The 72,089-nt window shown below is 36.8% G+C and overlaps 3 protein-coding genes, 1 long non-coding RNA gene and 1 other non-coding gene across 6 annotated transcripts; 1 reads left to right on the plus strand and 4 right to left on the minus strand.

The window, feature by feature from the left end:
- Positions 1-1,966: 1,966 nt before the first annotated feature.
- On the minus strand, positions 1,967-4,672 carry LOC113754161. The gene is made up of 3 exons (XR_003465139.1): positions 4,423-4,672; positions 2,873-2,950; positions 1,967-2,142 (listed from the first exon to the last, which is right to left on the minus strand). It is a non-coding gene; the product is annotated as an uncharacterized LOC113754161 (long non-coding RNA).
- Positions 4,673-21,214: 16,542 nt separating this feature from the next.
- LOC113754138 (ankyrin repeat-containing protein BDA1-like) lies at positions 21,215-23,680 on the plus strand. Its single transcript, XM_027298487.1, has 2 exons — positions 21,215-21,830; positions 22,765-23,680. The coding sequence occupies exons 1-2, from the start codon at positions 21,330-21,332 to the stop codon at positions 23,569-23,571; spliced, it is 1,308 nt and encodes a 435-aa protein (XP_027154288.1). The 5' UTR covers positions 21,215-21,329; the 3' UTR covers positions 23,572-23,680.
- A 3,701-nt stretch (positions 23,681-27,381) lies between these two features.
- LOC113753589 (uncharacterized hydrolase YugF-like) lies at positions 27,382-33,076 on the minus strand. Of its 2 annotated transcripts, none has more exons than XM_027297775.1 (10): positions 32,750-33,076; positions 32,304-32,404; positions 32,039-32,136; positions 31,871-31,920; positions 31,639-31,734; positions 30,704-30,793; positions 29,873-29,965; positions 29,638-29,733; positions 28,831-28,896; positions 27,382-27,812 (listed from the first exon to the last, which is right to left on the minus strand). In XM_027297775.1, exons 1-10 carry the CDS (start codon positions 32,960-32,962, stop codon positions 27,618-27,620), a joined length of 1,098 nt encoding a protein of 365 aa, XP_027153576.1. In that variant the 5' UTR covers positions 32,963-33,076; the 3' UTR covers positions 27,382-27,617. The 2 variants fall into 2 exon arrangements, with proteins under 2 accessions (XP_027153576.1, XP_027153577.1); XM_027297776.1 differs by having other exon boundaries at positions 32,304-32,398; positions 32,750-33,075.
- A 4,887-nt stretch (positions 33,077-37,963) lies between these two features.
- On the minus strand, positions 37,964-38,070 carry LOC113754668. Its single transcript, XR_003465345.1, has one exon. It is a non-coding gene; the product is annotated as a small nucleolar RNA R71 (small nucleolar RNA).
- A 10,292-nt stretch (positions 38,071-48,362) lies between these two features.
- LOC113751880 lies at positions 48,363-53,219 on the minus strand. The gene has a single exon (XM_027296027.1). The coding sequence runs from the start codon at positions 53,217-53,219 to the stop codon at positions 48,363-48,365; it is 4,857 nt and encodes a 1,618-aa protein (XP_027151828.1).
- Positions 53,220-72,089: the final 18,870 nt, after the last annotated feature.

Genomic DNA, 72,089 nt, shown 5'->3' on the forward strand with positions numbered 1-72,089 from the left:
GTTGTTCTTCAATTGTACTTCCAAAATGGATGATGAAACTCCAGTACCTCCTACAAACAAGTGAAATACATCTAATTAGTCAATTAAATCATACCAAAATGTAAGAAACACATAAAAACACACAACTACAATATTATTATTGGATTGCCTCCCACAAACGCTTTTGTTTATAGTCGTTGGCTTGACTATTGAACCTCATTTTTTCAATGAGGCTTGGTTAAAGAATAATCCACCATTTTTGGACGTGGTGGATCATTAAAAGGTGTGACAGTCCCACCTCCCCCTAAGACGAACCAAAGGGTTCGGCGAACCGCCTGCCCAACTCTCGCCGGGACTCACTACAGTTCTCAATTAAAATACATCACTCACATCAAAACATGCTTCTTTACATGTATCAAAAGTTATAGCACGAGTTAGAAGTCACAAAACAAGCCCAATATGTCAAATACTGCATATAGGCAATTAAGTGCCACAAAATATAGAAGTATATGCAAGCAGGATACAAAAAGCCTCACGGCGCGCACCACCCTTCCTAAGTCCATAGTTAAACCAAAGGGTCCAAATATCACTAATTTCAATCAGATCACATGCCTTTACGAAATTAGATCCAATCAAACCATAACACAAGCTAAAACCAAAGGTTATCCATTCGAAATTCAAAATCTTTAATAAGCAAGCCACCAGCCAGAGCACCATCATCTCCAAGAATAACCAGTCTTAGGGTTTTATAGTTAAAGCCTCAAGCTCCAAGTTCAAACCCAAGAAATAGGTACAACTTGCTAACTTAGGTGTCAAATGGAAACCAAGTCAATTCACACTAACTTTGTGCTCTTGAATGCGGTTACTCTATATCTCAAAGTTCCCTCAGTCCGTACACCTAAAGATAGGCTCACTCTTCTTGAAAACCAAGAATTTTAAAACATAAGAAGAGTATTTAAAGTAACCAAAAATCTTATCAAGTTTAAGATTTACATTATAAAAACATAAGTTCACCATTCTTCCGAAAACTCAAGATATTTTTTTTTTTTTTTTTTTGTAAAGCATAGACAAATTCAAGTGTGAGAATACACCAGTATACAATCAAGGGGGAAAAACTTAGTTTAGAAAATTTTAACCTTGTATCAGCCCATCATATACGAAATTCAACAAACTCATCAGTTATTCACAAATTTTCAGATTGAAATTCAAGTAAAATTCACATATTTACCAAAATCGGAAAATTATACATACTTAAGCATATACATATCATTTCCAATCATCGTTTGAAAATAAAACTAGTACATCCTCGTTTTTCTTTAGAATTTCAAAGCAGAAATTCTCTAGGAGGTAAATGGGCGGGAAAATACATTTTATTCCTTTGAAACTCTTTTATCTTGGTTCAAAATCACCATATATGGAGTTTGACCATCAAATCCCGGTCTCTTATCCTCTATAGCCAGTACTAATAATTGCCTCAATTCTTTCCACACTTACAAGTATAATAATAATTCAAATTCATCCAATCTTTCACTACTAATCCTCATCCCAATTTTTCCTTCAATATAACATCACCTAATTCCTCAATTTTTTTTTTCTACAAGTCCCAAGTAAGAAACTCTCAAATAATCAATTTCTTTAACCCCTAGGATACAATAGGTCCTCATTCACATAATATTCAAATTAATCCCACAGTTAGGCATCCTAAACTTTAAGCCGAGGATACACTACAAGATCTAGAGCCTAAGCTCTGATACCAACTGTGACAGCCCCACCTCCCCATAAAGCGAACCAAAGGGCTCGGCGAACCGCCTGTCCAACTCTCGCCGGGACTCACTACAGTTCTCAATTAAAATACATCACTCACATCCAATAACATAGGGTACAACCTCAAGAATAAACGAAATAACATTTTTCAAACTTAGAACGAGATAAGTTACATTACAAATCTCAAGTAAGGGTATCATTCCCCGAATAAGATAAAAGTTCTCAGTTCTCAAATAATTACATCAAATACTTATCAAGTGAATCGAATTCAAATTATATATGAGATATCCCTTCAGGCACTAATAACTCAATACAAGCGCTTTCTTTGGCCTCGAGCCCTGTGGGAAAAAATTATTTTTGGGGGTCACTAATTAAGCCTCAGAACTTCCACTTCCAAACCTGTTAAGGAAAACAAATTGGGGTGAGCTAACGCTCAGTGAGGCCAAGGGAAAAACATGCAAGCATGCTAGCAAAGACACAATATAAAGCAATAACTCGAGTAACAAGTAACTGCGAAACGTTAAGCAACTAGGGAATTTAATCACAATAAAAGGATACGGGAGCTCTCAGGAGCTAATCCACGCGCGATCCAAGCTCAGGTAGTTGACCCTCCGTCAACTTTCACAGTTATCCATGTAGAACTCCACTTACTACCTCCAGCCACCATGACACCCTCTTGGATCCGTAACCAAACAAGCATGTAGGTGGTATCACTTAACAAGTATACCTAGCAAGACCCCTTATTTGGATCAAGCTATAACACTTCCCAAGGTTCACCAAGTTTCTCGACCAAGCCCTTGCCGGCTCGAGTTACAAGGCTAGCCAATGGGTTGGGGCGTCCCCCCCATTCACTTTTAGGTCGATGAGACAAAGCTCCTATCGACAAGATTTGGTCATAGCATTGAGACGGGATGAGCGGTACCTCCTACCCTAAAAGGGCATGATACATTCTGCCGCTCAATGCTCACGAAAAACACTTTCATTTGCATTCACATGTAACACGTATCACTTATCAAGCAAGCAATTTCATGAAAGAGAGGACAAGGGCGATAAAGTACGCCCTAGCCTCATTAACTAGCAAGTACAAGAATCATTTCATTTAAACACTTCACATGCACTTGATACTCACCAAGTATCAAAAGTCAAAGTTTGAGAAATTAGCTCTAAGACGCTTCGCCGGGAGTTCCCTCGAAGTCCTCTTGAGATCCTGAAAGTATGCAATAATGCATTGTATCTCAAATTCCAGGCCATACAGTATTCGTGTAAAGAAAAGAAATAGTCAATTTTGACTCCACAATTCAAGTTTCCAAAGTATTTCAGTTCATAAGGAACCGACTTTCAAATGAGGTCTCAAGTGATAGGTGAACTCATGAAAATAGGTTTGAAATGCTCTAAGAGTTGTAAAAATGTAACCTAGGCCCTTAAAAGAACATTTAGGTCCAAATTGGAAATTTTCACTTTTCGAGTCATTCGTGGAAAAATCAGTCCGGAAGTTCGGAAAGTCTAAAATAGAAAATTTTACACCGTCAAAAACTTCATTCGAAGCATAACAACTTTGTAGAAGGTCACTTTCCAAGAATCAAATCAGAAACAAGTCAATTTCTCCAAGAAAGTTTACTATTCATTGAAGATAGGTCAAAACAGTCCAAGTTTTTCCAATAATTTTGGAATTTCGCTAAAAATCATAGAATCAAAACCAGCCTTTGAAATTTGATATGCATGTAAAGTTCCAATCCAGGTTTCAAATGAAAAAAATGGAACTCGATTCCGATGTTCCTAGCTCAAGAAATAAAAAGTTGAAGTTCGCTAAAATTCCTGGACTGTTGGCCTATTTTCCAGATTTAATGCACTTCGCTAATTAGGCCGTATCTCACTCGATTCTCAGTGAAATTGAAAACGGTTGGTGGTGTTAGAAACTAGGTTCACAAGGATATATTTATGCAGAAGAAATCATTTCCAAAATCCAGACATAAGCGGTTCAAAATCAAGCAACAAAATGGATTTTCTGGACAGTCTCGGATGAACAGTAATAAACAGGCAGCCAACTTTCAAAACTCGCCACGAATCGCTCGGGACGAACTAGAAAATGAGCTTGGTACCATTTTAAAGCTCTAAGAGTCTACTTTCAAATGCCACAAACGGTACTCAATTTCGATCAACGAGCAAAACGTTATAGCTACACAAATGTTGCTGGTCAGAAAATTCTGGAGCTTGTTCCAGTTTTGCTTCTTTACTTGTAACTCAAAATTTAACCAACCATTTGGGTTGATTTTTGGTAGACAACCACAATACACATAGCACAACATATCTACACCAATTTGGAAGCTCAATTAGCACCAGAAAATTTTCGAAATTACAGGGCAGCAGCAAACAAGAAAGTCGGCAGCAAGTCAGAAATTTCAGACAGTACCTTCTCCAAATTTCTAACTTTCTTCCAACTTCATTCCATCAATCATTCTATATACATGTAACATAGCACAATATCAGCAACCACAACATGCTAATTCATCACATCAGTCACCAATAAACATCCTCAAACCCTCGAGCATGTCATGGAATTGCAAGAACATAATTACTCAACCAATCAACCCAAATTCTACCATAGGTTGCAAACCCATGCTACCTTTGCTCCATTTGAGCTATAATTTTGCAAGATTGAAGTGTGGGTGAGTGAGTTACCTCAAGAACTTAGTTGGACAGCTTTAGGGCAGAAATCTTGACCGAAATTCCTCCAAGAAAACCGATGAACAGCCCCCTCTTCCAAGCTAGGATCAAAGCCCTCTAATGGATGATGAAATTTGGAAGTGGATTGAAGCAAGTTTGTGAGGATTTTGGCTAGATTTTTTTCTTCCCATCTTCGGCCAACTAGAGAGTGACGAGAGGAGAGAGAGTGAAATCAGGTATTGTAATGAAAGTGGAGAGAATTGGTGACTTAATGGTTAAGTCTAAGTGTCAACTCATGCTAGGTCCGTTTAGGGTTTTTGCGTGTCCAATTTTCGCGCTCGTTTGCAACTTTTGTGCACTAAACCTCTGAGGTAATTTCCCTAGTATATTAATAGTACATTACTAGTAGTCTAATATCATGTTCTTAAAATCTCCAATTAATCAAATTAATGTGCTTGTCGGAGCCTTTTCGGCACGCGCGCGTATAAAGGTCAAACTTAAGGGTTTTCTCGTTTGAACTTGAAAATTCAACTTATTCGATTCTAAAACTCTAAAATATGATAATCCAAGTATATATATATAACAATAAAAATCACGATAAGCAATTCATCTTGAATAAATTTGGGCATTAAAATAATATGCGCGTAAAGAACAAATCGGAAAAATTTATTTTCGAGAAATTCATGTACTTTAGTATATTTTTTTTTTATTATTTTTTTTGGGTAACTCGAGTACGAAATATTTTTAAAATGACTAATTTAACAATATTTTGAAATAATAAAATTATGGGTCATCACATCCTCTCCCCCTTAAGAGAAAGTTCAACCAAACCCAACCCAAGGCATAAACTTTAGAGACACATATTGAACACAAAATCTAGAACTTGCATATTAACTATACTTAAGAATCTGATACAAAAGATAAAGAGTTGGAGAAGAGATAACCCATGTCACTTGAGTTTCAACTCCTCCTTCTTCATCTCCATCTTCATCCTAATCTAGCCAATATACAAAAATGGATGAACTATACTAGTCTACACTAAAACTAATCTAATACTCAGAAGATGTAGGAACTACATTTCTGCACTCCAAGTTTCTCCCGTATGTTTCTTCATTCCCTTTTCAATATTTGCTAGCTAGAGAGAATTTGCTATCGAAAAATCTGGCTACGTATGGATGTCCCAGCTTCTCCCTTGTGTCTCTGCATAAAAGGTGGTAGAAAGTCTACTCCTCTCACTTCATAATTTCCTCCACTCAGATTTTGTAAAAAGATGTCAAAGATATGATGTTTCCTTTTGTCTACAACTCATTTGGTCTTCTCTTTTGTTGCAGAAGCATGTGCCACCGATTTCTATCCCTCAAAATAGCTGTAAAAGTTGTGAGAAAGGTAAAGGAAAACGGTTGTGCCACTTGCTGAAGAGAGAGACAGATCCGAGGGGTGAAGATAGATCCGAGCTCGGATCAATGATGATCCGAGACCTTCTCTGATGGATCCAAGCTCGGATCGTTTGTACTCGGATGCACTACTCCAGAAGTACAGACGAGGACTCGGATCGCCCCTTATTCTCACGGATCCGGGCTCGGATCCGTGCTAGTATTTTCCAGTTTTTCACTTCTTTTCCTTTTTCTTCATTTTTGCTCCTAATTTCTTGTGTACTGTATCCTCTGGACAATCCTTACACTTCTTTCAGCTCGTGCATGAATTTCATACATTGATATCCTTCACAATTTCACAAAATTAACGCATTAATCCACTCATTTATCAAGTTTTGAACACTTAAACAATATTTAAGCAATTATCATCAATAGAGTTCAAAACATGCCAAAAGTTCATGCCAAAATTGTACAAAATACACGTTAAATATTCACTTATCAAAAACTTCCAGCAGTTTGGCACAAGAGAGGATATTCCTACTCGCCGTGTGAATGAAGTGAGCGTCTCATCAATGCAAGAGCAGTTGACAGAGTTAGCTTTTGTGGTTCGCCAGATGGCAATGGGGAATGTGCAGCAGGTGAAAGCATGTGGAATTTGCAAGGATGTTAGCCATCCCATTGATGGGTGCCTGATACTACAAGATGATAGCACGACACAAGTTAACATGGCTGGATACACACCCGTGCCCCGTAGACAGTGCGACCCTCATTCCAACACGTACAATCCAGGTTGGAGGAATCATTCGAATTTTAGTTATTGAGGGGGGGGGGTAAGCAAAATTCAACAGCCAGTAAGGGTTCCTAGTGCAGCACCCATCAAGATCTCAATCCTCTTCATCCAATACAGACACATCTTTGGAGGATATGGTCAAGACATTGGTTGCTAACACTGCACAACTTCAAAAAAACACCGTGCAACTTCAACAGAGGACCTAGCAATTTAAGCAGAGGACAGATGCAAGCATACAGGATTTAAGAAATCAGGTGAATCAGCTGACCTCTGCAATAAACCATCCGGAGTTCCAAGGACCAGGAAGGCTACCTTCCCAATCGAAGGTGAATCTAAAGAATGTGAGCACCATGACCCTCAGAAGTGAAAAGAAAATTGAAGGGGCAAAACCTGTAGTTTCGAAGGACAAAAATGAAGGTCAAATTGAAAAGGAGATGGAGGAAGAGGGATTCATTAAAACAACTCCTAAGATAACTTCCAATCTTGTAATTCAAGTTAAATCTAATCCGACTCCCTTTCCTAGTAGGTTAGAGAAATTCAAAAAACAAGATGAAGAAAGGGAGATTTTGAAAGTTTTTTGAAAGGTGGTAATCAATATTTTTTTGTTGAATATGAATAAACAAGTACCAAAGTATAGTAAATTTTTGAAGAGCTTGTGCATCAAGAAGAAGAAATTGAGAGGCGATAAGAGAGTTATGATGGGGGAGAATGTATCAGTAGTGCTACAAAAGAAATTTCCACCAAAATGTGGAGATCCAGTTATGTTCTCTATCCTCTGTCGAATAGGAGCACTAAGATTAGAAAAACCATGATAGATTTAGAAGTCTCAATTAAAATGATGCCCAAGAGTATTTATGACTCCTTAAATCTAGGACCGTTAAAGGAAACTGGCATCATAATTCAATTATATGATCGTACAAATGCATATCCTGATGGATTAGTTGAAGATGTTCTGGTCCAAATTAATGAATTAGTGTTTCTTGCGGACTTTTATGTTCTTGACATGAATGATGAACGCTCTCTTAATCCATCACCTATTATATTAGGGAGACATTTTTTAGTACAACTCGCACAAAAATTGATGTTAATGAGGGTATTTTGACGATGGAATTTGATGGAGAAGTAGCTCATTTTAATATTTTTGATAAAATAAAACATCCCATTAACTCTCAATCTGTATTTGTCATTCATGCTATTAATCTCTTTGTGCAAGAATTTTTTGAGTTTAATTGTAGGGATAAATTCAAAGTTGTTGTGAACAAGTATCATGAGATGAAAGCAATTTATGAGGTGAAAATAGGTAGAAAATTAAAGAAGATGATTACATTCAATGACTATTTGGATCCTGGAGGAATGTCACCGATTGCAAGAAAATTTGAATTGCATCCAGATTGAGAAGTGATGCTTCACATCTAGCCAAAGACGTTAAAGAAAGACGCTTATTGGGAGACAACCGAATTCAATTTTTAGTTTATTTTTATTATTAGTATCATTATATTTATCTTAGATTTTTCATATTTGGTGTGTTTAATTTTCATTTTTACTGTTTAAATGGTCAGAAGACTTCCTCCCGGTAGGACGTGCCCAGGCCTTGAGGGCACGTGATAATGCGCTAATAATCCACTCCACTATCAGAAGCATTTACACTAACATGCCGTGTCCATGCCTACTTACCTGGAGAGGTCATGTTTTGAGTTTGAAGGCTGACAAGGCAACATGATGCATCCGCACCTAGAGGGCAAGTTATAACTCGTAATTAGTCAACTTCATCATTAGAAGAGTTTCAACCAACAAGACGTGCCCACATCTTGTTCCAACGAGGGGGAAGTTAAAAAAAAAAGAGACAAAAGATTTTTTTTTCTTTTTCTTTCTTTCTTTCTTCCCCTTTCTTTTTCCTTTTCTCTTTCCTTTCTATCTCTCTTATTTCTTTCTATCTTTCTTCCCTTTCCATTTTCTTTGCCACAACCGTCCGTCTTTCTTCACCATCGACTGTTGCACCCCAAGGAAGGTCACTGTTGCTATTGGAACAATTCATTCCTCTCCAATTTGCTTCACTATCGGCAATCGTAGCCCCTAAAATTTGTCGGCCGGATTGGTGCACCACTAAAGGATATTTCTCACCTGTATGGACAAGTCCATCAAATGGATGGTCGGTTGGCCAACGTCGAGCTTCACATGTCTTTTGCCTTTCACCTATGGCTGTGCCACAGTCCCCCCTTGATGATCAGGGAAGTTTCGTTGCTCACTTTCTCTACTATTAATTTTTTTTATTTCTTACAGTGGGGACAATGTAAGATTTAGTGTTGCCGGGGGGGAGGGAGTAGTATATTGGTAGTATATTGAAAAAGTGCAAGTGTACGCATTTTTTGTTGAAATTTTATATTCGATTTGGTCGAATTTTATCCAATTTTTGCCAATTTTTGTATATTTCTATGGTTATTCTTGATTAGTGATGGCTAAATTCTCAAATTTGACTATTGCTAAGGTTTTATATGCTAATGGGTCAAGTATGACATAGTTAAGTCTAAGGGTGTTTCTCTGGTAAATATTTGAGATTTTGTGACTTTTGCAATTTTTGGTCAACATTTCTAGGCATTGTAAATATTTGTCTGACACTTTTTCATGTAAATTGGTTCAACCATTAATCTTAGTTTTCATGTTTGGGAAATGAAGCAGGCTTGTTGGTGCTTATTTGAATTACGTTTGGCTATACTTTGCTAGTATCGTTGCCTAGTAACCGAGAGTTTTCATCACAAGTATCGATTTTTGCGTCAAAAAGGGACGATAACTATGAGTATATGGTCCTTTAGCGATGAAAGTTGAGTAACCGGGTTCTTTCATTTGGCAGAAGTTGGAGTTCGCATCAAAAGGTTTGGATGGCTAAGAACTAAGCTTTTTTCCCTAAAAAAAAAAAAGAAAAAAAAATGAGAGTTCAATTATGGGGATATTTAAAAAAAAAGGAAAAAAAGATGAGCTAATAGTGAAAAATGTGCAAGTGTGTGAATAATTGTGTTAGCCTATTGATGAGTTTAATGTTGAGATTTTACTTAATAGTTGAACCGTTTGCTGACGAATGTTGGTTAAATATTTTATATTCTTAGATTGGTTAGCCTGAAATTGGAAGAGTTCTGGGTTTTAAAAGCTAACCGAAGAGATATCCCTTGAAAATTAGCCACTAATGTTTGACATGTGTTTTAAATGTATCTTGGCAATAGATGATTTGAGTGATAGCCATTAGTTGAACATGATTGTTTCATTTGTTATTTCTCATGCTTGAGGACAAGCATGATTTAGCTGTGGGGGGAATTGATAGGGTGCAAATTGTTATTAAATTTATGATTAATTTCCCCTTTTATTCTTACCAAATATTTTTTAATTGTCAGATTCTACTTATATTTGGTGTTTTGTGTTAATTATAGGGCATTGGAATGAAAGGTGCTAAAAAGGGGTAATTTCCCAACAATTGCAATCAAACCCAGACGATTCGGGAATTACGTGCGGAAGTTTCCTAATTCGAGCCAAATACCAAAGAGCCTTTGGTGGAAAATTTAGAAATCATTTTTTTAGTTGTAGGAATTAATTAGGAAACGTGAGACATTATATTTTGCAGTTTCTTTCTTTTATTAAAAAAGATGTTTCATTAGTGGTAGGATACACGAAGTAGGAAACTGGGGAAAAAAAGAAGGCCGAATTCCCGTTGGATTGATACTTCAGCAATCAGTAGAATTGCGAGTGACTAGCCATGAGACTAGTCACTTAGATTAGGTTTTTATCTTCGTTTTGGTTGGCCGCTTGTCTTGAGCTTTCTTTCATAGCATCGCGTTGGCAATTTTCTCAACAATGAAGAACTAATTTCCTTTTTCTAGTCGAGGAGCAACACGGATTTGATTCATCTACATCTGTGAGATCTAATTGTTTTTATCACTTTTTTTTATTCGTTAGTATTCGTATATCTTTTGGCTTAATTTCTTGTGATTATTTTGTTGTTTGAATATGAGGACTCGATATTTAATTCAACTCGATAATCTATTGTCAATTAGGATAGTTGAATTCGTAAATGTTTAATTATCCCAAATAAGTGACGACCAACGTGATTGAGGCCACGTTAGGGAGATATACAATTTAATTTAAATAACCCTGATAGGGCGTTTATTGATTAGAACAGAGCTTTTCTAATTTTAATGTAAGCAAGAAATTAAATTCTACGGGCGTACCTAGGATTGTTTCTTGGTTAGGGAAGTAGTTAACGGGTGTATCTTAACTATCGAGACATTAAGAAAAAATTGGTTATTTATTGCGTGTATGACAACTATAACCTGTTTATTAGCGAATAATTGAGATTATTCTTGTGTCGATGATTAGTTGTATGAACCACTTCTGGAGTTAGTTCCTTGACTAGAGCTTGTTAATCCTTGGTTTAATTTAATTTACTCTTGTTTAATTAGTTTTATTTTCATTAAGTGCTTTATTTTAATTTTAGATCTCCCAAAACCCCTCTTAATTGAATTTGCTTGAAAAGAAACAAACTTTCCTTCTAATCCCTGTAGAAACGACCCTACTTACCATTGTACTCGTTTACATCTTTTAGAGTAGGAATTTATTATTTCACAGTGCGACACCTGTCATAAAATATAAATTCTAATAACATGTACTTGGAAATAGTAGTAGGAGTAGTTTATTTGGAATCAAGCAAGTTCAAGCATCCAGCTCTAAGATTGGAACACCTGCATCAATCACTTTTTTTCTATCTTATATTACACCAACTAAAGAAGGAATCATTGAAAAGGGCACGAAATTAAAGAGAAGCTAAACTAGTGTGATAGCTTAATTAAAGAACGAGTTACAATTAAGAACCTCAAACTAAACAAAATCTAAAGATTTGTTTTTTTTGCACTCAATAAGTATAAATTTTATTACATGGACATGTCTACCACACATATCTAAGGCCCTGTTTGATAACGTACCTCAACACTTATATTTAATGGATTTAGATTTTAATATATTCAGACAGTTTGATAATCAAAAATTAAATATCTGAATTAATTAAGTAGTACTGAATTTTCTAGGCAAAACTTGCTCCCAAAATTAAGTGATAAACTATTCACTTATCACTGAATGTGATATGTACTCAAATGTATTAAATTTAATACTTAATAATTTAATAATTTAATGGATTCAGATTTCAAATTTCAAATTTCAGACATCTGTTTTCAAACTTCAGTTTTACCAAGCGCATCCTAAGCTAATAGGAGACTTTCAATTGGTCATCTTTTGCAACAGCAACATATGTTAATATATAGATGAATTTTGATGGTTAATCTTGATAGCTAAGCGTATTAGTGTAAATCAAGAAACAAAATAATAATTGCTAATTTAACTCCTTGCACAACGATAGTGTATTGAAATCCATATACTAAATAGCCAATAGAAACTGCTAATTTAATTCATAAGAAATTAAAGCTACTAAATGAATCAAAGGACTTCTAAGTAATAATAGCAAAACTAAAGCTGCCATGAGTTGTATCCACTGGTCCAACCACACTCCAATTCCTATTGTATTCTCAAAGTACCCATAACCTTAGACACATTAGCAATGCATTTAAATGAATACAAGGTATTTTAGTAAACACAAGGAAACACATACTGCCATAAGTTGTACCTAAAGCTCAACCACACTCCAAGCACTCACATTCCCAAAATACTCCTATTCTTATGGTTGAAATTTAAATTCATGCTTTCACCAAATTTATACTTCTTCTTACATAGTATAAGGAAAAGCTATCAAATTTTATTGGAGGTGAAGTCCTCATAATTATATTGTATTTACCTTCAAAAACTTCATTAGTGATAAATATCAGGATTGATCACTATAAATTATACAGCGTGTTATTTGCGCAGCAGCAAATACTTTTGGTAGAGGATCAGAATTGCTCAAACGAAAGTACAACAATCCTTTGCAATCGGAAGGCAACGAATTGAAACTACGCTTTGCGGTAACATGAATTACTTAAATTGGAATAGTGGGTAATGGTTCTCCATTAATAACAGAAAGTATTTACAACTCTAATCTGATAGGGTGTTAATTGTTGGTTATTTTATTATTAATCTCCCTTTTTATCCTTACCAAATATTGCTTAATTGTTAATATTTACTCATATTTGGTATCTGGACTTAATTTCAGGAATGAAGCAGAAAACTACCAAAAAGTAGGGACTTGCTCCATAAGTGGGAGACTTCAAGAAGGCTCCATCGACCTGGCCCACAAGGAGAGGAAGAGGGCCCACAAGGAGAGGAAGAGACAGACTGCATTTGCTTGCTGATTAGGAGATTAGAGCTCTACTGGCAATAGGAAACAAGCAATTCGGCAGGGCTCCAATTCTTTTGCTCCTTGACTTCTAATCCGTGGGGACCACTAGATAACTTGAGTCATTGTTGGCTTTAAAAAGGAGGCAAAACGTACAGAGAAGGGGGATCATTCAATAGTTTTAGCTTAGCTCTTAGCATAGTTTAGTTTTATTCTTTCGCATGGTTGTTCTCCATTAATGGAGGACTAACCTCTCAATTCTAGTCAAGGGGACAACTGAAGATTTGGTTCAACAATTACTGTGAGATCTAATTTATTTTAATTGTTTCCTTAATTTATTGATATTTATATGTTTCCTGCTTTTAATTGCTATAGCTCATGTGAGTGATTGAATAGATGCGCAATATTTAATTATTCATATAGGCTATTTTGCTAAATAGGGGTGATTGAATCCGTAATTGTTCGTTATCTCTATCTCAGTAGCAACTGGCGTAATTGGGTTTATGTCAGGGGAATATACGATCTAACTTAAACAAACCCTCGTAGCGTGTTTGTTAGTTAGGATTGGGCCTTTCTAATTCTTAATGCAATCTAGAAATTAAATCCTACGGTCGTACCTAGGGTTATTTTTGGGTTAGAGAAATAGCTAATGGTCGTACCTTAGCTATCGAGAAATTAAGGAAGGGTTGGTTGTTTATCGCGTGCATGACAACTATAACTAATCTATTACTAAATGTTGGAATTATTTCTACATCAATGATCAGTTGCATGAACCATTTCTGAAGTGTATCCTTGGCTAGAGTTTCCCCAATCATTTCTTTTAATTAATTATTTTCTGCAGTTAATTTATTTAGTTAGCATTTAATCCAAAACCCCCCATACTTTGGACTCTAGAAGAAACGAATTATCTCCAGTCCCTGTGGATTCGACCCTGCTCACCGCTATCTACAGAATTAACTTTAGTTTGAGCAGGTTTTATTATTGTACAGGCTTCGACAACCTGTCAATTTTTGGCGCCGTTGCCGGGGACTGGTGCCAGATTGATTTATTTCTTTTTGAGTTCACCTTGTTTTTATTTTCAATTTATTTTTCTCTTATTTTTTTTATGGCTGCTAACATTCCATATTTTGATGATAGACTGGACTTTGTTCCTGAATGGGGTTATGAGAGTCATGTTTTTCCTAATGATCAATGGGCTGTTGCAAATTGTGGAACTTATTTTGACTCAGGTTATTCAACTGACACATGCCCCGCACTTCAAGACAATCTAAGTGCTCCAATTGATACTTTCGGAGATTTTCCACCCCAATATCAAATGCAGTATGACCCTTATTCAAACGGGTATGATCAAGGATGGTGGGATAATTCCAATTTTGATTATGCGACCGGACCAATGGATTTTCAACAGCAAGAGTCTCAGCAATCATCCTCCGTGTCAGGTATGTCTCTTGAAGAAATGATGGGATTACTAATTGCTAATACAAATCGATTTCATCAGGAGACACAAGCGAGTCTAAATCGATTTCATCAGAAGACACAAGCGAGCCTTCGCGACCTGGCGGATCAAATGCGTCAATTGACATCCAGGATAGAGCGATTAGCTTCTCACCGTGAAGAATTGCCCTCACAAATCAATATCAATCTTGAAGGAGATGAGAGTGCAATTATCTGGCCAAATGACATGGAACTGCAAGAGTTTCAAGGGAACGGATTTAAAGATGCAGTTGAAAAGGAAGTTGAAGTGCAAAAAATGAGACTCCAGGATCAACTCATTCAAGTGAATGAATCCAGTGAACAATCTCCAAATGCGGTGACATCCCCTCCACTCCTTCATCACTATTCTCCTGACTCTTACTCTTCAATTCCTATTAATGAAATTGACTTTATTATACCAGACAATTTTGAATTTCATGACAGGAATAAGTTAAGAGTGGCAATGGAAAAATATCTTGAACCGAAGAATGCATGTGATGGAGGAGTGAATGGAGAATGCAAATTATCGTTGACTTGTTTAGCACCATTTACTAGTCCATGGAAGCCCGTAGCTCGTGTGCTCAAAGATTACTCCATCTATGAGGGTTACCAGGATCATATTGAAGGTGAAGCATTGAAGCGAGCCACAAGATTTTATCCTCCATGAACAAGACATAACAATGTCTAGCCAAAGACATTAAAGAAAGGCGCTTTTTGGGAGGCAACCCAAATATTGGTTTCATTATTTTTAGTTGTTCAATTCTTTCGTTCTGTTGTTTCTCATTTGGATAGTAGTTGGTCTTGATATTTTTCTCCATTGTGATTAGGAAGTGAAATCTTGGCGTGCCCACGCAGTGTTTAGGTCTCCTGAGATCAGAGGACGAACACCAATCTTGGCGTGCCCACGCGGTGTTTGGGTCTCTTGAGGTCAGTGGATGTTTTGTAATCTTGGCATGCCCGCGCGGTGTTTGACGACCCAAAACAAAAAAAAAATTTAAAATTTCACATTGAGAAAATTCAAAAATTCAAAAGGCATTTTTTTCTTTTTCTTCAAAAATTCAAATTTTGAAAATTTAAATTCGAAAAAAAAAAAAAAAAAAACATTGAGAAAAAAAACCCAAAAAGAAAAAAAAAATTAAGAATCCAAAGAAAAAAAAAACTATTTTTTTTTTCTCTTTTCTTTTTCTCTCTTTCTTTCTTCTTTTTCTTTCTTTCTTTCTTTCTTTCCTTCTCTTCTTCCCCGCTGCCCTGCTTTCCTTTTCTTTTATTTCTTCTTTCGGCTGCCCTCCATCCTCCGCACACCACCAAGCACGACAGCCCACACAGCGGCGAGCTCACTCCGCGCGTCTCCGCCACCACCACGCGAGCACCACCAGCTTGCCACCCTCTCGACCACCTCCAAGCTCCAAGTTTCCTGTCCTTTTGCGCGCTCAGCTGCTGACTAGCCGCCATCCACCACCGGCTACCCACTTGCCGCACGCCGCTGACCAGCTGCCATCGCCGCCGCCTCCGTTCCAAGCTTCATCCCCGCCACCTCCACTCACCAGCGCCTTTGACCACCGCCTGCCCACGCTCCACAGCCGCGGCCACCACCGCGCGCCACCTCCCTCTTCTCTCTCCCGCGGCCATCATCAGCTCCGCCTCCGCTCACGCCAACCTCCAGTAGCTCCATCGCCACCACCTCCTTGCCGCGCGTCACAACCTGCCCAAAATTGGCAGGTGGAGGTATTCCAATTTCACCTTGATTAGTATTTCTCTGGTCCTTAAATTACTGGATTTTGCACATTTTTTGTGGGTTTTGTGATGGCTGAAGCCAGTAAGTAATTTGGGCATTTTCTGGGTTTCATTATAAGGGTGGAATTACGTTTCTTTGCTGCTCCATTTGGGGGTATTTTCTGGTATTAATTACATTGTTGAGCATTGATTGGGTTTTATCTACTCAAGGCCTCTATTTTCATCTGTGGGGATCACATTTGAGTGGGCCATTTGATTTAGTTCTTCCCTATGCGTGCACCAGTGGTATTGGTTGTGGTGGTTTGCCTAAAATTTATTAATCTTATGCGATTGCCTACCTGATTGACTGCTGGGATTAAACTGTTGTCCGAACTCTGAACTGTGGTTGCTGGAATTGCCTGTTTGCTGGGACTCTTAAATTTCTTAAGGTTTGGTCACTTGAAGTGGGTAATTGAATGACCAATTTGTGACATTCGTTGAGTTTCACTTGCTCCAATTAGTTGAATTCATTGCTCTGTTGGGGTCCCTGTTGGTATCACTTGAGTTCTGCTTTGTTAGTTTCTGTATCGTGCCCCTTTATCTTATTTTGATTAAATTGGAGACCCAGTGCATTGGGTTATGTCCTGCAACTGATTTGCCTAGTCTGATAAAACTGTCATTTGTTTAGGCTCTTGGAGTACTATCTGGTGTTGTTTGTATCTCTTAGTGGATTCGGTTGGCTCTTTGATTTAATTTGTCCCTGTGCGTTTACCAGTGGTACTGGCGTTGGTAATTGTTTAACATTTGTTAATCCTGTGTTATTGGTTGACCAATTGATCGAGTTGTGACTACTGGGCATTTGTGATTGAATCGTTTCTGTCCAACCTGTGATTGAGTTGTTTTGGATAAAGCAGGAGGTCATTTAGGCATTTTCTGGGGGTACTTTTTGGACAGAATTGGGTTTAATTGCTGCCATAGTGGGGAGATTTTCTGCTATTTATTCATTTGTTGGCCGCTTGATTAATTTTTTCCCTGTGACTCACCAGTGGTACTGGTTGAGATCTTTTCCCTATCGTTGTTGCTGCTATTTGAAGATACTTGCTTATTTTAAAGTTTAAGTTCTTGTGATTGAGTCGCTGCCGTTGAATTTAATTCTTTCCTGTCTGTGCACCAGTGGTACTGGTTGCAGTGTTGCTTTCCATTTCTTAATCCTCTGTGCCAGACTACCTATTTGATTCTTGAGTGTTGGTTCCTGAACTGTTGCTGGAGTTACCATTTTCTTGGGTCAATTGCTGATTTTGGCAGGTTGAATTGGGGAATGGACTGTCCAATTGGAGGCAGCTGTTACTATTTTGGGACCAATTGTGTCTATTTTGCTGTGATTTGTGTCTAATTGTGGGTAATTTGCTTGTTAAATTGGGAGGTGCCTATAACGCTTAAATTTGCTTATTGAAGTTAGTTGCCTCTGATTGCCTTGTTTAGGAGCATTTTATCCTTTTGGTTTCCTTTACTAAGCTATTTGGAGCACTTGCTGCATGATTGGACTGCCTTGATTCTGAATTTGACTACATTTGGACCACAGGGGCTCATTGATTGCATTTGTTATTAGTGTTCAGGTATTCGTATAACCTGTGGGTGATTGAATTGTGCCTATTGTTCATTGGGTTGGTTTTAAACAAAAAAATTGTTATTACTTTGAAATTCCTGTTTCCATTATCTGTTGGCAATTGTAGTCCCTTGTGATTAGAGTGACATCTAGAGATCATGGTAAGGCCAAGATCCGCTTCTAGGTTTAGGACACCTAGACACTCGCAGCCTCCTCCTACCCCAGGGGCTGACGAATGGCACCAGCTCCAGATGCGAGTTGAACGACTAGCAACTCGGATGACCCACATTGACGTCAACCTGCATCACATGCGCAGAATTTGGCAGCATTTATGCCCCATGCAGGCCTTGATCCTCAATTTCCACCTGAACCGCCCCTGTTTTGATGACTTCAGGGAAGTACCGTTGCTCCTCTCTTTTCTTCTGTTGTTACATTATCACATTGAGGGCAATGTGTGACTTAGGTGTGGGGGGGTCAGTTTTGGGTGCTAGTATTTTTATTTTTAGTTTCTAAAGGTTTTTCCTTTATTTTTAGTTTGATATTTATCTCCTTTTTCGTTTATTTTCTTTTCTTTTTTTTTCCTAGTGGTTAGTCTTCATATGAATACCAAGTTTGATGCTGGATTGTTGTCTCTAATTCTGCTATTGCCAAGTTTTAGTAATAAAAGGATATCAAGTTGATGTGGTTGAGTTCAGGAACATCTCTCTGGTGAATATCAATAATTGCTTAACTTTTTCAATTTTTGGTTAACTTTTCTAGGCATAGGGAATGATTGTTGGCATTTTTCATGTGAATTGGTCCAATTATTAATTTTAGTTCTCCATGTTTGGAAATTTGAGGCTGACTGCTGTTATTTTTGTGATATTTTCTAGTTATTGTGGTATGTTATCATAAATAAGAGGTGACTGTACTTCACTAGTTGTTACTACTGAGTAACCGGGGATCTTCACCTAAAGTGTTGATTTTCGCGTCAAAAGGTAGTAGTTGCTATGAGTGCATGGTCCCGTAGCAATTAGAGTTGAGTAACCGGGCTCCTCCATCTATCAAATGTTGGAGTTCGCGTCAAAAGGCTCTAAGGGCTATAGACTAAGTCTTTTGTTACTCAAAAAAAAAAAAAAAAAAAAAAAAAAAAAAAAGAAACAAAAACAAAACAAAAAGAAAAAAATAATAAAATAAAGATTGTGTTAGTATGTGAATAAGTCAGCTTGCCAGTTTGTGATCTTAATGTCGAGATTTTGGTTAATAGATGGACCATTTGCTGATAAATGTGAGCAACCATTCCTTTTTCTTAGATTAGTTTGCTTGAAATTGGAGGAGTTGGTAGTTTATATGCTAACCGGAGTGATTTTTCTTGGATCTTGACCTGTGCCGCTTGATATATGATTTTCTTGGTGTCTTGGCAATACGGTAGTTGGAGCAGTAGCCATTGTCAAATTTTGGTGTTCAATTGCTGTTCCCATGCTTGAGGGCAAGCATGATTCAGGTGTGGGGGGAATTGATAGGGTGTTAATTGTTGGTTATTTTATTATTAATCTCCCTTTTTATCCTTACCAAATATTGCTTAATTGTTAATATTTACTCATATTTGGTATCTGGACTTAATTTCAGGAATGAAGCAGAAAACTACCAAAAAGTAGGGACTTGCTCCATAAGTGGGAGACTTCAAGAAGGCTCCATCGACCTGGCCCACAAGGAGAGGAAGAGGGCCCACAAGGAGAGGAAGAGACAGACTGCATTTGCTTGCTGATTAGGAGATTAGAGCTCTACTGGCAATAGGAAACAAGCAATTCGGCAGGGCTCCAATTCTTTTGCTCCTTGACTTCTAATCCGTGGGGACCACTAGATAACTTGAGTCATTGTTGGCTTTAAAAAGGAGGCAAAACGTACAGAGAAGGGGGATCATTCAATAGTTTTAGCTTAGCTCTTAGCATAGTTTAGTTTTATTCTTTCGCATGGTTGTTCTCCATTAATGGAGGACTAACCTCTCAATTCTAGTCAAGGGGACAACTGAAGATTTGGTTCAACAATTACTGTGAGATCTAATTTATTTTAATTGTTTCCTTAATTTATTGATATTTATATGTTTCCTGCTTTTAATTGCTATAGCTCATGTGAGTGATTGAATAGATGCGCAATATTTAATTATTCATATAGGCTATTTTGCTAAATAGGGGTGATTGAATCCGTAATTGTTCGTTATCTCTATCTCAGTAGCAACTGGCGTAATTGGGTTTATGTCAGGGGAATATACGATCTAACTTAAACAAACCCTCGTAGCGTGTTTGTTAGTTAGGATTGGGCCTTTCTAATTCTTAATGCAATCTAGAAATTAAATCCTACGGTCGTACCTAGGGTTATTTTTGGGTTAGAGAAATAGCTAATGGTCGTACCTTAGCTATCGAGAAATTAAGGAAGGGTTGGTTGTTTATCGCGTGCATGACAACTATAACTAATCTATTACTAAATGTTGGAATTATTTCTACATCAATGATCAGTTGCATGAACCATTTCTGAAGTGTATCCTTGGCTAGAGTTTCCCCAATCATTTCTTTTAATTAATTATTTTCTGCAGTTAATTTATTTAGTTAGCATTTAATCCAAAACCCCCCATACTTTGGACTCTAGAAGAAACGAATTATCTCCAGTCCCTGTGGATTCGACCCTGCTCACCGCTATCTACAGAATTAACTTTAGTTTGAGCAGGTTTTATTATTGTACAGGCTTCGACAACCTGTCATAATCCTTGCAAGTGTGACAACAAAATTTAGTGCTAGTCCAAATGATTCGCTCACCATGCAACTTTCAGCCAATTAATCATGTGAAAACGTATCCTCCGCACAAAATATAACCGTTTGGTTCAAATGAATGTTGAAGCCCGCTTCTTTATTTTATATACTTTGTCTAATTAAATTTATTTTTTCAAAAATTTAATACCTGAGTTATATTTTAATGAGTGACTAATGAGTGCGCACTCATTAGATAAACCCTATATTTAGAGGCAATCGAGTCGCTTGGAATATGGTCTTTTGGATGACCAAAAGTTAACCATTTCTTGGAGGTTCAGTAATTGGCTACTAGCAACGTAATTACCCGAACTGTTGAAATACAAGGAACTGGCATATTGTTGGAAGTTGCATTCTTTGAGTGTCCTTAACAGCCATTTTGGACTATAGGTTAGAGGGGATTCAGAAAAGGTTTGGGAATTAGACATTGATAGCAGGCTTAAGGGAGAATTGACCAACAGCAGTGCCTTTCCATCAAAAAGAGTCATTCTAATTAGCAAAGCCACCTACGGGTAGCTTTAACAAGGACAGCTAGCTATTGAGGAACAAGAATTTTATTTTATTAAGTTCCCAAGTAAAGTTAAATTCAAAGATGTCCTTGAGAGTCAGGATGAATATAGGAATATCATCAAAAGTTGTCTAAGGGACATTTTCCTAACCAGTCTTAGTTATCCTTGTTCCTGAATCCTGATTGTCCAAGTAATCCCTTTCTTGAACAGCTGAAGGCCCTTCTGAAGACATTTCTTCTCAAATTGATGTCATTAACCAAGTGCATTTTCCTCTTTTCCTCCGTGGATCCCCACCAAAAACTCTTCCAAAGCCTATCGGTTTTCCTCAAACAAGCCTTTAGGTAAGGGGGCACACTAACTACAACAGCTGGATGGATCTAATGGAGAAAACTCTGTATGATGCTGCTACACAAGGCGACGTTCATAAACTTTCTGAGTTACTTGAAAAAGACCCTCTCATTCTTGATCGAGCAATTTTAAATTCTCCACATAAGACTCCTCTACATGCAGCTGCTTTTCTAGGGCATGTAGAGTTCGTAAAAGAAGTTATGAAGGTGAACTCTTACATGTGTTTACTGCGTGATAAGGCTGGAAGGAACTCTTTACACCTCGCTGCCATGAGCGGCAAACTAGAGGTCTTGAAAGCAATTATTGATTCCACCCCCCAAGCAGTTAGAGAAAAGACAGACGACGGAGGGACCATTCTACATTTGTGTGCCAAGTATGGTCGGCTGGAAGCATTGAAGATGGTTGTCAATGCTATAGATGATCCCGATCCTTTGAATGCTATAGATCATCCCGATCTTTTGAATGCTAAGAATGATGATGGCATGACAATTTTACATATGGCAATAGTCTACAGGCAGACTGAGGTACTTTTTTCATGTTCTTGTTTTTTTTTTTTTTTTTTGGCTCTGACTTTGTCTTTCTTAAGGGGGAAACCACGAAAAATTCACAAATGTCAATAGCATTACACTAAGAATGACTTAGGAATTACAAATGGAGTCCATGTTCACGGTGATCCCTACCTGGGATCTGGCGTCAAATTCATCGGAGTTGAGCCCAACTATCACCCAAGCTCTAAGTGACTCTAAATAGGTTTTCTCAGTCAGTACTTGCAATGAGTTTGGATTGAAGTAAAATGGTCAGAAGAAAAGAGAAAAGATAGGATTTGGTCATTTTCTTATGTTAGGAGTCTAAACTGGATAGGGAAGAAGAGAAATGGATGATGAAATATAAAAGGAAACAAAAACTTGGCCCTTGATTTGTCACGTTTGTCCATCAAAACAAACACCAAAAATAATTCAATTTTTTGAAGATATGCATGATAAATATGTTAATTAATCTCTTCCTCTCCTTGGTTTTTCCGGTACTCCCAAACAACATGAAAAATGTTGTCATTCTTCCTCAACCTTATTTCCTTTCTTAACTGAAACCCTCTTCTTGTATCTCATGCACCCCCAAACTAGGCATAACGTTAAGATTCCAACTGGACTCGAGCTTCACTTACAATCCTACAAGGGAGCAAAGCCAATAAACAAGTTCAAAATCTTTTGCCATAAAAAATGCAACAATGCATTTACTCAAAAACCAACCAAACTTAATTTCTTAGTAAAGCTTAAACCCCAAACCACAATTGCACGAGCTCAAAGCTAATTGGATAAATAATTATTTTTTAAATTTCTTATTTGGTTTGATAATTTCAAATACATCGTACTGATTCTTAGTCTAACAAACAACCGAAAGGATCCACCCTTGATCGATCTAGAATTTAGAACTACATAAACTGATGATTGGGAAATGCAGACGATCAAATACTTGCTTGATGAGGCCAGAGTTGGGGTGAACATCAAGAATGCAAATGGGAAAACAGCTTTAGACCTTTTGTCGGCTCAGGGTAAAATCAGATCCGAAATTCGAAGCTCTCTTCAAAAGTCCGAAGCCTTAAGAGGCGTGGACGTTCTTAATGGAGAACAGACGTTCCGGACGCTGATGGCAAAGAACAGAAAAACTATTATGGTAGTGGCTTCGCTCATAGCAACTATGGCTTTTCAAGTTGTGGTGAACCCTCCAGGAGGGGTATGGCAAGATGACTTATCGGAAGGACCTAATCCACATAAAATAGGAGAAGCCGTCATAGCCAAGACTCATCCCGCGCTCTGCCGGCGTCTGATTCGGGCAGCTAGCACAGCATTTGTTTCGTCCTTGACCACAGTTGTATTGCTCATGGACGAGTCGAGGTTTACTAGAAGTAGCATGGTCTCGCTCGTGGTTTTACTTCGTATTATGTCGGTGGCAATTATGAGCCTACTTTTAACGTATGCTATATCACTTGTTACGGTTGTACCAAAAGACATTAGAGGTAAGTTGAGTGAGACAGATGTGATTGTGCTTATTGTGGTCATGGCGTGGAGCACTACAATTTCCTATGACTCCTATTATATCTGGCATCTGATCAAAAACTGGCGGACTATAGTCATGCCACCCGTTATGTCTGCTATTCGGGAGGGAAGAACTCTAAATATTGCAGATCTCCAGAGGGAAATTTACCTGAGGGCTCTAGTAATCCAACAGCCGGGGGGCCATGGAGTGGATGCTCGACCAGCCGCGTAGCTTCCTTGGGTTTTAATGCCAAAAAAAAAAGCCTTGAAGATCTCATAGCCTGTTTAAATTGCAAGTTTTTATATTTTTTGTGAAAAAATATGCTAAAGTATATGTGAAATAAAAAGATAACTCGAAAATCTGTCAAGAGAATATTTTTAAAAAATTTTTGTGATATTTGTTAGAGAAGTTGAAGTTTGGGAAATTGTAATGCATTTCTCATAATAATATAAAAGGAATTGTGCACATATGCCCTTATTTATAATAATTGTAATGTATTTCTCACAATATATATTACCTTGAATCTAGACTCGTCTATATAAAGAAATTCCTAACTGATGCTAATAGACTAGTTGATAAACTAATATCCATATTAACATGTTTACACTAAAGTCCCCTCAAACTTAAGGTGGTTGTAAAGAAACTAGCTTAAGTTTATACTTGAGATCATGAAAACAATCAGAGGAAAATTTTTGATGCAGAGATCAGCCATTCGATCCAATGAAGGAATAGAAGAGGGGCATAATATACCACGAAAAAGATATTGCTGCATAAAATCGCAATCAATCTTAATATATTTGGTGCGGTCATGAAAACCAGCGTTGCTTGGATAGCACCATGATTATCAAAATGGACAGTAATAGGAGATGAGTGAGTAACACCTATGTCTTCAAGTAATCAATGAAGCCAAACTAGCCCTTCTAATGTCAGTTAAAATTCGACATTCAGCTTTAAAACTAAATCTGGTTGTGACTGTCTATTTCTTTCTATGATAAGAAAACAAAGAATCACCTAACAAGTAAAAGACTGTAGTAGAATGATGATTAGTAGGATCGCCAGCCTAATCAGCATCAGAGTAAACATGAAGTTGAAGAGTTAGATGGGCTGAGAAATGGAGACCATGAAAAAGTGTAGCTTGAAATAGCGAAGGATTCATATAACAATAGCATAAAGAATAGAACGAGGAGCGCTCATGAACTAATTGATGATATGAACAGTATAAATAATGTCAGGCTATGTAATAGTCAGGAAGACAAGACTACCAACTATTTGAGAGCATCGCATACGGCCGTCCAATAAAGTGCCATCTAGAGGAGTACGATGAGTATTTGCCTCAATTGGAGTTGAAATAGCCTTACTATCTGTTAAGCCAGTAAAAAGCCAAAAGATCAGAAGCATATTTAACCTGAGACAAGTAGTAACTAATAGTATCTAAAGATACATCAAGACCTAGAAAATAATTAAGAAAGTCAAGATCCTTCATTTCAAATTGTTCAATGAGAGATTACCTAAGCTATTAAACACCATCCAAATCATCACCTGTAATAATCATTTCTTGTAAGTGGAGTAACACCAAAAACATTTATTAATAGGCTTGGCTTAATGCAGAATTTACCAACGCATAAATCCAAATGGAATTAGAATCTTTTTCTCCTATCTTCAACAATGATCATCAAAGTAATCACATTACGGCTATGGCCCGGCAAAAGGATCATGCCTCGTTTTTGGGGCTTGCTCTCCTAATACGCTCCTTATCAACACGTTTCGAGACACGTAGCACGTTTGCCCAAGGATCTAGCGAGGTTGTCCAACGCTTGGATTGCGGAACCTAAAACCAAGACGGACGACACAATTTGATTGAAGGTGGTAGAACCATGACTCCAATCGAGGTGAATACTCAAGTGGATAGGTCGGATGAACAATCAAGGACAAGCACGAGATTGCTCAAGAAGCCTTGCCAAAAGCAAGTAGAGGATCGAGTTTCTCACACCAGAGAGAATCGAAAACAATGAATTTTATTGATAAAACGTCTAACCCTCAACTCGTACAAAGTAACCCTTTATATAGACTCACGACTAAGAAACCCTAATGCTAGGTGGGAAAGGGAAAGGGAGGTTCGGCCATCGTTTGAACTAGGTGGGCCGAATCCATGACTCAACTAGTAATTAATCTAAACAATGACTTGACAACTCAAGATTATGAAGGCCCAACAGTTGGCCGATTCTACTCAGGGGACCCGTGGACTCTACTTGACTCTTCATGGGTTTGGATCAATGTGTAGACAACTCGCTTAGCAACTTCCAAGCCTTCAATGTCTCTATGAAAGCCTTGAGTCAAGGCCGCCATCCGTGCACACATCATCTCCTCCTAGTCTTCAATGGCATATTTGCCACGGATGGATTAATCATGGATTCGGGATCTCACAAGTTATGTCTGGCACAATTTCATACAAGTTTGTCCCTAATGTAAATAAGTAGAATTTTTGTATAAATAATTTTATATATCCAAAAGTTGGAGTTTGCTATAGATAAATTGGATTGGTCGATCATGTTTTGACCATCAAACTATTTTTCGTAAGTAATTGGCCACTAAACAATTTAATCAGTAAATCTGTGACCATTTAGTCGATAATTGCTCTTAATTTGTGAATTAGCAGTATACGTGACAAAGTGCGGGGGCAATTTTATGCAATGATTACGTAACCCTATTTCATAGATTAACTGCTAATTTCACATATTAAGAGCAATTATCGATTAAATGGTCATGAATTTACTGATCATATTGTTTAGTGGTCAATTATTGACGAGAAATAGTTTGACGGCCAAAATATGATCCGACCAATAGTTTAGTGGCCGCTGAGATTATTTACCCAATTGAATTTGAATGTAAACAAGTTGGATTCAAGTGTAAATCAAGTACAGTTGATTTCTCATCACTTGGTGTAAATATTTTTTAACATAGTGTAAAAATTAAATACCCCAAATTGCACAAAACGGAACTTGTTATATTCACCTAAAGTGGGTCATAGAATTGCACCATGAGAAAGAACCCTTCAACTTCGCTTCGAGGAAATATGATTGATCTATTTACTACTCTGTTTGCTTGAATTATTAATGCATCAATACACATGCCAGTTATATAAACACAACATAGATGAGATAGAATGTAATGTCGGGATAGAGGATTTGATGCGCTATACGGAGTGATAATGTGTAACAAGGTTTCATTTTCTATTTTTAAGGAGTAATGGCCTGGCAATAATTATGTGGATATATCAAATTAATAAAAATTTATAATGCTCAATTATTCTTTTCAAGCTTACCATAAATAATTCCTATACAAAATCAATTAAGGCTTGATATTTGTAAGTTTCCAAACTAATAACTGGTTATCATTTTGGAATGTTTCTTTCTTGGCTAATTACGGGAATGTACTAAAACCAATTTGGTTTGAAATTGATTGATTTGCTATTTAATGCATAATGTATGACTACTTCGAACAACATTAATTGAACAATAAACGTATAAAAGCATGTAAATTCAATCATTATATGTGAAAAAGGATCACTGATTTAAGTTATCCTAATTCGCTACTGAAAAAAAAACTTTTTGCAAATCCTATGGTTACAAAATCACCATGATCAAACTATCCACTTCAATCAATCAATTATTGAACAAATACGAAAAATGCACAAAAAGAAAGAGAACTATAAAGCATACCTCAATCATTGGAGTTCTGAATACATCAGGAGTATTCTTGCTACGAAAATTTGATACGTATGGATTACCCTCATTGATTTTCATATTTTGTGTAAAACTACCCTAAAGCTTGCAAAATTTATAATTAAAGATGCTTATGGAGTCTACTTGAATTCATGGAAGAAGAAGGTGGGGTGGTAGAGAGGATTAACTGAATAAACGTAAATATAATTAGAGTATATATTTTCCTCAGGAAAGCTTTCCATATGTGTATTAGGAACTTGATAAAAAAATTGAAAATTACTCAAATATAAATGTTTCTAAATCGAAAAATATATAAATTTAATCGTTGACATGGGGCATATCCTACATAGACATGCATGCAGGAGGTGATACACCGGTGATATATATCATTACTCTGGTACTTTTATCTGTTTTTTACTTCAAAGAGACGGCTAAATGAATCCAGCAATCCATAATTAGACAAGCCATTACAGGTTGTACTAGTACTATCATTCTAGTTGCATAAAGCCTGCGCTGGACTGTTAGTCTAAAATGCTCCCTAAGCTTTTGCTGCTTTTAGCATATGAACGACGATGTGTTTTTCTCCCCAGCCGAGTTCAAGACAATTGGATTCTGCTCCTCTTTACGTGCGCCGGACAGAGCAAAATCCGCGATTAACCTCGCAACCATCTCAGGCTTCTCAACATGCGGGAGATGGCCACAATCAGGTATCTGGTGGATACTGGCATCTGGCAATTCACTATGCAGTCTCTGCAATTTATGCAACACGCAGGAAGAGTTGAAAACGAGTGTTTTACTTCTTGAACGATCAATCCCACCTTTTCTAGCCCACCTCCCCGGAGGCCGGGACGGCGACGGAGACAAAGCGGAGTCAGTGGGGGCAACTGTAGCTTTGTGCCCATACTTATATGAAATTGCCTCCACTATCATTCAGTAAAATTTAAGTACTAGAGAATTGTCCCTACTAAAATCTCCATATATGCATATAAAATTATAGGTTCACCTCTACACTTGATGAAATTAGCTTCACTACTGTTTAACAAAATCTGAAGCAGCAGTGTGAGTGTACACTTTGTTTATATGTCTTTATATTCAAATAATTTAACACCACCTATAATAAATGACACCAACAAAGAAAGAGACTCAATTTGCATTTATTCTTCTTCTTCTTCTTCATCTACTCTAATGTGCTCTTAGAACAAAAAAGCTCTTTTATCATTTTTTACTGCAGATTCGAACTCACAAACATTGCTCAATTTTTATTTCATCTTAATAAAAATCTAGAGAAAATTTATCAGGGTTGTGAAAGGATTCTTTATTAGGAATTTGAGATTTGGGAGATATTTTTTTTATTGCTAAGCCGTTGATTAATTACACACATAACTTTTGGCATATATTGTTAGTTAAACATATTTTTTTTCGTATTATAGTTAGTATAATTATATATATATATATATATATAAACTTTGCTCCCACTGCATTTCCTTTCTAGCTCCATCCTGACAACAACCCCTATGATTTTCTATTTAATTTTTTTTTCTGTAGGAGGGAGAAGTTTTCTCTGAGATATTTTGCTGTCAATTTGTTCCACAAAAAATATATCTTTTAGTTTTGTGCATCTTTTGGAGAATTTAAAAAAGAAGCACCCATGCATATTTACCACTATTCAAACTGGCTAGTTGCTTCAACACAATTTCCATATGAATAGCGCTTATCCACGAAAATAACTTTTCCATTAAAACTAAAGCTCAAATAGATGGAAGCTGACCACTGCAAGCTTATTGCTGACAATGTTATCACACTCTCCCCAGATGATAAGAACTCTCTTGTTCACCTGCAAAAAGTGAGCACTTTAAATCATTTAGTCAATAATGATGACTTGCGGAAGTAGATTGTAAGATTTTGGCCTTTGATATGGTACTTGGCATATTGTATCAAGGCTCAAATGCATAAATTTTCATATGATTATTTAGCATGTTTTAGTCAAGTTAATATTTTAGTAATTCTATTGGTGCCTAGTTATGATAGTTTTATTATCTCGAATTTAGTATTTTATTAGAAAATTTCTTGTGGTTGTAAGACTTGTTTACCAAATCATTTCATCTATAAATAGAGGGTTTTATTATTATCATCAATTGAGAAGAACATGTTACTATTATGTGTGATTAATATATTATTGTTGATTTATTATTATTCTTCTTCTACACAAACTTGTATGTCTATCAATTGCTCCCACAATGAAATTTGTCTCCCACAATTTTTTGGTATGTTCACTGGCAATTTTGGATCAATTTCTTTAACCTATGGTTCTAATACAAGATATAGAACTCAAATGTATGAGAGAAAAGGAATAAATTAACAATAATATATTAATCATGCACCATAACAAGGAGACTATCAATTAATGGTTGTCAAAGGATGACAAGATGGCTGTACTAATCAGCCACAAACGTTAACGTACCCAAAACAGCATGGGGTTTCCATGCACAAAGGTATGAGCATAGAATGTACGTAAGGTGAATCAATAACGAAATTTCTGTTTGATAATGCAGATACAGCATGGAAGATTTTATACCTGCTTTATTTGATTAACAACATTGTAGCCACCACTAAGCATGTAATTCACTGTAGCATCTTCCCACCAAGGCAAAAGACAGTGTAGGCGGCCAACCTGCTTGGAAATCAAGCAGAATGCATCTGTTAGATAGATATCACTCAAGACTTGCATCTGCTGAGAGCAAGGAACCTGCAGAAAATCAGTGTAATAAAATTCCATGCTTGATACGAGCTAGATCAATAGGGACACTCACATTGGTCCAATCAAAGCATGTTGACAAGGATATATCATCAAAAGCTAGTAAATTTGCAAACAGCCGCAGTGGGAGGCTTTTCAACAAAGAGACCTGAAAAATGTCTACGTGAGATGCAAACATGATAAATAAGATGATACAAGCAGTACCTAGTTTGTCTAAGAACATCAAGTCTGCTCAAATGATTATCTTTGTGGCTACAAATTCAGGCTTCTCTATAAAAGACTCTTTATCATGTTCTAAGAGCTTCTTCAGTACTTAGAGCCAAGATAGAACTGCACCAAGTCCCTGAGTTTCATCCTCTTAGACAATACTAATTACTGATTGTGTTTATCTGGTAGGACCAAATTTTGTTCATCAAAATGTCCTAAGAAGTAAAATGAGAAAATGGATTCATTGATCCAATTAATGAACGAATTCAAAGATACGATGTTCATCAGTTCGTAGACATTCCTTGTCGTTTCTGTCGAACCAGAATATGTGCCAAAGCAGTCCTCTTTAAATTGTTATCCTACAAAAGACTGGGTAAAAAAAAGAGTGTACAACACATTTTTAGGAAATATAGCTCTCTTTGCACAGATAAAAGATAACAAATCCCAAAGGTCTCAGGCCACATGAAAATGCAAAAGTTGTTATTGGAGCTCTTCAGAAAACCCTTTTGTCCTCTTGACATAATTTTATTACAAAATTCAGAATGATATTCCTTTTCTGTTATGATGGGCACTGCTGATGCTTAACTCCTTGGATATGTGGATCCTTGATTAGCTTTCCAGAAGAGGCGAAAAAAGAAGAAGAAGAAGAAGACGATGATGAGGATGAAGAAGAGTTTACCCCAGCATATGCTAAAAATTTGGGTAGCTTTGTCAGAAGCCCTGTGCCTTCAACATGAACACTTGCACCAATCAAAATCAGCTTATCAACCTGCAAACAACAGAATAGATAGCATAAGAATGATGAATAGCACAATCGATGATACTGAGAGAAGAAGCAGACTGCAGAATTATCCTGTAAACCTCGAAGAACAAGATTTTGCAGATCTGTTGTGATTGTATATCTATACACTTTCCCTCATCTCACGATCTACTATCTTTGTGAATGGACACGTCAACAGTAAGTTTTAACTTTATCAATCTCACGAATTCTGCTGAACAAAGAGCAAATCAATTCACTTCACACAATAAAATAATCTCTTGTACTATATTCTAGTGGATGCATCTAGTTTTTTTACTACATCTAGCAGGATAAGGCTTCAAGCACTTCCATCTTTCTAGTTTTTTTTTTTTTTTGGAGGTTATTGAAGTTCATGGTAGAAGAAAGTCTACACAAAATGCAAATCCCCAGGTCACTGGCGCATTTTTCAGTAGCTTACCGTAATTCTAACAGAGAGCCTATCAACGGGAGACTGCTCGCGACGGAACTCTAACTTTGAACTTCCCTTACACAAGATGTATAAACCTTACTATCTGTGTTAACCCCTATTGATTTTCTTTGTAGATCTGGTAATGTATCAACGTATGTGTTGGCCTTATTGCCATTGATCTTAGACATACATATATATTTTCTAACTTATTGTCGCTCTCACCATCTCTCACTAACAGACACCAGAAACACCACAGATAAATGTTTCAAATTGATCCAGGCGATCTGTTCATCTCTTTTTTTAGGCACGTTAGTAAATTATTCCATGGGAAGATTGAATACTTCAGAAACTTGAGTGGTTATACGTCAAATTCAAGGAAAATCTCAGTTGAAAGAAAACTGCTTACAGCTTCTGGAAAGTTGACAGCAAAGTCAATCGCGACTGCAGCACCAAGGCTTGGTCCGACTAATATCATTGGTCGTTGGATGTGAGTCCTCCAAAGCTATAATAGAAGCCCACAAAGTTAGATCAATGTCTAAGAACTAACAATAACCGCCAATTAGGTTATTCCTAACATTTGCGTGACGGATGGTAACAATCAATCAGCATATGTCCAGGATGTTATCTTTCCAAAGTACCTGGTAAAGGTGATATCTTTTGGATGCCGCGTCACAGGGAGGAAGTCTTTCTACACCAATTGAGGATTAGCTAAGATGATTAATTAACAAGAACCATAACACAAATCAAAAGCACCTGAACTAAGAGAAAAATATGATTGCATCTCTGTGATGAAATTGAAGACGAACCTAGGTCGGAGAAACCCCATCCAAGAATGTCAATTGCCCAAGTCTCCACTGCAGCGTCCTCAAGTAATGGGTATGTGCGTCTCCATTCTAAACAAGAGCTACTCATTCGAATGCACACCAGGCAAGAAAAAGGGCAAAAGGGAAAAGAGACAAAAGTAGTAAATATTAGTGACTAGTAAGGATAACAAAAGTAGTAATAATTACAAAAGAAATAAAAACAAAAAGGTATCCAGTAACTAGTGAAAATTACAAAAGAGTAGAAGACCTGTCGAAACAATGGAGGAGGACAGCTGGATTGGTATCACGTTGAAACCTTGGCTTCACACAGCTGCTCATTATACAACTCTCAGAAAATCCAACCTGCAGCTTTAGGAGAGGCAGAATATGAGGAATCAAAAACAGGTCAATGATAAGTTGCAGTCAGACATGAGAAATTCTGCAGACTTGTCTGGGACCACCACTACTGAATTTACTTGTCAGAGCATATAATCATCAGAATAGAAGTGAAATGTTTTTTTAAGTCAGAAGGACACGCACACGCACACACACACATTAAGATTCTTTCCTTTTATCGATCCAATTGGCTGCGTGATGCATATTACGATTCTGGGCCTCACCTCTTGAGCAATATTCTAAACAGAAACTTGCTGGATGATCAAAGACAAATTATGCTACAACATGCTGTGCAGAGGAATTAAAAAGCATATATACCTTTACAGGAAGTCTTTGAATCCTCTGAGCCAAAGCTCGAGCAAACGGATCCTTGATTTCTTTAACTTCCTCAGGTATAAACGAAGGAAACCCACCATCAACAGAAACAGCATTTGTACCCAGTCTTCCTCCAGAATTAAACCACAGATGCATCGAATACATTGAAGTGAAGCGTTCTCTAGCTCCTGGAATCAGAGCCGGCGTGCAATTCATCCAACTCAGCTTATTACTATATCGAAAGAATAGGCCACTGTTAAATCATGTGGAGTAGTACTAATACTAATATATCAGTACTCAAAATGGTTACTGATGTGTCGGTGGATGTGGTAAAACTGTAGAAGTTGTGGACGCGAAGTGGTGAATTTTGAATATGCCACTGTTAAATCATGTGGATTAGTACTAATATATCAGTACTCAAAATGGTTTGAATTGTGGCGGTGGATGTGGTAGAAGTTGTGGACACGAAGTGGAAAATCGGCCACATAAGCAAGGCCGCTACCTTGAGTAAACTCAGCTCCGTCCGCCAACCACATGCAGGGGTAAGACGCACTAGGCAAACTCTGTGCGATAGACAGACGAATGTCGCAGGAGAGATTCGAAATTCGAATTGACAGAAAAGTATGATACCAATTCTACCATCTCAACCAACTCAAGGGACAACTGTTTTAGATTTTACAAAATCTTATTATAAAAAAATGAAATTAACAAGATTACTTTTTTGGGTGATTTTAGATTATAGTATTTTTATTATTAAAAAATTATAATTAGAATACAAAAGTAATCAAAAATATCACAAAAACTAATTATACAAAAATAGACTCTATAATCAGTAGTTAAAATAATCAACAAGAACATGCTCGATGTATTTATCAGGAGTTCGAAACTGCCCACTTCCCTCTCTCAAGACGGTGCACTTCTGGCCCGGTCCCATTTTTAGATCCTGATTAACTAATGCTCGTTACATGAAAGACTCGAGAATGAGGCATGGAATTGCACTGTGAGAAACAACTCTTTACCTTCAGTTTGAGGAAATATGATCAACCTATTTACCCCTCTAGATTAGCCTATTGGGATAACGATGCCCTTTAAACATTCATTAATTCATTAAGTAATCTCTTTAGAAATCATCTATTTCATTTGATTAACCACTTTAGCTGAACCTATTGATTAAATATCTAATAACGTCAAACTTTTATGATATCATGAGGGGATAGTAACTACGCCAATTGTTCTTCAGCTTTTAGCGTTCCTTTTGAGTCTTTCATGTAAAACCCAAAAAATCGTAAGAGTTGGGAGATTAAATTTTTTAACACACACAAATAAACCAATAAAGGGGAAGGCAATTTGCACGCATACAAATATGTGTAAGAAAAGAGAAATAATATCTACAATGTAATATCAATGATACTATAATAATGATACTTTCAAATTTTCACTTTTCTCAATCAATCATAATAATACGACTCCTTATTTATAAACTAGATAACTTAGTAAAAAAGTAATCATACTATAAGAATTACCTGATACAACACCAGTTCCTAAACAATAAAACCGCAATAATTTGACTCCAATAACACTACTAAAAACTTGACTAAAATACTGTTACTAAATAACAACATAGAAACTTCTATTTTTAGGTTTGATTTAATATGCCAACATTGTTTCCTTTAAATGAAACTCTCCATTGAATTAGGTTCACTATAATCACGAACAATAATCTTCATTACAAATTCACCCAACATCACTTTGTATTGGTTTTTCACCTTCAAACACTTATCTAGTCGGAAAAATCTATGTTCTGTGTAGATTATTTTTGCTGCACAATTTGATATCAATACATTAACAAATCATCATTTCTCAACACTTTGTGGTTTTCATCATTTTGTGATTTTCATAATCACAACTCAATTAATAGGTTTCTTCCCCAATCGTTGTCCTCACACCTACAATTTATATGACAATTCCAGACTATTTTTTTGGTCTAATCTTCATTAGGACCAACTTTGTAATCTAACTCAACAGCTGAATACTCTGGGCAAACCTTGTACCCAACTCACCCCATGATCAGTATTTTGAATCTAAAACTCTGATACTACATGCAAAATCAAAAAGTCATAAGAGTTGGGAGACTAAATGACTTAGTAAATAAATAATACAACTCCCATAATATCAACAACATAATATCAATAGTACTCTAATAACAATACTCTCAAATTTTCATTCTTCTCAACCAACAATAATAATACAACTAAATGACTTATGCTCTATTTGATAAGCTAATTCAACACTTAAACTTAATAGGTTCAGATACTAACATATTCAGATACATTTGATAACAAAAAATAAAACATCTTATTTAATTAAGTGGCACTGAATTTTCTAAGCAAAACTTACTCCAAAAAAATAATTGATAATCTATTCACTAATCACTTAATGTGATATGCACTCAAATGTCTAAGATCTAGTACTTACAATTTAGTCGTTTAACGAATTCAAATTTCAGATTCAAATTTCAGATTTTAGACTTCAGACTTTAGATTTCAATTTTCAGACTTCAGCCAAATGCACTGTTAGTAAAAAAAAAATAATCACACCCATAAAAAAAATTACCTAATATAATATCAATTCTTAAATAATAAAACTACCATAAGTTTGCTCTAATAATGCTATTGAAAACTTGACTTGACTAAAATACCACTACTAAACAAATACTTCTATTTTTTGTCTTGATTAAATATGCCAACAATCCAAGTTTTCAGTTTTTCCTCAAGTGGCACCCGATTTAGCACAAGTGATTTTCATTTTGCAAGTCATGTTTAAGTTTGAGTCAAATTCGAATTAAGTGTTAAAGGCTTGAATTCTAGCATCACTCAAGTACCAGAGACAACGCCATCAAATCATTTGTTTTCTATGCCCAAATTTTATAAGAAACCCTTTTTTAATCCAACAATAAGCCTTTTGGACTAGTGATTAAAACTATTCAAAGAACAAGCCCTTTTGCCAATCAATTAAAATCATCAAAGAACAATACTTTTGGGCCATTGATAAAAATCTTTTGAAGAAAAAAAATCGTATGATAGGGCTCTATTGAAATGGAGGCTAATCTTTTAATTGCTATTGCTTCATAGCCTACATTCTACAGTAAATAAGTGTAAATTTTCTGATAGGGTGTTAATTGTTAGTAATTTTATTGTTAATTCTCCTCTTTATCCTTGCCAAATATTGCTTTAATTGTCAATATATATTTATATTTGGTATTTGGATATAATTTCAGAAATTGGAGCAGAAACCTCTTGAGAAGATTATTGTGAAGCTTTACACAATTCTGGTGCAAACCAACGAGAAAGAATGGAATTGCATTTGGGAATTCAATTTGGTTAGACAACATATCAAAGTTGGTGGGGACCGCAAATAAGTTGTATTGTCTAAAGTTTGCTTTCTTTGCACATTTGTGGTATTGCTTTCTTGTTTGTGAACGTGTGCACTTGGTCAAAAGAGAAACCGACAAACCATAGTTGGCTTTGCTTTTGTTTTCGGTGGAGTTGATTAGGTAGGGAAGGAATGTTTTCTTTTGTAAGCGTGGAGTGAAGTTTCGGATTGGCTTGTGTTTATATGTAGGAGAGCCACACATTTCCGAGGAGAGTTTTTTCTTCTTCTCTTCCGTGAGACTATTTTTATTGTATTAGACTACAGAGAATATAATTCTTATTTTTAATTATTAGTAAGAGATAAATGTCTTTGAGTTCAATTAAATTGCGTGGGAATTTTCTTATGAGGCGTGGCTAATTTTCTCCTCTAGTCAAGGATCAACGCGAAGACGCAGTCCCAAATATCTGTGAGATCTAATTAATTTTACGTGTTCCTTAAATTGTTAATATTTGCATGTTTTCTATTTTAATTTCCATGGGATTATTTTGTTAATTGGATATCAAGGGCCCGATGTGCAATTTGACTTATTAATCTCCTGTCAAATTAATCAATTAAATCCGTAATTGTTTAGTTGGTTAATATTAGTGACAACTAGTATTTTCACATACTAGGAGAACATGCAATCTGATTTAAATAACCCTCGTAGCGTGTTATTAATTTGGGTTAGGCTTTTCTAGTTTTTAATGCAATTAGGAAATTAATTCCTACGGTCGTACCTAGGAGTATTTCCTGGTTAGAGGTAATCAACGGTCGTACCTTGGTTATCAATAAATTAAGGAAAAGCTGGTCGTTAGAGTTTTTCGGCGACTATAACTAGCCTATTAATAAAATTAAGTGAACCTTCTTTGCATCAATGATCGGATGAATGGACTGTGTCTGCGTAGTTGTATCCTTGGCTAGAATTTACTTATTATTTATTTGATTGCTATTTAAATTTGTATTAATTAATTAATTATTTTTAGTTAAATTGTTTAATTATTTTTAGTTTATTTCTGATAAAAATCCCCCGTGTCCCGAACTTGAAAAGAATCGAATTTTTCCCAGTCCCTGTGGATTCGACCCTACTCACTACTATACACAGAAAATTCATTTTTCTCGAGTAGGTATTTATTATTGCACAGGCTCGGCACCTGTCAATTTTTGGCGCCGTTGCCGGGGACTGGCGTTAATCATTTGTTTCTTTTTAAGTTCATTTTTTTTCTGATATTTTTCTAGTTTATGCCTCGCTCTTCTCGTACAGGCGAATTAATTTTCGACCCTGAAGTAGAGAAGACCGCGCGTAGAACGAGAAAAGAAACCAGGCGGCTCAGGGAGGAGCAATACGATATTGCACCTCAGGAACTTGATCCAGAGGTTGAGCCGACAAATTTGTCTGGTGACAATTCAAGTGATTCAGACCAAGAGGAAGTCACTATGGCAAATGCACGAACACTAAGGGAGTTGGCTGCTCCTGATTTAAATCAGCAGCCCTTGTGCATTACTTTTCCACATTTAAATGATGACACTCCCTTTGAACTAAAATCTGGTCTAATTCATCTCTTGCCATCTTTCCATGGTCTACCAGGTGAGGAGCCCTACAAGCACTTGCAAGAGTTCGACGTCGTTTGCAACAGTATGAAGCCTCCGGGAATTACAGAAGAGCAAATAAAAATGAGGGCTTTCCCCTTCTCTTTGAAGGACTCCGCGAAAGACTGGCTCTACTACCTACCGCCTGGTAGTATCACCACGTGGGATCAATTGAAGAAAAAATTTCTGGACAAGTACTTTCCGGCGTCTAGAGCTGCAAGCCTAAGAAAGGAAATATGTGGTATCAAACAACACCCAGGCGAGTCACTCTATGAGTACTGGGAGAGGTTTAAGAAATTGTGCACCAAATGCCCTCAGCATCAGATAAGTGAGCAACTGCTCATTCAATATTTCTATGAGGGGTTGCTTTTCAGGGACAGAAGCATAATCGATGCTGCAAGTGGAGGGGCGTTAGTGAACAAAACCCCTCGAGGAGCATGGGAGTTGATTGAAGGGATGGCTGAGAACTCACAGCAGTTTGGTTCAAGAGAGGACATCCCGACGCGTAGGGTGAATGAGGTGGAAACGTCCTCTATCCAACAGCGAATCTCCGAATTAACATCTTTCGTAAGACAATTAGCTGTGGGGAGTGCTTCACATGTCAAAGTGTGCGGGGTATGCACTGCCGTGGGTCATCCTACGGAAATGTGTCCAATGGTTCAAGAAGAAACTGCTGAACAGGTGAACATGGCTGGCCACGCGCCCGCGCCAAGAAAGCCGTACGACCCATACTCAAGTACCTACAATCCTGGTTGGAGGGATCACCCCAACCTTAGTTATGGAGGAAATAGGCAGTCTAACTTTGTGCCAAATAGACAGCAAGGACACCAACAGCAGTACCATCATCGCCCACCACCACTTTCAAACTCAAGTCCGTCCATGGAAGAGATGATGAAGCAATTACTTGCTAATCAACAAAAGACGGATTCAGACCTGCAAAGCATGAGAAATCAACTGGGACAGGTGCAATCATTGCAAAATCAAATGAATCAAATGGCTATAACAATCAACCGTTTGGAGTCCCAAGTTCAAGGAAAATTGCCATCTCAACCTGAGGCAAATCCAAAGAATGTAAGTGCAATGACTTTAAGGAGTGGCAAGGAAGTTCAAGGACCCGAACCGGTGATTCCTAAAGACAAGGACGAGGAACGGATTGAGAAAGAATTGGAAGAGGAGGGCACAGACAACAAAAATGCAAAGGTACCCTCGAACCCGATTCCTACAGCTAAAACTAATCCACCTCCCTTTCCTAGCAGGTTAGAGAAACCAAAGAAGCAAGACAAGGAAAAAGAGGTCCTGGAGATTTTTCGCAAGGTGGAGATCAACATACCCCTACTGGATGCGATTAAACAAGTACCCAGGTACGCAAAATTTTTGAGGGACCTGTGTGCCAACCGCAAGCGGTTGAAGGGGGATGAACGAGTTATAGTTGGGGAGAATGTTTCAGCAATTCTACAAAGAAAGCTTCCACCGAAATGCGGAGATCCAGGTATGTTTACTATTCCTTGTAGGATAGGTAATACTTTGATTGGGAAGGCCATGTTAGACCTGGGAGCCTCAATTAATGTCATGCCAAAGTCCATTTATGCCTCCTTAAACTTAGGCCCTTTGAAAGAGACTGGGATAATAATTCAATTAGCTGATAGGACCAATGCATACCCTGACGGGTTGATTGAAGATGTTTTGGTAAAAATTAATGAATTGGTTTTTCCAGCTGATTTTTATGTGCTCGACATGGAGGATGAACACTCCCGTGATCCGTCACCTGTGTTGTTAGGTAGACCCTTTTTGAGTACAGCCCGAACCAAAATTGATGTTAATAAGGGTACTTTGTCTATGGAATTTGATGGTGAGATTGTTCACTTTAACATCTTTGAGACCATGAAATATCCATCCGATTCAAATATTGGCTCTGTTTTCTCGATAAATGTTATTGACCCTGCTATACAGGAGGTTTTTGAAATTGAAGGCAGGGATGAACTAGAGGTCGTCCTGACCAGGCACTTTGAGTCCGAAACAACTTCTAGGGTAGAGTTGAGTGAAGAGCTTAAATGCGTGATTGGATCGTTGCAAACGTTACCAACCACGAAGACAAGGTATGATCTTGCACCGATTTTCATACCCGAACCTCACCAAAGGTTACTTCCATCTGTGGTGCAGGCACCTGTCTTGGAACTAAAACCACTGCCGAAACACCTAAAGTATGTATACTTAGGTGAAGGGGAGACACTTCCAGTGATCATCTCCGCGGGTTTATCAAAGGTGCAAGAAGAGAAACTACTTCGAGTTCTTAGGGAACATAAGCAGGCGATAGGATGGACCATCGCCGACATCAAGGGAATTAGCCCTGCGGTGTGTATGCACCGAATTCGACTCGAGGAGAATGTTAAACCCGTACGGCAAGCTCAACGGAGATTAAATCCTCTCATGATGGAAGTCGTAAAGAAAGAGATTTTAAAACTGCTGGACGTTGGAATTATATTTGCAATATCAGATAGCCCGTGGGTAAGTCCAGTACAGGTGGTCCCGAAGAAGGCAGGGGTGACAGTGGAATCAAACCAAGAGGGTGAGCTCGTACCAATTCGAAAGCCCACCGGATGGCGACAGTGTATCGATTACCGAAAGCTAAATGCCGTCACGAAAAAGGACCATTTTCCCCTCCCTTTCATTGACCAGATGGTGGAGCGATTAGCATGTCGAGCTTACTATTGTTTCTTGGATGGATTTTCAGGTTATTTTCAAATTGCCATCGCACCCGAGGACCAAGAGAAGACTACTTTCACCTGCCCATTTGGAACATTTGCATACCGAAGGATGCCATTTGGATTATGTAATGCACCTGCTACCTTCCAAAGATGCATGGTAAGTATTTTTTCAGAATATGTTGAGAAAATTATTGAGGTTTTCATGGACGATTTCAGTGTATATGGTGAAAGTTTTGAAAACTGTCTAGATAACCTGAAATTGATCTTAGTAAGGTGTATAGAAACTAATCTCGTGCTTAATTGGGAAAAATGTCATTTTATGGTTGAACACGGGATAGTTTTGGGTCATGTTGTATCATCTACAGGTATTGAGGTTGATAAGGCAAAAATAGATGTTATATCTACTTTACCTTACCCCGCGAGTGTGCGGGAAGTTCGTTCTTTCTTGGGTCACGCAGGTTTCTATAGAAGGTTCATCAAGGATTTCTCGAAAATTGGAGCACCCTTGTTCCAACTTTTGCAAAAAGATGTATCCTTCGAATTTGATGAAGCGTGTAAGGGGGCATTCAATAAGTTAAAGGAGTTATTGATCACCTCACCTATTATCCAACCCCCTGACTGGAACCTCCCATTCGAGATCATGTGTGACGCCAGCGACTATGCAGTGGGTGCGGTATTGGGTCAAAGAGTAGGAAAGGCAGCTCATGCTATCTACTACGCATCTCGAGCCTTGAACGGAGCTCAATTGAACTATTCAACCACCGAAAAAGAGCTTTTAGCAGTTGTTTTTGCCTTAGAAAAATTTCGGTCTTATTTACTTGGTGCTAAAGTTATTATTTTTTCTGATCATGCAGCTTTGCGGTATTTGTTGACAAAAAAAGAGGCAAAACCGCGATTGATACGGTGGATATTATTGCTACAGGAGTTCAACCTGGAGATCCGAGATAAGAAAGGGGCGGAGAATCTGGTAGCAGATCACTTGAGTCGAGTACAAGTCGTCGAAGATGACATCCCATTGAGAGAAGCATTCCCCGAGGAGCATTTATTTTCTATTAACTCATCTTTGCCTTGGTATGCAGATATTGTTAATTTTCTAGTCACTGACAAATTTCCTACAGGATGGCCTAAGGCAAAGAGAGACAAGTTGAGGAGCGATGCAAAGTTCTACATTTGGGATGATCCTTACCTCTGGAAGCGGGGTGCTGATCAAATCATCCGTAGATATGTAAGTGAAGTTGAATTTCAATCTATTCTAGCCTATTGTCACTCTTTTGCATGTGGAGGTCACTTTGGACCAAAGAGAACGGCTCGTAAGGTGCTAGAGAGTGGATTCTATTGGCCAACTCTATTCAAGGATGCCTACTCATTTTGTAAGTCATGTGATAAGTGTCAAAGAGTGGGTAATATCTCTCGTAGGGATCAAATGACTCAAACCCCAATGATTTTTGTTGAAATTTTTGACGTTTGGGGCATTGATTTTATGGGTCCTTTTCCTTCTTCCTTTGGTTTTTTGTATATATTGCTTGCTGTAAATTATGTTTCGAAATGGGTAGAAGCAAAGGCCACCCGCACTAATGATTCCAAAGTGGTTGCAGAATTCGTTAAGTCTAATATTTTTGTTCGCTTTGGGATGCCGCGAGCAATTGTAAGTGATCGGGGTACTCATTTCTGCAACAAAAAGATCGCTGCAATTTTTAGGAGATATGGTGTCTTGCACAAAGTCTCTACATCATACCATCCTCAGACAAATGGTCAGGCGGAAACATCGAACCGAGAGATCAAATCAATTCTAGAAAAGATGGTCCGACCCGATAGGAAGGATTGGAGTGTGAGACTAGATGATGCACTATGGGCATATAGGACAGCATACAAGACACCCATTGGCATGTCCCCTTACCGATTGGTATTTGGAAAGCCATGTCATCTCCCGGTCGAGTTTGAGCATAGAGCATTTTGGGCGGTCAAACAATGCAACATGGATATCGAGGAAGGCGGAATTCAAAGAAAGTTACAATTACTAGAGTTGGAAGAAATTCGAAATGAAGCATACGAGAATGCAGTGATCTATAAGGAGAAGAATCAGATCTTTCATGACCAACAGATCTCTAGGAAGACATTCGTCTGTGGGCAAAAAGTTTTACTATACCACTCCAAATTGAAACTATTTCCAGGTAAATTACGTTCTCGTTGGATTGGCCCTTTTGTTGTGACTAATGTCTTTCATTATGGTGCAGTAGAGATCCAAAGTTTGAAAACAGAGAAGAAATTTGTGGTGAATGGTCATCGTCTCAAGCCGTATTATGAAGGATTTCCAATTGAACGGGTGGAGATGATGCAACTGGAAGACCCGATTTGCTTAGTTTAAGCAAATTCTGGACTCCGTCTAGCCAAAGACGTTAAAGAAAGGCGCTTTTGGGAGGCAACCCAATTTTTTTTAAGTTGCTATTACTTTGGAGTGATTTTATGTTTAAAGTATAAGTTTGAGTAATTTTGTTATTTTTCATTTGTAGGTTTTGGAAAAGTGACCAAATGAGGCAAAAAAAGACGAAATTTGATCAAAGATCTCAATACCTCAAATTCAGTAATTGTGGTTTTTGATGCATTAAAGAGGTTTAGAATGCATGTATAGATCATTTTACATATGCGTGAATGGTTTATTTTGACATAGAAATGATCTATGATGCATTTTGGGAAATTGGGGTATCATTTGTAAATATTCAAAAGTTGAATTTCTGCTAAATTTTGCAGCAGAAAACGCGTTTTTCAATGAAACGCGCCACTGAATCGCGTTTTCATAGAATCGCGTTTTCAAATCTGCGCCTATAATTAAGAAAACGCGCCTTCAAAACGCGACATGAAGTCGCGTTTTCTACCCAGTCGCGTTTTCCAGCCTGTTCAGAAACCAAAAACGCGCCTTCAAATACGCGACTTAAAGTCGCGTTTTCTCACGTAGTCGCGTTTTCAATGCTGCAAATTTGGTGAAGAAACGCGACTTCACAAAACGCACCTTGAGGCGCGTTTTCTTGAGCCGCGTTTTCTGAGCCATAAATCCGGATTCTGTCCAGAATGCTCGAAAAAAAAAAAAATTGTATTCTTTCTTTCCTTCTTTTCTTCTTTCTTTCTTCTTTTCTTCCCCGTTGCTTGCCCTTTTTCCCCCTTTTCTTTTCTTCTTCATTCGCCGCCGCCAGAAGCTCCGCTGACCCACGACAGTCGCGGCAACTGGCTCGCGCGCCGCTCCTCCCTGTCGCTCGTCGACGCTGCCCACGCCGGACTCTGCTGCCGCAACCGCCGCCCACCCCAGCTCTTCTCGCCGCTGCCTCGGCTCTCCTCGCCAAGGGTGACCACCAGCTCATCTCACCTCCTTCACCCTTGTCATAGCCACCGCCTCCAAGATCCGCCTGAAGCCCCGAAAGCCGCGCACCACCAGATCCAGCTACCGCAAACTCTTCTCTCTCACAGCCACCACCTTCATCGCACCACTGGCTTCGTATGCACGCGCCTGTCTCAATCTTTTTCTATTATTTTTTTTTATTTTTTTATTTTATTATTGCAGTATGTTTTTATTATTTTTAGTACAGTACGTTTTTGAAAATTTTGCGTGTTTGGACTACCTGACATTTCTATTCCTCCTTAGTTGGGTACTTCTGTGTTACTTTGCTTGTTTCTTTTTACTTTGCTTGATTTTTATTTATTTAGTAGATTGACTTGTGGTTAGTCGTGTGATTTACTTATTGTGTTTAAACTGCTGTACTTTGTATCTAACTGTGGGTAATTTGTTACAGTTGTTTGTTCAATTGGGAGGTGCCTTTAACACTTAAATTTACTTAAACTGTTGTCTATTGTGGTTTGGAGTGATATTTGGAGAAAATGGTGAGACTCAGATCAACCCCAGGGGCTAATCCACCGATGTCTTGACGATTCAGGGGAGTTTCGTTGCCCATCTTCTTATTCACTATATATTTGTTACATTGAGGGCAATGTATACTTTAAGTGTGGGGGAGATTTGGATTTGATTGGAGTTTCTTTAAATTATTGCTTTTCTTATTGTTGTCTTGATGAATAAATGTGGCAACTCACTCTTCTATTGCTGGTTGTGATTTATCCTATGAATTTTGTTTAGATGGCAAGTAAAAGCATATTACCTTGGTGAATATCATGAGTTTAATGACTTGGTGCAAATTGTGGTTAAATTGTTTAGGCAATATAAATATTTAACTAGCAATTGTTGTGTGGATTGGGCAATTGTTGATCTTAGTTCTCTATATTAGGAGATGACGTGGGCCATGATCTTTAAATATTTGGTTTTCTGGTGCTTTAATTGTGATTAATAAATGACCCTACTCCGCTAGTGTCGTCACCCAGTAACCGGGAGTCTTCACCACAAGTGTCGACTTTCGCGTCAAAAAGTGACTATATATATGAGTAGTTAGTCCTGAAGCTGTGAAGAGTTGAGTAACTGGGCTCTTTCATCTAAAAATGTCAGAGTTCACGTCAAAAGACTTGAATAGCTTGGGACTGAGCATTTATAAGTAAGCTTATGATTATGTTGGCCTGCCGATCCTTGTTCTTCAATGTTGAGATTTTGATTTTCAGTTGACCCAATTGCTAACTTTTGCTAGTTTAATATTTTGATTTCTTAGACGACTTAGCCATGAATTGGACGAGTCTATGATTTCAGGAGCTAACCGGGAGAAATATGTCTTGACACTTAGCCACTAAAACTTGATTTTGGGATAAGCGTAGCTTGGCAGTAAATGAAATGAGAGTTAGCCATTGTTGAATTTAGTTGTTCCCATGCTTGAGGACAAGCATGATTTAAGTGTGGGGGGAATTGATAAGGTGTTAATTGTTAGTAATTTTATTGTTAATATTCCTTTTTATCCTTGCCAAATATTGCTTTAATTTGCTTTAATTGTCAATATATATTTATATTTGGTATTTGGATATAATTTCAGAAATTGGAGCAGAAACCTCTTGAGAAGATTATTGTGAAGCTTTACACAATTCTGGTGCAAACCAACGAGAAAGAATGGAATTGCATTTGGGAATTCAATTTGGTTAGACAACATATCAAAGTTGGTGGGGACCGCAAATAAGTTGTATTGTCTAAAGTTTGCTTTCTTTGCACATTTGTGGTATTGCTTTCTTGTTTGTGAACGTGTGCACTTGGTCAAAAGAGAAACCGACAAACCATAGTTGGCTTTGCTTTTGTTTTCGGTGGAGTTGATTAGGTAGGGAAGGAATGTTTTCTTTTGTAAGCGTGGAGTGAAGTTTCGGATTGGCTTGTGTTTATATGTGGGAGAGCCACACATTTCCGAGAGGAGTTTTTTTCTTCTTCTCTTCCGTGAGACTATTTTTATTGTATTAGACTACAGAGAATATAATTCTTATTTTTAATTATTAGTAAGAGATAAATGTCTTTGAGTTCAATTAAATTGCGTGGGAATTTTCTTATGAGGCGTGGCTAATTTTCTCCTCTAGTCAAGGATCAACGCGAAGACGCAGTCCCAAATATCTGTGAGATCTAATTAATTTTACGTGTTCCTTAAATTGTTAATATTTGCATGTTTTCTATTTTAATTTCCATGGGATTATTTTGTTAATTGGATATCAAGGGCCCGATGTGCAATTTGACTTATTAATCTCCTGTCAAATTAATCAATTAAATCCGTAATTGTTTAGTTGGTTAATATTAGTGACAACTAGTATTTTCACATACTAGGAGAACATGCAATCTGATTTAAATAACCCTCGTAGCGTGTTATTAATTTGGGTTAGGCTTTTCTAGTTTTTAATGCAATTAGGAAATTAATTCCTACGGTCGTACCTAGGAGTATTTCCTGGTTAGAGGTAATCAACGGTCGTACCTTGGTTATCAATAAATTAAGGAAAAGCTGGTCGTTAGAGTTTTTCGGCGACTATAACTAGCCTATTAATAAAATTAAGTGAACCTTCTTTGCATCAATGATCGGATGAATGGACTGTGTCTGCGTAGTTGTATCCTTGGCTAGAATTTACTTATTATTTATTTGATTGCTATTTAAATTTGTATTAATTAATTAATTATTTTTAGTTAAATTGTTTAATTATTTTTAGTTTATTTCTGATAAAAATCCCCCGTGTCCCGAACTTGAAAAGAATCGAATTTTTCCCAGTCCCTGTGGATTCGACCCTACTCACTACTATACACAGAAAATTCATTTTTCTCGAGTAGGTATTTATTATTGCACAGGCTCGGCACCTGTCATTTTCCTTACCTAAAGTACCAGTAATCAGTGATTCCTAATAAATGAATTTAGTTTCTCCCTTCATTAAAACGATCCCTAACATTTTTCTTTCATGTGCAAACTCAGACTTGATTTGTTTAATTTGATATCTACCAGGTTAATGTTTGTCATTTGTGACTATTTTTACTTGTAATTTTTTTTTTTGTTTAATTTCCATGAAGTTTGCAAAATCCTCGAACTGTAACTTAGAGCACATCAACTTCTTGATCCCTTCTACATTGGCCAACAGGAACAACAAGGCCCTTCAAGAATTCATTTATTCTCATATACTGATTGCGTATTCTCTAATTTTTCAATCTAAACTTGATGAGTCATCTCAGTTAATTAATTTATCATTAAGTTTTCAAGAGTAATACTTCATTTGGAGGATTTTCCTCGACTAGAGAATACCCATGAAATATAGCATACTAGATGCAATGAATCATAGCAGAGGCTAAATGGTGGTATCAACCACTTTAATTAGCTGAACCTATTGATTGAATGTTTAACAACGCTAAACTTTTATGATATCGAATGGCCTCTAGACTTAGCACGAGTAATTTTTATTTTGGCATTTCTAGGGTTACATTGTATTTCAATGTGCTCCACAGGTTTAAATACTAGAAAATTTTCATATTAGAATCAGGATCCACTCTATAACTCAGATTTGAGAAATTAACCAAACTTTAAAACAAAAAAGAAGATCAATGTTATCATTACTTTTTTTTTTCATTTTGTGGATATTCCTTTATACTATTTCAAATTCTAATTCTTGATTGATATTCTTTTACTATAATCACTACTAAACCTAAATATATTTGTTATCGCATAATACAAGTTAATATTATTAGTCAAATTTCCATAACATTTAAACATGATGAGGTGAGATCAGACGGAACTTTGGGGCTGGGGGAATCAAAAACCAAGAAAAAAAATAAGAAACCTAGTGAAAATGGGGTTGTGTATCATTTCAAGGTAAATTAGCAAGTTGAGGAATTCAGTAGATACACTTAAAAGTTTAGATACCACATAAGACTTGGCAAAGAAGTATATGGACATTAGCGGCATCCACTTTCTTAGTGGACAATTTTTTTTCTTCCTTAAGCTTGGTCGCCTACCTTAAGAAGAAGTATATGGGCTTGGAAAAGAAGTATTTTTGGGTCCAACAGTAGATGAGCTTGACCTCCTCCCTTAAGCTTGGAGTATACTTGTAATGCGGGTTATCATTTTACCTGTTGCATGTATCAGTATTACTAACATGCAAGTGAAACGTTAAATGAAAATGCTAAGAAGTTTTATACAGGATCTTGTTACATATAACTACTGTACTCCTGATTAAATAAGACATTTCTTTAATTGATACCATCCTGCAGCTTAGCATTGTGACCAATTGTAGAGTTTCTTTGCATAAATGTTCGCTAAGAGCTTTGATGGATTCGGGACCTCATAATTTGTGTATCGTACAATATTGCACAAGTTGACCTTTGGTGTAAAATAGTAGGATTTCGGTGTGAATCAAGTTCAGTTTGATGTAAATCAGGTGCAATTCTTTTTTTTTTTTTTTCAGCAACGGTAGTTTTTGTATTGAATAGACAAAAGGATATACACTTATATGAGCAAAGGCTCAAGCAGTACTATACACAAGTGTTAGACACACTGAGGATTGATCCATTCCTCATCTTGAAATATGCCTAAAGCATAACCACTAATCAAAACACATCTGGAGTCTAATCTCCTATCTAAACAAAAGGAGCATTTCTGAAACAAAGCTCTTAAATTGTTAATATCATCAGTCAGGGTAGCCATTTTGATATCCTTGGCTATTCCTTCCGTTAACCCTTTCAACAGCTGAGGGCTGGGTATGTAGACTGTAATTTTCTGCCATTGCTGTTGTTTGGCCTTTATAATGGCCATCTTCACAGCTTCAGCAATATTCTGCACCTGATTCCTTGCTTTCTTGTCAATAAGTGCCCAGGCTGCCACCAGCTGATGATTGAAGTTAGTTGCTATAATCCCTGTGCCAATTCTATTAGTTGGTTCTTGCACTTGAGTTGAGATTCTGATCTGCATTTCATCACGTCCTCCCTCCTCTGGTTCTTCTTCCTCTTTATCTCTTGTAGCAATCTCAGGGGTCATATTCTCTTTGCTCCAAACTGTTGCTTGCTCATGCCATTCTTGTTGAGCCTTTTTGACTGTTTTCCAGGGATGTTTACGTTTTGCATTAAACTTCCATTCATTTCTCCTCTTCCAAATTTGCCAAAGGATGTTCACGGTTAGTTCTATATGTTCCCTGCCCTCTGTCCTACATATGGCATCCAGCATAGCTGTCCACCAGGTTGTGAAGTTCCCTGTCTGATCAGACAAACCATCCCACTGTACTGGTGCCATCTTCCAAACCTCTTGAGCTCTGCTGCAATGAAAAAACATATGTTCAGTTGACTCTTCCTTTTCACCACAACCATCACAGATTGGATCACCTTGGTGTGTTCTTTTGAAAACAAGGTCGTTAACTGGTAACATACCATTTAGACACCTCCAAATGAAGTGTTTTAACTTGCTTTTTAGCTTCAGTTTCCACAGCCACTTCCATTGTTTCCCTTTGGAATTTGCTGAACTTGTTTCTGCTTCGTTTTCTCTTCTTTCCCTGGATTGAGTTCTCTCTCTACACAGTACCTTGTATCCTGAGTTGACCGTGTAGCTGCCATGACCACTATGTACCCAATAGTTACTGTCTTCCCTACCAGATATACTGATAGGGATATCCAAGATTTCCACCGCATCTTTCTGGTTGAAAGTTCTAAGCACTAATGGTTTATTCCACCTAAAACCACTGATCAACTCATCCACTCTTCTGATATTGTAGTTCTGAGGCTTTGCAGAAGTGACTTTCCCATCCTCATTACCAGGGATCCAAATGTCCTCCCAAATGTTTGTTGTCTTGCCATTGCCTATCCTCTTTCTAGTTCCCTTTTGCACCAAATCTCTTACGTTCATCAGACTTTGCCAGATCCATGAAGCACACTTTGGGACTTTGCACTTGAAGATAGAGTCCCTATGGAAATACTTTGCCCTCAAAACCTTGCTGACTAAGAGGTTTGGTTTGGTAATCAGCCTCCAAACCTGTTTAGCCAGCAAGGCTTTGTTAAACTTCTGTAAGTCCTTGAAGTCTAAACCTCCCTCTTTTTTCTCCATGGCCATTCTTCCCCACGAGCACCAGTGCATCTTATCTCTCCCTTCGACTTCTCCCCACCAATACTTAGCAAAAATGGAGGTCACTTCTTTGCACAGTGTGTTTGGAAGTTTAAAGCAGGACATTGTATACACTGGCAATGCCATAGAAACTGCCTTCAATAAGACTTCCTTCCCTCCTTGGCTGAGCAGCTTGTTCTTCCAGTTCTTCATTCTCTTGCTGATACTGTCCTTAATAAAACCAAAAACTTGCTGTTTTGATCTAGTTATCACCATAGGGAGCCCCAGATATTTTCCTTGAGTAGCCACCTGGATTGTGCCAAGGCTTTGTCTCACTTCCCCTTTCCTCTGATGACTGACATTGCGACTGAAGAAAACTGAGGACTTTTCCAGATTTATGGATTGACCAGACCCCTTCTCATACTTCCTCAGAATTTGAACAAGTTCACTTGCTTCCTCTTTGTCAGCATTACAGAAAATCAAAGAATCGTCAGCAAAGAATAAATGAGACAATCTTGGCCCACTTCTGCATATCTTCACCCCTGTGATCCTTTTATCTCCTTCAGCCTGCTTCAGTAAATTGGAGAAACCTTCTGAGCACAAAAGGAAAAGATAAGGTGACAGTGGGTCACCTTGTCTTATTCCTCTTTCTGGAGTTACAAATTCTTGTGGTACTCTATTAATATTGAAAGAGTAGGTAACTGAGGAGAGGCAGCTCCAAATCCACTTCCTCCATACTGTGCAGTAGCCCATTCTTTCCATCATGGCATCAAGGAATTTCCACTCCACTCTATCGTAGGCCTTTGACATATCTAGCTTCACAGCCATAAGTCCATTCTGTCCTTGTCTCTTATTGTTCATGTAATGCAAATATTCATGAGAAAGAATGACATTGTCAAGAATTTGTCTGCCTGGGATGAAAGCTGCCTGAGTTTTGCTAATGCAGTGATTTAAAACATTCTTGAGTCTATTGGCCAAAATTTTAGAAATCAATTTGTAAACAACATTACAGAGACTAATAGGCCTATAGCTCTTCAAGTTGGTAGGATTCTGGATTTTAGGGATGAGGGAGATGACAGTGTGATTCCAAGACTTAGGCATGTTGCTAGACCAAAAGAAATGCCTAATGGCAGCAATTAAATCAGATTTCACAACGTGCCAAAATTTTTGGAAGAACAAAGGATTCATGCCATCTTGGCCTGGTGCCTTATTTGGATTCATGGAAAAAAGAGCAGATTTAATTTCCTTCTCCTCCACTTCCTGAGTTAGCCTTGCATTCATCTCAGTAGTGACAGTGGTAGGTATACCATTTAGAATCTCACCCAGACCCTCACAACCAGAACTAGCAAAAAGGACTCTATAGTATTCAGCCACTTCCTTTCCCATCTCCTCCTCACTCTTAGTCCAAGAACCATCATCCCTTTGTATATTGAGCATCCTATTTCGCCTTCTTCTCCCCTTCACACAAGCTTGAAAAAATTTTGTGTTCTTATCCCCTTCTCTCAGCCAATCAATCCTTGCTTTTTGAGCCCAAAACTGCTCTTCTTCTGTGTAGGCCTCTTTTAACTGAATTTTTAACTCTGAGATTTTATCCTTAGCTCCTGATTCCTTAGATTCCTTTATCTCCTTAATCTGTTGCTTCACTTGATTGATTTTTAGCAAAGAATTTCCTGTGAAATTGTTCTTCCATTTGAGTAGAGCCACTCTGCAGTTAGCAATCTGCCTTGTAATCCTATACATCCTATTTCCTTCCACTGTTTGTTTCCAAGCTTGCTCAACCACTTGATTGATCCCTTCCCTCTTGAGCCATCTCTTGTCAAAAAAGAATTTTGATCTTTTTTTATCCATTCTAGGCCAATTATCTATGAGCAACATGCTGTGGTCTGACCCAACAGTTTCCACGTGATCACATTTAGCCTTGTCAAAAGATTGGCTCCAGTTAATGGTACTTAAACCTCTGTCCAGTCTTTGCCTAATCTCCCCTTCACCATCCCAATTGTTGCTCCATGTCCAGGGATAACCAGTAAAACCTATATCCACAAGATTGTTGTATTCAATAAAGCTGTTAAACTCCTTGAAACTCCTCTCTGCTCTTGCATTACCTCCCCACTTCTCTTCATTAGTTAATATATCATTGAAGTCCCCTGCCAGAAGCCATTTATCTCCCCACAACTGTCTTCTCGCAGTCAAAACTTTCCACTGTTGTTTCCTAATATTAGCATCACAACTCATATATACTCCAATAAACCACCAGTCTATCTGCAGCTCCGGATCAAAAACCAATGCCTCTATAGTGAGAGCTGTTGTAACTACTTCCCTGACCTCAATATCTTTATTCCAAAACAAAGCCATACCTTCTTTCCTATCCATAGCTTCCACAATCACACTTTCCTCAAACCTCAGAATTTTTTGGACCCTTTTCATGTAATTATACCTATTTTTGGTTTCACTCAGAAATATAATATTTGGGGAGAGGAGGTTATTAGCCTCCCTCAACTGGGGAACTGTCAAGGGGCTCCCTGCTCCTTGGCAGTTCCACACCAGAACCTTCATTGAAACTTGAGGGGCCAGGTTGGCCCCTTCCCCCTCTTGTTTCTCTCCAGGATTCACTTCCCCAACTCCCAGTTTGTTTCTCTTGTGAACAAACTCTGTTACCTGCACTTCCACCATCTCCTCATCTATCAAATTAAGTTTCCTTTTTCCTTGTTGAATAGCCAATATCCTGTTCCCACTCAGATCCCTCAAAGGCTGACGAGAGATTTTGGGAGATCTCAACTGCTTCTTCATTTTCCTGTTATGTTTCTGGGCAGCCATAGTACCCAGCTCAGAACTTCCTGGATCCATTATCATTAAAGCTGTTTCAGGGCTGCCAGAATCATCCTCCATTACTGTGACTTGCATAAGCTCTTGTGCTATTTGTTCAAGTCCGTTTCTTTCCACTTCACCTCTTTTCTTACCATTTATCTCTACCTCCACTGGGATACTCAAACTTGCTTCCTCTAATACACATTTACTGATTCCCCTTGGGAGAGTTTCTGTAGCTTCTGATGTAGAGCTCTCCTTCTGACTGTTCCAGCTATTTTGGATTAAGCTTTTCCTTTCCAATTCTTTACTGCTAGCCTCACCTCTTATTTGCTGAACCTCCCGCAATTCATCCTTCTTGGACTTCTCCTTGCCTGTCATATTTCCATCATTACTCTTCCTAGTTTCATCCTTCCTTCCTGACACAGAGTCCTTATGACCAAGTTCCATATTTTCCTTAGCCTTAGGATTTAACCGTACCATCTCTCCATCTCTAAAGCCCCAATAATTCATCTCAGAATTATACTTATTCAGGTGCAATAATCAGGTGCAATTCAATGTATGTTAATTTGTTATTATGTGGTGTAAATCAGGTACATTTTGGTATAAGTTGATTATTATCATTTAGTGTAAGTTGAGAACAATTTGATGTAAATTGAGAGTAAATTGTTAATTTGCACCAACTTATGCGAAAATTGAACTTGCGAGGCCCCATTTCTGAGCTTTGATTTTTGATTTGTTAACTTAATACAATTCCATATCGTTCAGCCATTATTTTTTTTTTAATACCCTGCCTAAAAATGATATCAGCACCCATGCACCCTTACCCTACACCTAGCCCACGATTCAAGAGAATATAATTGATTTCCTACATGGTTTGGTATGCTGAGGAGTTTCGAAATCAAATTTTCCAATGATAAAATTACAACTTGGAAAAGATCTTGAGACATCTCAGCTTCAGGCGTGCATTCTTAGTTATTTTGACTGTTATATATATTATGGTGAGACTTCTTTAGTAGTTATCAACATATAGACGTTAAGAATAATATATCGAGATAAATTCAGATGCTCAGAGATCAAGATCACGTTCAAGTCAACCTTTACTGTTTTTTACAACTCCAATTCCGATCTGTATCTGATGTTGTTAGAGTTGCTAGACATGGATTCAGGGACCAAATAGGGCATTTTGTATGTGGAAAGTGAGAGACGGAAACGAGTACAAATATAATTTGTGAGGGACTATTTATGCTATTTGGCTTTTTTTTTTTATTTGCATGAGACTAAATTTGATTGAATTATTATGTGGAATTTTGGATTTTGGAACTTAGAAACTTTTAGGTTAGCATTTGACAGTAAAGTTCTTTTTCCTTTTTTTTTCCCTGCAACGGTAAAGTTCTTGGTTCAAGGCAGGACCTATACAGGAGCTTGTAACAAATGAACCAAACTGTTTCTTTATTCTATTGTCTGAAAGTTTAGGCCTCAACCTTTTGCTTCCTTTTAGTTTTAGTCCACTTAGCCCTTTGTCTGGTTTTTGTTGTTGCGATATTTGGTACTTTAATTGGTTTTTCCATTATTATATTGTTAGATCCAGATTTATTTAAGTTGAAATTAAAAAGCAATTGTGGAAGGTGTTACAGGATTTTTAACCTCATGATCGGCAGTCTGGTCTAAACTTTGTTCCTCAATATAGTGGAAAATGCTTGTCCAATAAAAATATAAGCTATCAATTTATATAGGATTAATTTTTCCTATACTGATGGTATACACTGCCACTCCTGAATTACTTAAATTCTAATTATTATCATTTTTACCCCCTCGAGTACTTCATTTTTACTTTTGAAGGCTTCTGCTATGTGAGACCTCTTGAATTACTAGCTCACCTTTTATTTAGTTCCTTAAGAACTATTGTATATATTTAACTATGATTAAATCTTATATACACTAATAGTGTATACACTATTACCGTTGGATCTACAATACATGTGTAAAAGTTAAATTTTAAATTCAAATTTTACATTGTTTTCATTTATCCAAAAATGACAGTATATATAGGACCAAGTTTTAAAAGAAAATCTAACGATTCAAAGAAAATTTGAGTTCAAATCTATAGCCAAAATCATTGGGGAGTAAATCTGCACAAGGGCTAAATATTGGGAACTAAAATTGTATATTTCTCTTTGGATTAAAATCACTTTCTATATGAACGAATTTTAGTATAAAAGTTTCATCAACAAAAAAAAATTTTAATCTTTGAATAAGTTTTTTGGATAGGATTTAAAGGTTAACACAGTAATTGTGTAGCCTGCATTTGTTTAGGTCATGAAGGTGTAAATTAGTTGCGGTTACGTTGGTTGGCAATATGGCTTCATGGGTAGTTATGTAATTAGATTGAAAAGGTAAAATTAAGTCTTTGTGAGGATAAAGTTAGAAATGTTAAAAAGTGACGAAAAAAAGTTTATACTAAACACATAACTCTCCCATTATGCTTAGTAAGATATGTATTCTAGAAGGGGATATTACTTGGGACCCCTGCAAACCTTCTAAACCTCCCATCCTTCCTTTCTCAAATTTTCATTCATTTTGCTTCATAAAATTAAATCAAAAGTAGGACTGGGGTCAGACCAACCCAAGCTCAGCCTATTTGGCCCAAGAAAACTTCATCGAGCCTGAACTTTAATTAGGCTGAATAAAGTGTGAGTCTAAATATAAGGCCCAAACTAAATGTGAGCTAAGGTTGGATCATACTACGCTCAATCCTGATTAAAACCGGCTCGTATATGAGTATAATTATATAAGTAAAATATATTTAATAATATCTATAATTTATAATTACTAGTAGTTAAGGTACACTCAATGTGTGTACTAATAAAGGATATTAAAATTGATTAGTATTATTTTTTGTTGCTGAAAAATAGTAAGTTAAAATACTTAAATTGTTGCAATTTAAAAAATGGTAGTTTTAATTAGGGAAGTAATGGTTAATTCAACAGATATGGAGTGATTGTAAGAAGATGTGTAGTTAAAAGAACGTAATTCTCTTTAGAAGTAAGGTTAGATTAGGCAATACATTAAATAACACAATTTGTTTACACCAAACCCCTCCCTCCCACCTTATTTATAGTAAAATATGCATATTATAACATAAAATGTTAATAATGTATATGTAAATTTGTATTAGCTCATAATTATAAAATATATATTATATATAATTATGTATTAATTATGAGTTTGGGCCAAGATCGATTTGATCCCAAAACTCATACAATAGTGTGAGTTGAATTTGATCCTTTTAATATAAGCTCGAATCCCAAAAGCCCATATAATTTGTGAGTCAAGCTTGGCTCACTAAAGTTTGGCTCAAAAAACCCGATTAATATCCCTAATCAAAAGTTTATTCTCATTGGACTTTTCTAATGCACTCATTATTACACATATATCACAACTAATTTACTATATGAATACACAAAGTCACATTTATTGCACCCCTTAAATTTAGACATTTTCCCAAAATAGTAATGCTTTTATTAAAAAAAAAATTAACACCTGAGACTCCTTCTTGCGAGTGCCACCAGGGAACTCGTTAGCCAAACCCATTCTCAATTTATATCTCCTTCATATAGTTAATCACTTTAAAAAGCATATACCATTTGAATTTCCACTATCTCTAATTTTTTTCAATCTAAACTTGACAAGCCATTTAACTTAATTAATTTATAACTGACATTTTAGAGTAATACTTAAGTTGGAGGATTGTGTATGCTTATAGAATATGAATGAAATGTTGTAGACTAGACGCAATGTACCATAAAAATACCAAAAAGGTGGTACCAACCACTCGAGCTGGAACTATTAATTGAATATTTAACAACGTTAAACTTTTATCATATCAAGAGAATTTATTAAGTGAACTTAACATGTTGAACATTTAGCTGAACCTATTGATTGAATATTTAATCGGTGAGCCTAGTTACTAGATAGCTTCATTACTTTTGAGTATGTACTTTGATACTTATATTACTTTCATGGGCGAACTCTGATTTAATTTGTTTAATTTCATATCTACTGAAAGCAAGTTGATGCGGGGTTAATTTTGGTTATTTGGGACTACTTTTACTTGTAGTAAGATTTTGCTTAATTTTCATCAAGTTTGAAAAACCCTCAAATTTGCAACTTAGAGCATATCAACCCATTAACTTACAATTAATATATATATATATATGTGTGTGTGTGTGTGTGTGTGTATTAACTTCTATCTAAATTGGCTAAATGGGGCAACAAGATCCTTCAAGATTCATTTATTCTCATATTGTATCTCCTTCATGTAAACAATCACTTTAGAAGGCATATACCGATTGCACATTTTAAATTCCACTTTCTCTAATTTTCAATCTAAACATGATAAGTCAATTAACTTAAATAATTTATGATTCGCATTTTACAGCAATACCCTTTTTTTTTTTTTGAAAAAGTTTTACAGCAATAGTTGGAGGATTATGTAAGCCTACAGAATATCTATGAAATGTAGTATACTAGACGCAATGTACGATGAAAATGACAGAAGGGTGGTGCCAACCACTTTAGCTGAAGCTATTAATTGAATGTTACAAATTCAATTAATTAAACATTTTTTATTTCAAGAGCATTTATTAATTGAATTTAACAATGTTGCACATGTAGCTGAACCTATTGATTGAACACTTAGTAAGTGAATGTAGTTGCTAACCTCATTACTTTGAGTATATAATTTGATACTTATATTGCCTTCGTGCGCAAGCTCTAACTTAATTTGTTTAAATTAATATCTACTAAAAGTAATTTGATGTAAGGTTAATTTTTTATTATTTTGCTTAATTTCCATCAAGTTTGAAAAACTCTCAAACTACTAACTTAGGGCATATAGGTATCAATTCCCCTCTAGATTGACCAACCGGGAAAACAAGATCCTTGAAATATTCATTTATCCTCATACTGTATCTCCTTCATATAATTAACCACTTTAAAAAGGTTATACCGATTGCACTTTTTAACTTCCACTTTCTCTAATTTTTCAATCTAAACTTGATAAGTTATTTAACTTAATTAATTTTGCTAGCTAGTACTTAAGTTGGGGCATAATCTATGCCTACAACATATTTTTGAAATAGAGTATAATAGACTCAATGTACAACATACTAGACTCAATGTACAATAGAGGAGGCTAGCTAATAGGTGGTACCAACCACTTTAGATGAACCTATTAATTTATATTTTGGGCAAAAAAACTTGGGGAGTCGTTAAACTATTATCATTATCAACTTTTGGCTCCTCATCTAATTTTTGTTTCCGATTGACCCTTGAACAATTAAAAATGCATACTTTAAGGATTTTCGATGACTATATGCATAAATTTGGCCAAATTTAAAGGGCATTTTTGTCCATTCATGTTTGAAGCATCGGGACCAGCAACTAAAACCCTAAGAACAGGTAAAAAGACCATCTCTTCAATTTTCTAAAACAAACCATTAGAGTTTCTTCGCAAATCCTCCGAATTCAAGTTTTACCCATAGGAAAAATCCATTTCTTGGTGAAATTTCATCTAGAGTATAAGTATGGCTGGATAATCGTTCAATTACAACTATTGAAGGTTGCGTGGGAAAAAATCGCTGGTGAAAGCTACGAATCAATAAAGAAATGGATTGGGTAATCAGGAGAAGGGATGCATATTTTGATCCATATCTTGTATATTGTAATGTGCCTCTCAATTTGTAAGCTTATATCGTTGAGGTTTATGTATGTAATTGTTGTGTTATTACTAAAAGAATTGTTAAAGAAATGGATGCTGGTTGATAGGGGTTTAGATAAAGTGGAGCTTAATTAAATTAATTGGGTGGAAACACTCTCTGAGAGTTTTGTCTTGTTGGTAGGTTGCATAGGGTCCTACTACATTTGTGGTCCATTTTTAGTGTACCTAAAAATAGTAAATTAATGAAATTTCTGGTATAGAGTTGAAAAAAAATAGTTGATGTTGCATGGGTAGTTGTTTATTTAGCAATTTTGCTGCTTATTTTGACTAATTAATGAATATAGTGAATTTTTCTTTAATTTGATACATGATTGTGCAAAACATGGGAGTGAATGTTTTACTATTAGATTGCACCGTAAGGACAAGTTTAATGGTTTGGATTTCACATTTTATACTGGTGGTGAAATTGATCATGTAGATTTATGTGATGCTGATAGGATATCAGTACTTGAGATTAATGAAATGTTAAAAAAACTTGGGGTATGAGGAAGAGGACCCTGTGTTGTACTATTACCTTGAGCCTACAAGTGTTCTACCTGATGGACTGAGACAATTGCAAACTAGTCATCATGTGAACTAGTTCTGTAATTGGGTACAAGAATATAAGGTGATGGAAGATTATTGTGACCACAAGACCATTGAAGAGGTATTGGAAATACAACTGAATGAGCCTATAGGGACATATCCGACACCACACAAATCTGGTGTTCTGATAGAAGAAATAGATTATGAGGGCAGAGATATAGAAGAACCTTGTACTAGTATGGCGTTAACAAAAAAAGCTTTCGAATGTTGAAACTCAAAACCAGAAAAAAAAGTGGTGCAAGTGCAAGTGAAAATTTAACGGAAAAACTGGGGCAGAATGACATGCTTAAACAAAAACAGGTTAAAATTGAAGGTGAGAAACAAAAGACAACAACTGAAACAATGGGAGGGGTAGGTACTAGTAGGGTTATAGACAATGATGATGCTGATGAAATGAGCAGCATCTCAAATGATGAACAGTTCAGTGCCGACCATAATTTTTGCAGAGATGACCAAATGTTTGAGGATGTAGGCAGTATAGATGAAGTCGAAAATGGCCAGCAATCTATGGGAAGACAGCAGCAAGATACTACAGTGGAAAATGCAGTTGGAACTTCTGACATTCCTACCCAACAATCACAGAAGAAAGGTAGAAGAAATAGAGCAAGACAACCTGCAAATTTTGGTTCAGAAACTACACAAGTTGGAGTTGCATTTGCTGGGGATAAACTAGATGATCAACTAGATAGTGGTGAAGAATCATCTACAGAAAGGAAGGACATATCCCTAAATTCGTTGACTTTATCCCTGAGAGAGACATGAAGAATCCAAAGTTCTTCAAAGGGCAAAGGTTTTTTAATAGCAAGGAGTTCAAAGAAGTTCTTAAAAACTATGCCATTGCTAATGGTAATCCTGTGAAGCCCTGCAAAAATGAGAGAAAAAGAGTTATAGCAAAATGTAACCCCCCATGTAGGTGGTTTGTTTTCGCCTCAATAGTAAATTGTTTAGGCACAAAACGACTTGGTGGTGAAGTCAATCTATGATAAGCATGAAAATTATGGCCATGTTTGGAAGAATAGAGCTATTACCTCAAAGTGGTTGGCAAATAAGTATGAAGAGAGGTATAGATCTAACCTACAACTGCCTGTGAAAGAGCTAATACAAACTGTTGATAAATAATACAGGTCAACAATCACTAGAGCAGCGGCATACAAAGTAAGAGTACTAGCTGTTGACACTGTGAAGTGTTCAGCTGAATCTTAGTACAAACTCCTGGGTAGGTACTCTAAGGAGCTTAAGAAGACTCATCTAGGTACAACAATCGAAATTGTATTCACTCCATTCAAAAAACCTGGTGGTAATCAAACATTCATGCGGTTTTATTGCTATTTAGTAAAAGGGGGTTTTTCAGTGGTTGTAGGCCACTAATAGGTCTTGATGGTTGTCACATTAAAGGAACTCATCGTGGTCAATTACTAACAGTCATGAGTGTTGACCCTAACAATGGATAGTGGCCCATTGCATGGGTTGTTGTTGAAAAAGAAGCTGGAGAGCAATGGAAGTGGTTCCTTCAACTCCTTGCTGATGACTTGAACATTGAGAATCAACATCATTACACCTTCATTTCCGATTAGCAAAAGGCAAGAACCTAGATTTGGTTTGAGTGTTAACAATTGTTATCGTATTATGATATTTTTTCAATTTTATATGTTTGGTGTTTACTCCTATTTTTTTTTACCTTTGTAAAGGGGCTAGACAGAACTATGTCTGAGATAGTTCCTGGGAGTGAGCATAGATATTTTGTACAACATATGTATAGAAGTTTCAAAAAGAAACATCCGAGCAAAGCTTTGAAGACCAAGATGTGGAGTATAGCTAATAGCACAACTATGGAAGAGTTCAACAAGGCCATGGAAGACATGAAAGATTCTGATAGTAAGGCCTTTAAATGGCTGGAAAAAGCACCTGACGCCGGGCGCTGGTGTAAGGCATTTTTTCCAGTGCACACGAAATATGATATACTCATAAACAATTTATGTGAATCATTCAATGCCTTCATTCTTGAAGCCAGAGCCAAACCAATAATATCAATGCTTGAACAAATAAGAGAGAAGCTGATGGAGAGGATCCAACAAAGAAGAGAAGGAGTGTCAAAATGGAATGAACTAGTAGGATCTCTAATCAAGAAATTGACTGATGATAGAATTAAGCAGGCCAACCTTTGAGAGCCAATCTGGAATGGTTTGTATGGCTACCAAGTCAAAGGTCCTAGGGCAGCATAATATGCAATAAATTTCAGAAGAAACACATGCACATGCTAACTTTGAGAGATAAGTGGTATTCCTTGTATTCATGCCATTTCTGGAATGCTAGTCTCTGGTAGAAATCCAATGCAGTTCACAGCCCCATGCTACTCAGGAGAGTTGTTTGCTAAAATTTATGAGAATGTCTTGGAGCCAATAAGTGCGGTATCATTCTGGCTTGATTCAAAGCATTTGGAAAATGGATCCCCCAATTGCTTGTGTTCAACCAGGAAGGCCAAAAAAGCGAGAAGAAGGGATATAATAGAGGAAAGGGGAAATGGGACCAAGTTGCGCAAGATAGGTGGGATGCACTATAGAAAATGTGGAGAGGGTGGCCACAATGTTGCAACTTGTTTAAAAGATAGAGGGACTTATCAGCAATAGTAGAGCCAAAATCTAGAAAAGCAACATTCAAACGAGTATTAAATTTCAATTTTCACTAACATTTTTTGCACATTTATCCACATATTGATTTGGCTAGATTTACACTTTCAGCAAAGGAGAGGAAATTTCAATGGAAATCAGGGTGCACCTGAATCTTCTCATGCAAATAGAGAGCAAGGACAACAATCTAGATAGTCCACGCAATAGCAAAATTCACCACAGAACAAGCAGCAATAGCAGCCATCGCAGATGAGACAGCAACACCAGCAACCACCCTCTAGTCAGTCAACAGAACAGCAGAACAGTGGCAACCATCCCAAAATCAAGCCTCCAAGACAAGGAAAAAAAACATTGACTGATACTAAAAAGGTTTGGATAAACTCCTACTATGCTTACCTTGGAAAGCAGCCACTTTTTACTATAGGGAGATGGAAAAGAAGATGCAGCAGAGGCAGAGCCACAAGTAATAGTACTCAAACTCAAAGTGAAAGTGCTAGCGGAAGAGGAAGAGGAAGTGGCAATCGAAATCCAGGTGAAGTTGCTGGTACAAAAGGAAGAAGAAATGCCAATCAAACTCAAAATAAAGGTGCCGGTGTAAGAGGAAGAGGAAGAGGAAGAGGCAGGATGAGAGGACTCGTACTTTTATTCTTAATTTCACCTATTTTAAAATTATTTGTATTGGCATGTCATTTAATTTTATCACTTTAGCATGAATTTTACTTAAATCAAATTTTATCGCTTACGCATCAAAAATTTTTCAAAAGTCGCACCGGCGCGATTAATTAGGGATTTGGAGATTTAACCTCGGACTAGTAAGAATGGGTATTAGTGGTGTAAGAGAAACTACGTTGGAAGATTAGTATTTGAGAGTAAGAAACAAGAAGAAAACTAGCTAGTGCATGGCACTATTTGGTCACTATTCCTAGTTGACTTTTAACTACCAAAAAGGCAAACTTTTTCTTCAATTTCACATCACAACCAAAGTTTCATTTCTTATCCTTTTCCTCTCACTTGGCCGGCCATTGGAGCTCAAAAATAAGGGTAGAAAACTCCTCCTTCAAACAACAAATTTTGCTCCAAGAATTTTTTCAAAAACCTTCAAACCTTTGGAAGTTGATCAAGCTAGAAGAAAGCTCTAGTCTTGTGGTGATTTCTTGGTGGATTGGTGGTGCAAAGCTTGACTCTACCTAGGGTTCAAGAAGCTTTGGAGAGGTAACAAGTTTCACTTCCCTTGATCTTTAGTTTCATTCAAGATTTAGTAGTAGTTTTGGGATTGTTATGAAAGGGTATTTGAAACCCTAAACAAAGCTAGGCTAGATGACTTGAAGATATCCTTATTTTCTTGATTTACTCTTAGGTAGATGTCTTGAGGAGGATTATTAGGTAGTGGACTTGAGGATTTCTTGTTTGCTTGGTTGTTATTTTTGTGATTTATAGCTTGATTTTGGCTTGAAAGTTGGAGAGAAGAACTTGAAGAGAAAGAGAGCCATACTGTCCGAAATTTTTGCTGGTTCATTTCCCTTATTTTAATTTCGAATTTTGTGGTTATTTTGATACCAAAATGCTTTTTATATGTTGGTGTATATGTGTGTAAATTATCTCCCAAAAAGCATTTCATTTGGTTGAGTTAAAGTTAGGTTAAAGTGAGGAAACAAACCTGGAAAATTTCTGATTAGTTTGGCCGACCAGTGTACATTCAACAGCATATAATTTTTCGTACAGGAGTCAAAATCAAGTACCGTTTGTGGCATATGAAACTAGAATCCGAGGGATTTCTAACGGTGTAAAATCCACCTGCTAGTTCATTTTCTATGAGCCATAGTGAACCGGCAAAATTGACTGATTTTCTCCTACTGTTTTACCCCTGAGACCTGCACAGCTGTAGTTTGTAGCTCGTTTTCACTCATCTTACAAAATGAATTTGAAGATAGTTTCTTCCAATGATTTCTAGAATTTTGAATCTAGTTTCCAACGCCATAAACCATGCTAATTTTTTATTTTTTTGGCCTTAGTTATGACCTGATTTACAAACTGTGTCAAGTGTTCCAAAGCTGGAAATTCATGAACCAGGTTTCAAAAATCAGCTTTCATAAAACTGTTGTATCTTGGTGTAGAAAGATTCAAATTGAGTTCTGCTTATTTTTTTTGAAACTAGACTTGAACTTCTTTCAGTGGTATAAATTTCAAGGGCAGGTTCGATTCCTATGAATTTTACCAAATTTTCAAAATTCACTGAAATTCAAGGCTGTTTTGCTCTGTTCTTGCGGAAACAGTGATTTTGAGCTAAGATTTAACTGAGTTTGGATGTGAATCTGGAAAAAGTGTCTACTAGAGATTTTAATTCATTGAGTCTATTGTCCAACAGTATAAGATTTGCAAATTTTGGACTTATAGAACTCAAGTTATGATTTTTCAAAAAAGATTGCCAAAACTGAATTTTTCCTTGTAAAGTGACAAAACTCCAAAGTGACTTGGAAACATTTTCTAGGTTTCAAGCCTAACTTTCTTGATTGTTTGCACCTTATTTCATACTTTGAAAAATGGATTTCAACCCCTAGTCTAGTGCCCTTGGTTTCCATGAAATTAAATCATAAAATGGAGCGTTTTAGCTAAAATAATTCTTGAGGGATTTCACTAGTTTTATATTCAAAACTTGAAACTTTTAACTTCCATATTTACAATGAAAATAAGCAGTATTTTGATGGATTTTAACTCCATAAGATTTGAAAACATGAACGCTCCTTTATATTCTAAAACTTGGGCATAGGATTAGAGGTTTTGAGATATGAAAACTATCTTTCCTTTCCTCGATTTTCGTGCCAAAAATTAAGTAGGGTACTTTCTTCTTGGAATCAAGATTTCTTGCCACGACTTGAATCGAAAATGACTTTTGAGTTCTCCATGAGTGTTATTTCAATGCTTAAACGAAAAAGTCTCTTTTAACTCGACTTGAACTTGTGGCTTTGAGTGTGGGTAGCAAGAGGATATTTTTCTTATTAACCTTGGTCGAATACCTAGGTAATCGTGATTGTGCATGTCTCAGGTGATCACGTGGACACCAAAGAGCTCGTTTGACCTCTTGCTTCTGCTCTCATTTATGCTCTTGACTTTTGGTGAGTGTCAAGTGCATGTTTCATGTACTGTGATTGAAATGATATTTGTACAAGTGTTATGTGAAATTGTTATGATTCGTGAATTTACTGAGACAATGGTGTACTTTATCGCTCTTGTCCTCTCCCTCTTGAATACTTGTTACTTGAAATATGAATTTGCATGACTTGAACTTGTACTTGAACATGTTTATAATCATGAATACTGAGCGGCAGCATGTACCACACCCTATTCGGGTGAGAGGTGCCTCTCATCCCGACTCAGTACTATGACCGATTTTAAGTCGATTGGAGCATTGTCTCATCGACCACTTATATTCGTGGGGACGCCCAAAACCCAATGGCTAGCCATTCAACTCAAGCCAACAAGGGTTTAGTTAAGGAGTTTGTTGAGCCTTGGGCTCATGTACTTGATTTGCTTGGATATACTCGAGTAATATCACATCTTATTTGACTTGCGGGCCCGGCAGGGGGTGTAACGGTGGACTGAAAATTGGTGAAAAGTGGGGTTCTCCGGACTTGTTACTTGCTCGGTTGACGGAGTGTCAACACTTGGAAATTGTGGATCAAGATTATCTGTGAAGCAGTATGGATTTAGATCCTGAGAGTTCCTGTATCCTTTTACATGTGTTTTACTTCCTATTTGTGCACTTAAATGAAATTTCATGTAAAGTCGTTTTAAGCGCGTTATTCGATTTAATTTGTACTACTTGCTTGCTTGCTTAATTTTTTCTTGGCCTCACTAAGCGTTAGCTCATCCCTTAAGTTTGTTTTCCTTAACAGGACTTGGAGGTGGAAGTTGGTGATTCTAAACTAACAGCTTTTGGTGGAAGCTAGTATACCTTTTATATGAAATTGGAGACTTTTAAAGTGTAAATTTTGTTATACTTGGGTATTTTGATTTGTAATTTTAAATGGTAACCTTAAGAGTTGTGGCTTGTATATTCGAAGTATTTCTTAATCCTAAGTCAATGGTTGACTTGTGGTTCTTTATTAAGGTAGAATTAGTTCGTGAGTCCTGACGAGAGTTGGGTAGGTGCCTCGCTGATACCCTAGGGTTTGCCCTAGGGAGAGGTGGGGGCGTCACACAGGGGACATGTGCCTTCACCTTCAACTAACCATTAAAAATTTATAGACTAGTCAATGGCATTGGATGCGCTTTTGCCTTTGCTTTTACTTTCACTTTTGCACCTTAGTGGAATAAGTAGAAAATGACTTGTCTCTTGCTATGTTGAGCATGAAAATGACTTTTCTTTTTGGTTTATTCATAGATGTCATACAGGTGGACTACCTTTTGTTTGCTAATTAAGTGGCAGGACTCTTGGTATTAATGATGTAATTATACGTTGGCATCTGATGTTTAATCCAAAAGGTCTTTGGTTCCCATTTGCTCTGTGTTCTATCATTTTTATTTGTAGTTTTACATTATTCCAACATTACACAAGAATGGTTAAACATGTATTTCCACCAACTCCACATTGCTTACAAAAACACAATAAACCAACATGATGCTACTGTTAAATCTAACCAACAACACAACACATTCTGTGTCGTTAAAACATGCTTCTTCATTCACCCATGAACTACATTTGTACATTACATTCCAGTTCCATTTTCTTTATTCCTTTACTTATAATACATCTTTATCTGGTAATTGCAATAGATCCTTATTCCCAAAATTTCCAACCACCCATATAGCAAATCCTGCTAACACAAAACCATAGGTGATTGCAAGAGTTGCAGCAAGCTTTCTTTCCCTTGATGCATGTCGTTGCACCATAATTTCCAATCTTCGAACCTTTATCTCCAATTTTGTTGCTTTGCACTCACACTTTTGTGCAGACTCTTTAGCATTTTTGAGATGTTTCTCTATTTGATTGATTCGCCGAAGCAACCCAGGTATAATCTCCACTAAACGTGGACAATTTCTTCATCTATCCACTTCCAGTACTTGCATCCCTGACCCAAATTCACAACAAACAATAATTATTGACTGCAATTACTAACAACTCAAATAAATTACTTCTTTCCATTACCTGAGCAAGCGGGCATTCTGCATATCTTCGGCTTGGATTCCATGGTATCCGCGACGTTTTCACAATGGTACTCAATCCACAGCCACACATTGGAGGTATTGGATTTGATCTTGGCATCTTCCACCTCGTTGTTTCTGATGTTATAGGTGCAAGAAAAACCCTAATTTTTCTTTCTTCTGCAAAAGAATAAGATGAAGTTGGTGATAAAAGGATGCTTATATCGTTTTAGTTGCTGGCCCCGATGCTTCAAACATGAACGGACAACAATGCCCTTTAAATTCGACTAGATTTATGTCTAAAGTCATCAGAAGTCCTTAAAGTATGCATTTTTAATTGTTCAAGGGCCAATCGGAAGTAAAAATTAGATGAGGGGCCAAAAGTTGATAGCGATAATAATTGAAGGGCTCCCCAAATTTTTTTTATCCTTATATTTTACACTACTAATTATATTGCTATTAAATACAATTTTAACTTAAAAATCTATATATTAGAATGAAACAAGCATTAAAATTGAAGAATTTTTATATTGGACCTCATTTATTTTTAAATAAAAATATCAAAATTTCACGTAAATAGACAAATAATATACTTGAATCTTTTGAGGTTTAGAAGGCCAATGGCAAACTTCTACATAAAGGAGAGTTCTCCCACAATCAGTCTTTTAAAGAATTGAGAAGGGAAATTAGTATATTCCATTCTAACATCTAAATATTGATTATATCAAACAATGGAAGTTAAGTAAGCATTCCATCTTGACTTGTCTATCAAATTGGAATAATAAATTTCTCCCTACCATTCTAGGTGAAAACATATTTTGGGTAGAAAAATCTTTCCCTTCTAGGCATTTTCATGTATCAAACGAGGGATTAGAGTATTAACAACTTTCAATTAATAGGTAAAATTGTTAATTGTGCTATCTGAGTCAAGTTCCAATAGGCCTAAGCATTAACAGGATGTGGGATAGTAACAATTGTTAGATCAAATATCTCTAAACGATGTAATATTTTTTGAACGTTTTGTAACTCTAAGTGAACCAATTGTATATTCTTACAACAGAGGTTTGATATTCTGTTACTATTCATGTGAGTTCTATGCATAATAATTGCATCAGCATTTTATAAGTATTTTATGTAGAGTTACACGCTATTCAAAAAATATTACACCGTTCAAAAAGATTATTATTGACAACCGTCCATACCTATTGATTGCATTACAATGCCTTATATTCTACTTTTAAAAAAAAAAAGCCTTATATTCTAAACTGGGCCTAATTTGTTTGGGCTTAAAATAACAAGGCCCAAATGCTGTCCCCTCAGTTTAGTGGCATTTCGGCTTCAAAACCAGGCGGTCGCAATTCGCAGAAAAGGAAAAATGCACCTTTTTATTTGTTAACTCTTTAAAAGTGATACTACATTTTAGGCTTAATTATGAAATGCCCTGTATATTTATAGGTGAATTGTAAATCAATACCTATACTCACAAAGTACGCAAATTTCGCTCTAAAAACTAACACCAGTTGTACAACTTAACGGTTTCACCAAAATATTTTTATTATGGGAAAAAAATTACCCTTGTAATTCCTACCACCCAACTGCTTCATTTTGTATAGCTATTGCTTTTCTCTATAATGCTAAAACTGCTCTACATACAATATCTATGAACTTCGACCTAAATCTTTGTTCTAGTTTTAATTTGACCATATTCCATGGTAAACACATGTCAAAGATGTCGAAGGTTGGATGTCCATGAGGTTTAGTACGGATTTCTTTGTTTGCCCTAGATAACAATAAGCATGCATGGATCTAACAAGATAAGCATAAATTCCACACCTTAGAAGCAAGAATTTAAATAAACAAAAAACAAAGTACGGGAGGACTATCTTTAGGATTACACAATCATTGAAATGTGTATTTTGCTCAAATAAACTATCTATAGGATTACACAATGAGCGAAACTTGTGTGCTGCCCAAATAACACGCACATGGAAATAACAGTAGAAATACTATTATAGATTCAAACAAGTTCTAAGCAATCAACTGCAAGGACTTAGACATGTTTTACCTTTTTTCAATCTTATATTATGCCAACTGAAAAAAGATTCACTTAAAAAGAAGGAACGAAATTAAATAGAAACTAAACTAGATTACTTTGATTAAAGAGCAAGTTGCAATTAAGAGCCCAAGACTTATGCCGTCATAAAGGATTGAAATATTTATTGTAGACTAAACCAAAAAAGTTATTTTGAGGGGCAAACTTTAAACTACTTCAACCTTAAGTATACTACATAATCGATTTTCAAATTTTGTGGGGCCAAAGTGTAATTCACAAACGCCATTTTCAAAGATATCAAAATTTTAAGATGAAATTTCATAAAACTTTGTGTGTTTGTGTGTGGTGTTGGGGGGCCGCGGGAGGCGCTTCTAGCCCCCTCTAGTCGTCTATGTTGTTTTGTCCCAATCTTCAGTGCCAAAATGTTTTGTTTCATATCTGAGGGACCAAAAAGAAAACAAATAAGCATGCGTGGGATTACATGTGCAATTTTCTCTAATTTTATCTAAATAGTACTAACGATTAGTTAATCCAGTTATTGCATGGCGTAAAAACTAGGTCATACCTCACTTATTAGAACAGAATAACCATACAAAGTAATCTGACAAAGACATTAATTTCAAACTATAATCTGATGAATGTACCTGGTCGATATTTATTACATTAAGAAAGTGATCCTGGTGAAGGTAGCATTTTTATTGATTTCCTTCAAATCTTCATGCCTAGTTGACCATAGATGTCATTTTATAATTAATTTTTGGATTAATTTTGTATACACTGATAGTGTATATAATTTTATCTTTGGATGCTTGTCACTTAATCTGAATTTAAATTTGACTATCATTTTTTTGCATATGTGACATGTATCCAATGATAATAGTATATATATTATCAGTATATATAATAAGATAAACTTGAAATTTTTATGCACTCTAACTTTCTATTATCCTACTAGTGAAGCCTGCAAAAGTACCATTCAATATGAATTACAAAATAGGGGTGAAGTTAGAATTGAACTATTTGTATTACTATTTTTTGGAATTTTGTGAAAAAAGGTACTATAACGACTTGATGTACGTGAGATAAAAAGATAATTAAAAAATATGTTCTTGGAAAATGAATATTTTTTTATTGGCAAAACTACAATCCAAACATAATTATTTCGTGGGGGAAAAATTATTTGCTTTCAGGACATTCTATGTTCTCTCACGTCGCTCTTCCATATCTTTTTTGGTGCTTCAATTCCTGCAGGTAACTTTATGTTTAGGTTCAACTAAATAATAAAAAGCATTTACATACAAGAAAAGTTGTTATATAAACTGTAAAAAAAAAAATAAAGGATGGAAAACTTTCATGTTGAACTTTGAAAGAATCGCTTTGGAATTTGACATATTGCATTTGCTATGAATATTTCTCTGACTTTATAAAAGCATATTTGAAAGTGGTAACTGCCAACACAGAAACTTAGAACTTTTGTTCATAAATGGCTAAAACAATGGATTCCTAGCTAGATTATTGTCAATATTTTTCTAAATTAGTTTTTCTATCAATCAATCATAATTACCATTAGAAATATGGTTTGGCTGATGAATGCCCTTGGGCACTCAACAAGAGGTGGCTCAAATGTTTGTTTTTTTGAAAAAGTATGGTTGATTTGGAAAAATATCACAAATTTTTTTTTTTAACAAACGATAACATTATATAGATATTAACACTTGATAATACAAGAGTTAATTACAAAAAGGGGTAACTACCCCCATATCTTTCCTAGCTAAATCTGTTAGCCATGTTGGGTATGAGGTTTCCCAATCAATGTTTCTAACCGACATTACTGCAAATTGAGCCATTGCATGACTACAACCATTCGTAGTTCTGGGAGCAAAGGAGAATAGGCAACTATCAAAGCTATTCTTTAGGGCCTCAATGTCATCTAGGATTGTTTGTATCTTACAATCCTGAACATTGCCCGTATTAATAGTGCTCACTACATTTTTGCAGTCAGACTGGACTTCTATATTTGTCCATCCTGCAGCTTGAGCCATTTCCAGCGCACTTCTGATCGCTAATGATTCCTCTGTGGCAGCTTCCCCTCTTCTCTTTCCAACGATTCCTCTAGCTTTCACTAGTTCCCCACGCCAGTTCCTTGCAACTATTCCCAATCCGGTCCTGACCATTTTAGCTGAAACTGTTGCATCCGTATTAATCCTCATGACTCCCTCCTTGGGTGGCTCCCAAGTATACTGAACCAGTCTTTCCCTCACTGATGATGCAGTTGGTCGGGAGTCTGTTTCATTTGCCGCGTCATATTCGATCCACTCTTGCTGAGCTTTGTTAATAATCATTTTTGCATCCACACTCTCCATCTGGAATACCATCTTGTTCCTCGCTTTCCAGAGCTACCAAAGAATGTTCACTGTGAGTTTGATGCGATCCACTCCTTGCACCTCCTTAGCTGATTCCATCACGGCATCCCACCATCTCCACATGTTGCATTGCAGCTCAACTATCCCTTCCCATCTCACAAGAGCTAACCTCTAAACCACTTGAGCTTTTGGGCAAAAAAAAAACATGTGTTCAATGGTTTCGGTAGCCTCTCCACAGCAATGACAAAGGTTGCTTCCCTTTCCAATTCTCTGATAGAGTGCTTCACTAGTAGCCAGCCCATTTTGTAAACACCTCCATAAAAAATGCTTCAGTTTCATCTTAATATTTAAACTCCACAATCTTTTCCACACCGTGTGCTTCCTAATTTCGCAACTAGTCTCAGAGTCAGGTGTTGATTTGCAGTTCATGGTGTCCCTTCCCCCTTTTGCAACAACATATCCTGTTTTAACTGTATATACCCCAGACTTGCTATGATTCCAATATAATCTGTCTTTCCTGTCATAAAGGCTAAGAGGGATACTAGTTATGTGCTCCACATCATCTGTCTTAAACCAGCGTTGCAAGTGATCAGTCTTCTACCTCCCTCCCTCTATTAGCTCATGAACGAACTCAAGCTGACAACCCGCTGGTTTTGCTGTGGCTACTTTCCCATTGATTGCTCCAGGTATCCACCTATCTTTCCAGATTTTTATTGACCTCCCATCTCCCACCCTCTTGTATAAACCCTATTGTAGTAGCTCTCCCCCCTTGTGCATGCTTTTCCAGCACCAAGATGCTGTGTTCGGGGGCTTTTGGTCTAGCCAGTCATC

This window comes from Coffea eugenioides, chromosome 11 (assembly GCF_003713205.1).
Source record: "Coffea eugenioides isolate CCC68of chromosome 11, Ceug_1.0, whole genome shotgun sequence".
In the NCBI taxonomy this organism is placed as follows: domain Eukaryota; kingdom Viridiplantae; phylum Streptophyta; class Magnoliopsida; order Gentianales; family Rubiaceae; genus Coffea; species Coffea eugenioides.

Bases quoted from the DNA above. Each gene is read 5' to 3' on its own strand.
- LOC113754138 (XM_027298487.1), top strand. From the start codon at position 21,330: ATGGATCTAATGGAGAAAACTCTGTATGATGCTGCTACACAAGGCGAC. The intron at 21,831-22,764 runs GTACTTTTTTCA...TGGGAAATGCAG, and splicing joins TAGTCTACAGGCAGACTGAG to ACGATCAAATACTTGCTTGA.
- LOC113753589 (XM_027297775.1), bottom strand. From the start codon at position 32,962: ATGAATTGCACGCCGGCTCTGATTCCAGGAGCTAGAGAACGCTTCACT. The intron at 32,137-32,303 runs GTCTTCTACTCT...TCGAATGAGTAG, and splicing joins CTCCTCCATTGTTTCGACAG to CTCTTGTTTAGAATGGAGAC. The intron at 29,966-30,703 runs GTAAACTCTTCT...GACATTTTTCAG, and splicing joins AATTTTTAGCATATGCTGGG to GTCTCTTTGTTGAAAAGCCT.
- LOC113751880 (XM_027296027.1), bottom strand. From the start codon at position 53,219: ATGAATTATTGGGGCTTTAGAGATGGAGAGATGGTACGGTTAAATCCT.